The 71,486-nt window shown below is 43.7% G+C and overlaps 7 protein-coding genes across 7 annotated transcripts in view; 3 read left to right on the top strand and 4 right to left on the bottom strand.

Annotated features, from left to right (window-relative positions):
* Positions 1 to 3,022, top strand: part of hmgcl (3-hydroxy-3-methylglutaryl-CoA lyase) — an 8,607-nt gene extending 5,585 nt beyond the window's left edge. The window contains exons 8-9 of the mRNA XM_083792199.1: positions 560 to 685; positions 1,523 to 3,022. Of these exons, the coding sequence (XP_083648325.1) occupies positions 560 to 685; positions 1,523 to 1,624 (228 nt within the window). The 3' untranslated portion in view covers positions 1,625 to 3,022. The remainder of the gene's footprint in view (positions 1 to 559; positions 686 to 1,522) is intronic.
* Positions 3,023 to 8,183: 5,161 nt separating this feature from the next.
* gjb3 (gap junction protein beta 3) lies at positions 8,184 to 10,911 on the bottom strand. Its single transcript, XM_083791405.1, has 2 exons — positions 10,787 to 10,911; positions 8,184 to 9,676 (listed from the first exon to the last, which is right to left on the bottom strand). The coding sequence occupies exon 2, from the start codon at positions 9,588 to 9,590 to the stop codon at positions 8,715 to 8,717; it is 876 nt and encodes a 291-aa protein (XP_083647531.1). The 5' UTR covers positions 9,591 to 9,676; positions 10,787 to 10,911; the 3' UTR covers positions 8,184 to 8,714.
* A 13,675-nt stretch (positions 10,912 to 24,586) lies between these two features.
* Positions 24,587 to 26,632, bottom strand: LOC310877596 (gap junction beta-4 protein-like). The gene is made up of 2 exons (XM_083791528.1): positions 26,499 to 26,632; positions 24,587 to 25,763 (listed from the first exon to the last, which is right to left on the bottom strand). The coding sequence occupies exon 2, from the start codon at positions 25,720 to 25,722 to the stop codon at positions 24,931 to 24,933; it is 792 nt and encodes a 263-aa protein (XP_083647654.1). The 5' UTR covers positions 25,723 to 25,763; positions 26,499 to 26,632; the 3' UTR covers positions 24,587 to 24,930.
* Positions 26,633 to 30,099: 3,467 nt separating this feature from the next.
* Positions 30,100 to 40,895, bottom strand: ppie (peptidylprolyl isomerase E (cyclophilin E)). The gene is made up of 10 exons (XM_083792466.1): positions 40,856 to 40,895; positions 38,727 to 38,825; positions 36,307 to 36,350; positions 36,138 to 36,164; positions 35,672 to 35,753; positions 34,940 to 35,043; positions 32,700 to 32,823; positions 32,358 to 32,543; positions 31,096 to 31,238; positions 30,100 to 30,266 (listed from the first exon to the last, which is right to left on the bottom strand). The coding sequence occupies exons 1-10, from the start codon at positions 40,884 to 40,886 to the stop codon at positions 30,198 to 30,200; spliced, it is 909 nt and encodes a 302-aa protein (XP_083648592.1). The 5' UTR covers positions 40,887 to 40,895; the 3' UTR covers positions 30,100 to 30,197.
* A 6,248-nt stretch (positions 40,896 to 47,143) lies between these two features.
* jmjd7 (jumonji domain containing 7) lies at positions 47,144 to 56,571 on the bottom strand. The gene is made up of 9 exons (XM_083791569.1): positions 56,296 to 56,571; positions 55,425 to 55,578; positions 55,086 to 55,224; positions 52,658 to 52,772; positions 52,032 to 52,088; positions 51,150 to 51,245; positions 50,463 to 50,539; positions 50,185 to 50,344; positions 47,144 to 49,286 (listed from the first exon to the last, which is right to left on the bottom strand). The coding sequence occupies exons 1-9, from the start codon at positions 56,354 to 56,356 to the stop codon at positions 49,174 to 49,176; spliced, it is 972 nt and encodes a 323-aa protein (XP_083647695.1). The 5' UTR covers positions 56,357 to 56,571; the 3' UTR covers positions 47,144 to 49,173.
* Positions 56,572 to 60,469: 3,898 nt separating this feature from the next.
* tbpl2 (TATA box binding protein like 2) lies at positions 60,470 to 64,418 on the top strand (the record flags this gene model as incomplete). Its single annotated transcript, XM_083791745.1, has 6 exons — positions 60,470 to 60,561; positions 61,597 to 61,684; positions 62,396 to 62,487; positions 62,628 to 62,795; positions 63,676 to 63,770; positions 64,342 to 64,418. The coding sequence occupies 6 exons, from the start codon at positions 60,470 to 60,472 to the stop codon at positions 64,416 to 64,418; spliced, it is 612 nt and encodes a 203-aa protein (XP_083647871.1).
* A 1,558-nt stretch (positions 64,419 to 65,976) lies between these two features.
* atg14 (autophagy related 14) overlaps positions 65,977 to 71,486 on the top strand; it is a 20,496-nt gene continuing 14,986 nt past the window's right edge. Inside the window, exons 1-3 of the mRNA XM_083791229.1 lie at positions 65,977 to 66,396; positions 68,569 to 68,756; positions 71,192 to 71,254. Coding sequence (XP_083647355.1) covers positions 66,217 to 66,396; positions 68,569 to 68,756; positions 71,192 to 71,254 — 431 coding nt within the window. The 5' untranslated portion in view covers positions 65,977 to 66,216. The remainder of the gene's footprint in view (positions 66,397 to 68,568; positions 68,757 to 71,191; positions 71,255 to 71,486) is intronic.

The following is a 71,486-nucleotide window of genomic DNA, read 5'->3' as shown; positions in this document are numbered from 1 at the left end:
CAACTCTACTCCCCTCCTCTCTCTCTCTCTCTCTCTCATTAGCAGGCAACAGTGCAGCACTGTCTCTCTCTCTCTCTCTGTTTCTGGCAAACAGCGCCCCTACTGGTACTAATAGTCATATACTGGTGCTCATTAACCCATTCTGAACGGGAACCCATTTTGGTGTTAGCATCATGTTATGCTTTATCTATTGAAAAATAGCAGATCTACAAGCTCATAGCGCGCCACCGAGTGGCGCGCTACGAGCTTGTAGGTCTGCTATTTTTGAAAAATCGAAAAACGACTGACATTTTTAGAATCTGATCTCAGGTCAGAATGGGTTCATCAGACCAGTGTGTGTGTCCAGTGGAAACCTCGTATGAATCTGATCTCAGGCCAGAATGGGTTAACGTACACACATAGGTGAACACAGACACACGTAGATGGGTGAACACGGACATTGCTGTTCCTTGGAGTGGTTCCACCACAACACCAAAAGAAAAGTACTTTCATGGATGCGCATGCACGTCATATATATATATATATATATATATAACGTATTGATATTTTCACCCGACAGATGGGTGTCAGTGTGGTGGACTCGTCGGTGGCTGGACTGGGCGGGTGCCCGTACGCTCAGGGGGCTTCCGGCAACGTGGCCACAGAGGACGTGGTCTACATGCTGCACGGACTGGGAATTCACACGGTGAGCGGTGTTGTTTTCGTCGACTAAAACTTAAGACGAAAGATGTTCGTCGACTACCTTTTTTCCACTGACTAAAACTAAATAAAAACGAATCTCTGACGACTAAAACTAAGACTAAATATTACTGACAATTTCGTCAGCAAATAAAAACTAGACTGAAATGTTGGGAAGGAACCTAGTGGACAAGAGATCCAGTTTTATGCTGGGTTGCATGCTGAAAATAGCAGATCTACAATCTCACAAGATTGTGAGATTGTAGATCTGCTATTTTCAGCATGCAACCAAAGTGTAAAATATGTCATTACAACGACATCGAGGCCTGTCAAAACACATTTTAGTCGACTAAATCAACTGTAGATTTAGTCGACTAAAATCGTTTGACATTTAGTCGACTAAAACTAGACTAAACACTAGAACATTCCAGGTGACTAAAATGTGACTAAAACTAAGTGAAAACTATTCAAGAGACTACTAAAACTAAAACTAAAATAGAGATTTGCTGCCCAAAACAACACTGACGGTGAGGGGTCCTCCCAGCGCCTACCTGCTACAACCTGCTCATTCACAGCGCCGTCATACGTCACAGTTTTACTTCCTGTGTCGTTCCATCATCATCATCATTGTTACCTGTGTTTACTCTGTGTGTGTGTGTGTTTGTCTAATCTCCAGGATTAGTGCTTTCTGCTTTTGTGTTGTGTTTTAACTCTGCAACAGGAATTCCTCGTTCAAAACCCACATAAACCCCGCTATAGTTTGCTGTACAATGTCCTGAGAAATTCTGACAATGCCTCCTTTTGACTCGTGTGTGTTTGCTTTGCGTGTTTCTCTGCGTCTCAGGGAGTGGACCTGCCCAAGCTAATGGATGCGGGAGCCTTCATTTGTCGTTCGATCAACAGGAGGACCAGCTCCAAGGTGGCCCAGGCCTCGTGCAAACTCTAAACGGTCGACGTCGGCTTTCTCTCCGTGTGTTTTTCCAGCCACCCCTCAGACAAAACCACATCCAGCTCCTGGACTTCATTTATTTGAAGTTATCCAGTTCATCATGGATTTGATTTGATTTAACCTCTACTAGTAGAAAGCCTTTAGGCTTAGGTACATGCACTAACCATGAAGTGATGAACATTCTATTTGGTGACGGGCTATGAAAGCCGTGCTGAAACGGTGCCTTATGTACAGTATTAATAAGTCATACCGATCATGCCTGTCAAACCTTGTGTCATGGCCAGTGTACTTTTGTGTGTGTGTTGACAACCCTCTTTATCATGTGGGAGCAACATGCCATCTCTACCTGGGGGATTTTACAAATCTGTACAGTTAGCCTATATTTTAAACTTCTATTGGGCATAACATGATGAAGCCAGGCGTGGTGCTGGTTCTGTTGATTTGTCTGTGATTTCACGGGGTTAAAATGGAGGGTCTGCAGTGAGTCAAAGACCCCCACGTTTGGCTGCCAAACGCTCCGAGCTGTGAACCAGGGGAGTGCTGGGCTCCTCGGGTGCCGTTTGTCGCATCGTGGTATTAAGAGTCTTTGAGGATGCTCAGTCCCGCTGCTCCGCACTGTTTGAACTGAGCCTGGAGATTTATCACACCCCTGTATCATCAGACACACTGTAAGGTCCATAGTGCTGATTTAACCCATACTGACCTGAGATCAGATTCATACGAGGTTTCCGCCGGACACACACTGGTCCTGATGAACCCATTCTGACCTGAGATCAGATTCTAAAAATGTCAGTCGTCCTTCGATTTTTCAAAAATAGCAGACCTACAAGCTCGTATCGCGCCATCGTATGAGCTTGTAGATCTGCTATTTTTCAATAGCTAAAGCATAACATGATGCCAACACCAAAATGGGTGCCCGGTCAGAATGGGTTAACTCCGGAGAGTAGACAAGTTGAGCCAAACGTGGCCTAATCAATGGGTCTGTTTGATTTAATTTGTCCACTCTCAGAGTTAAATTGACAACCAGGATTGTACTGTGCAGTAGCAATCAATGGCCAATGGATGGTTAAAAACACTGTAAAAATCACAGACTGGGGGAATCATTTTAGTTCTTTAATACTCATAACCCTCTGTATTAAGTCATCATTATTTATAATTATAAAAGTATAAAATGTATTTTATTCTGGAGCACAATTCATATGAAATATGGGCAAGTGAAATTGCTGAGAGAATCAGTGGGAGCGTTTAAATCGGGATGGTGTGGCTGATATTCCACTGATATAATATATTAGTTTTTGTTTTTCTCATTTCATTCTCATGTTGTGGTTTTGTGAATGAGTAAATATTTGTTTTAAAATATTAGTTCTCGTATTATTTGTATCCATTGTATGGATGGCAAATGTTAAAAAGAAATAAACAATTTTAAAGAGGTAGTTTTTTTTATCATTCATATAAAAGTTCTGATACATTATAAATGGCTATATTGCAAATATATCATGGGTTTTCAACAGGTGGTCCGCGGACCACTGGTCGTCCGTGAAGGTATTGCATGTGGTCCCTGAGCATGCATTTGGTAATGTAGCAAATTGAAGATTTTGTAGAAAGGGAGTTGGAATCTCAAGAAAGCTTGCCTGATTGGGTCATCATTCTTTGGAAATTAATGTTCCCATATAATCATGTCTATACTCTATCAGTACTGTATATCACTTAACCTGAGTTTAAAGGGATAGTTCAGATTTTTTTAACTTAAGTTGTATGAAATACTTGCCATTAATATAGTGGTTGCAACTGTATTAATTGATTGTCCGAGTCCCGTGGTGGGAGTTCTGCTCTTGTTTTAGTGAATATTAAGTAGTTCCGGTCATTTTGTGGGGGGCACTGGGGCTACGCAGTAAAAAAGTAAAAGTAAATTAATCCACAAAATGAACATTTTGTATTGTTGACCTATTTCTAAAATATTAGCGCGACTTTCATTCATCTTTGACCCCTCCATCACATGGAACTATTTTTGGGCGTAGTGATATGGACACAAAAACATAGTTCTGTGTGATAGAGGGGTAAAAAAAAGAACGAAAGTTGCACTAATATTTTAGAAATAGATCAACAATACAAATTTTGTGGATTAATTTACTTTTACTGCGTGGCCCCCAGTACCCCCCACAAAATGACCGGAACTACTTTCACCAAAACCAGAGCAGAACTCCCACCACAGGGCTCTGGCAATCAATAAATACAGTTGCAACCACTATATTAATGTTAATATTAATATATTAATATTTCATACAACTTAAGTTCAAAAAATCTGAACTATGCCTTTAATAGAAGGCTGGATAAAGTAAAAGAATGGAATAAGGGTGGTGGTCCCCAGGTTCATTCTTAGTCAGGGTGGTGGTCCCCAGGTTGGTTCTTAGTCAGGGACCGGGTGGTGGTCCCCAGGTTGATTCTTAGTCAGTGTGGTGGTCCCCAGGTTGATTCTTAGTCAGGGTGGTGGTCCCCAGGTTGATTCTTAGTCAGTGTGGTGGTCCCCAGGTTGATTCTTAGTCAGTGTGGTGGTCCCCAGGTTGATTCTTAGTCAGTGTGGTGGTCCCCAGGTTGATTCTTAGTCAGTGTGGTGGTCCCCAGGTTGATTCTTAGTCAGGGTGGTGGTCCCCGGGTTGATTCTTAGTCAGTGTGGTGGTCCCCAGGTTGATTCTTAGTCAGTGTGGTGGTCCCCGGGTTGATTCTTAGTCAGTGTGGTGGTCCCCAGGTTGATTCTTAGTCAGGGTGGTGGTCCCCGGGTTGATTCTTAGTCAGTGTGGTGGTCCCCAGGTTGATTCTTAGTCAGGGTGGTGGTCCCCGGGTTGATTCTTAGTCAGTGTGGTGGTCCCCAGGTTGATTCTTAGTCAGGGTGGTGGTCCCCAGGTTGATTCTTAGTCAGGGTGGTGGTCCCCGGGTTGATTCTTAGTCAGTGTGGTGGTCCCCAGGTTGATTCTTAGTCAGGGTGGTGGTCCCCAGGTTGATTCTTAGTCAGTGTGGTGGTCCCCAGGTTGATTCTTAGTCAGTGTGGTGGTCCCCAGGTTGATTCTTAGTCAGGGTGGTGGTCCCCAGGTTGATTCTTAGTCAGTGTGGTGGTCCCCAGGTTGATTCTTAGTCAGTGTGGTGGTCCCCAGGTTGATTCTTAGTCAGGGTGGTGGTCCCCAGGTTGATTCTTAGTCAGTGTGGTGGTCCCCAGGTTGATTCTTAGTCAGGGTGGTGGTCCCCAGGTTGATTCTTAGTCAGTGTGGTGGTCCCCAGGTTGATTCTTAGTCAGTGTGGTGGTCCCCAGGTTGATTCTTAATCAGGGTGGTGGTCCCTGGTTCACAATCAGCTGAAAACCCCTGAATTATATGAAACGTATTAACTATTAAGCCATTGTTGTAGATTACAAGAAAAATAAATAGAGCAGGAACTGTACAGCCTTTAGTTGTTTTGCACAAATCATCGTAAAATGCTACAACGATCTGTATTACTGTGGGAGGATTGATTACGAGCAAACAATATTGCTAACGTGTTTGCTTCTCCACACCTTGTCGAAACCTGCTAAACAAGCCCAACTGGTGGACTGAGATTCTTATTGCTTACAACACCCATCGTCGGGTCACTAAAACATCTATGAGCTAAAACTAAAAAAAACACAGGACAAAAATGTCATTGTCGCTAACTAAACAAATCCGTTCACAGTATTTCACAGCAACTTGAAGATATGCATTGACATGACAATGTTAGCAGGTGAATCATTCAATATGTCATTGAAGCCTGAGGACAGTGAAGGTAAAACTTGAGCCCCCCCCCCCCCCCCCCCCCCCGGACAGATTAACAGATAAGATGGTGCCAGGTGTCATCATAAAGAATCCACTTCAAAACACTCCTGACCACCTACAAAGCACTAAATAACCTGGCTCCCCCATACCTCTGTGACCTCCTCAAACGCCATGCCCCCTCTCGCTCCCTCAGGTCTGGTGATGCAAACCTCCTCGACGTCCCCAAAACCAAACGCCGTACGTGGGGGGATAGAGCTTTTGCCTTTGCTGCCCCAACCCTGTGGAATGCCCTCCCTAAGGCACTCAGAGATGCCCCTACCCTTCAAACCTTCAAATCCACCCTCAAAACCCACCTCTTCAAAATTGCCTTCCCTAGCTAACCCTTTTCACTGTCTTTTAATGTTCCTTAGCTTTTAGTGTTATTTTTCCTTTTTCTATTAAAGTTGTTTTTATTTGTTGTTACCTCTGTAAAGCCCCCCCCATGTAAAGCGTCTTTGGGTACTCAGAAAAGCGCTATATAAGTTTGAGATATTATTTGAGATATTATTATCATCACTGGACATGCAAATGTAATTGTGATGTAAACTTAGTAACATACATCAGTGTGATTCAGGGGTTTTCAACTGATTGGTGAACGAGGGACTTATATTGACTTATAATCAACCCGGGGACCACTGTTGTGTTGGGTGAGGACATGGGCTAAGATTTGTGCTTTTGTAACACTTGCCATGCAATGAATCCCATGTGTATACATCCCAGTCCCACTGTTTCTTAAGTTAAAGTTGTACGATTTGTCACACACGTTACCGCAGTGACATTTGTTCTCCGCATCTCCCATCTCTTGGAGCGGTGTGAGTGCCGCGCTCGGAAATCATTTGATTGGTAGATTTTACCCCCCCCCCCCAATTCAAGGAAACTGCCCATAGATCCGAAGTCCCGTTAGTCCGAACATGCACTGCTCCCGTGCTTGCGGTTAGGTTTAGGTTGGCTCCCGTGCTTGCGGTTAGGTTTAGGTTAGGGTTAGAGATAGGGATAGTCATTTCGGAACAATAAACCTTCTGACTAATGACACGGCACCCAATTCAAACCTTGATGCTGAGAATACGTTTAGAATTAACGTTTTCTGATCTGCATTCATTTCAATGATAAACCGTTTCCATTCAACGTTTATCCTAAATGCAGATCAGAAAACGTTCATTCTGAACGTATTCTAACGAAATACTCAAATTATTTGTGCATTGAGTTTATTTTAGATTAAAGGACCACATCACCACTTTTCAGCCTATCTTCATATAATTGGTCCTCACTAATAAAAAATAAAATACCACAATTGTTTTTCTACTCGGTCTGTGTCTCAGGAGGGCTGTGGGCAGTTCAGAAACCCGTCCACCAGTGACATCATCGATGGGGAATGGCATGCTTTCTATTCCTGAAAAGCGGCAATGCGAAAATGGAAGCCTTCGTTCTCACGAATCACGATAATAAGAATCTAAATATATATTATTATTATTATTATAAAATATTGTTTAAAAGAAATCTGCCCATCGATGATGTCACTGGTGGACGGGTTTCTGAACTGCCCACAGCCCTCCTATGAGACACAGACCGAGTAGAAATACATTGTGGTAATTTATCCTGAACATTAATATGAAGTGGTGAAGTGGTCCTTTAAGGTGGTTTGAGATGGAACTGCACTGCAGTTACAGCGACAAATACAATTTGCAAAACACAATACCTAGAACATATGACCGACATGATACAAAAAGCACAATTCCTGGTGATAATTTTAACACTTTTTTTATTTAAAAAAGGGTCAGATATAAACATTGAGTGCGCCACCGAGGATGACGTTTTCCAGCTGACTTCGGGCGATATGTGCCAGATGATCGCCCGAAGTCAGATGACGTCACAGTTCAATGAGCCATCTGTGTGTCTCCTCTCTTCCACTGTAAGCGCTCCAGCTTATCCAATATGGCAGAATTAAACGGCAGCATTCCTTTTGCCTCGTTTTAAATCAACAGTGGACTTAAGAGACCGGGAAAAGTTGTGTACGAGCACGTCAAAACACAGGCGGTCTAATATGTACATAAGAGTGGCTGGCTTATGCAGCGTAAACCTGAGAACCCAAAGAGCACGTCATGCCTAAGGATGCTTGAGATAAAACACAAGTTAGATATGTGTATTGTTGTTTTGTACTGTAATTACTTCATTGAACAAAGTAAAAAAAAAAAAGTAAAAAGTTAATTCCAGGACAACATTAAAATGTTATGCTTGAATTACGCTCCATCGCACGGCGGTGTTGAAAATAGCAGATCAACAAAGCTGGTAGGAGCTTGTAGATCTGCTATTTTCACACCATCATAAATCAGGCGTAACATCCACAAATCTCTGTTGGCTCCAGACAATCATAGTCCATGTAAAGTGTTTATTTGACATTCTGAGGCAAGTTGTGTCTTGATGGGTACGAAACACGTCATCATCGTCAGCTTGTGAATAGATTAGGAAGTGTCTTCTATTAAAACCCATTCTGACCGGGCACCCATTTTGGTGTCAGCATCATGTTGTGCTTTAGCTATTTAAAAATAGCAGATCTACAAGCTCATATCGCGCCACCGAGTGGCGCGATACGAGCTTGTAGGTCTGCTATTTCTTTTTAAATCGAAGAACGACTGACATTTTTTTAATCTGATCTCAGGTCAGAATGGGTTCATCAGACCAGTGTGTATGTCCGGCGGAAACCTCGTATGAATCTGATCTCAGGTCAGAATGGGTTAAATGCTAACCGAAATGCGTGTTTGCTGTAATACTATAGAGACAATAGAGTGCCCGGACCCGCTGCAGGATTGGCTGTGTGGGTGAATACCTCTCACAGGTGTGTCCGGAATACCTGCCTCCGAGTCCATGACTGAGTCTTTCCATCTCACTGTGGCCTCCCCTCCCATGCCACAACTCCTAGACCTGGCCAGACATCCTCACTGGAATGTTCAAATAAAGGCTGGGCTGAATTTCTCAGAGCATTAAAAAAGTCACAAGTCCTTTATTGTTTCAGAGCACATCGTGGCGTAATATTGACAAATCAGATTTGACTCCTTTGTATAAATTGTGGATACTGACTTGTAAAACAGCTCTGAGAATAAGTGTTAATATGGCGCCACTCAGGATTAATCCAGCTGTGAGCGTCACCAGAGCATGGCAGCTTCTAAGGTGCTCCAGAGCCCTCATTAATAGAGCTCTGATCCGCTTCTGTAGTCTCTAACGAACTTCTAAACCATGAAGCTCTCAAACTTTCCCCCCCAAAAAAACTTGACTTAGCTCTTCTCATCGCGCAAGGTTAGGTTCGGGGCAGAGGCCCGCAACTCCTGCGATAGTTTCAGGGCCGACGGCCTGTATGCAGACTTCAAGGTGGGAGGCCTTTCCTTCAGGTCCAGCCTCGACATGCGAACGTCGTTGTAATTGTTGTCCGAAGTGTCGTCCTTGTAATCGCCGTGACGCGCGGCGGCGGCCACGTGGCGATGGCGCCGCTTCAGCTTGTTCGCGCAGCGGACCACGCGCTTGGAGATGAGGTAGATGACCTCGCAGACGTTGAGGACGATGCAGAGCGCCGAGGCTCCCACCATGAAGTAGGTGAACACCTTCTTCTCGGTGGGGTGGCCCACGTAGCAGTCCACCACGTTGGGGCAGGGCGTCACCTCGCACTTGACCACCCGGGGCAGGTAGAAGCTGTCGTAGATCCGGTGGAGGATGTAGAGGAACGCCAGCTCGAAGCCCGTCTTGACGAAGAGGCTCATCAGGTAGGTCCACCACAGGCCGCCGTGCTTCTTGCCCGTGTTCTTGTAGAGCCGGGCGCTCTGCTCGCCGTGCTTGGCCGTGTGCTTGCGCTCGCGCTCGTCCCGGTACGCCACGTGCATGACCACCATGAAGGAGGGGCAGCTGACGAAGATGAGCTGCAGCGCCCACAGGCGGATGTGGGAGATGGGGAAGTAGTGGTCGTAGCAGACGTTGGCGCAGCCGGGCTGCTTGGTGTTGCAGTCGAAGTCCTTCTGCTCGTCTCCCCACACGCGCTCCGCCGCCACCACGTACACCATCACCCTGAACACGAACACCACGGACAGCCATATCCGGCCGAACGCCGTGGAGTACTTGTTGACCCCGCTGAGGAGGGCTTGGAAGGTCTTCCAGTCCATAGTTATGGGCTGGAGGGGGGGGGGGGGGGGGGTGTCAGCTGTCTCAACCGCTTCTGTCGCTGTGGGCTGTAGTTTAAAGCGAAAACCTGCAAAAAGGGAAGAGAAACAAAGTGTGGTCATGAGTTGATTCTCAGACTTTTACATTTCAAGGACCCCCCCTTAACTCTGACAGTATACAAATGGAACCACACGGTTCCAGAACCATTTGTATACTGTAAGAGTTAAGGGGGGTCCATTTATATACTGTCAGAGCTAAGGGGGGTCCATTTGGTTCCATTTATATACTGTCAGAGTTAGGGGGTCCCGGTCATTTGGTTCCATTTGAATGCTGTCAGAGTTACAGACTTGCAAGGGTCAATTTAGACTCCCCTCAAGGAACCCCAGCTGAGAGTCCCTGGACCCCACTTTGAGAAGAACCACAGGATCACAAATAAAGGGAAAACTGTCTGTCTTGAGAGACTACACGAAGCCACTATCAGTCCCCCCAGAGATGCCAACAGACCATGAGATTACACACATTTATCAGCACAGTGGTGGTATATGAGTAGGCCTCAGATTAACTGTTCCATGAAAGACACAAGTTTCTTAAATGTAGTGTTAAAAAGTTAAATTCTACTGTTAATTAACGATTCCTTTCATTTCATTTAAGATGAATTGAATATGAAAGACCCCAATGGAAACAAGCTTGTTTTGAACTACACTTCCCTGTGTTTTTTCTGCAAACTCTTAATAAAGTAGGCTAGTTAATCAATCAATCAATCAATCAATCAATCAATCAATCCTATACGTTATAGCCTACTTCGACGGTCTATTGAATTACAAGATAGATATTACAAGGTAGATCTCTTGGCATACTATTTGTAACAATACAATTTGTAAAACATCCGAGGCATCTTTAAGGAGAATAAATCGGCATTACAAGAAAGTAAAATAAACTGTACGCACAGAGTAGCCTATGAGGTGTTTTACAGATAGCCTATGGCCCATTGCCTCGTCCTGTTCTGTTGACTGCGGCTAATAGATTTAATACGAGAACAAAACTCGTTTTGGTTTGGATGAGGTTGCTGTATGATGAAAGATAGTAACTCATTTCTGGCGAGTTTTTCCAATCCTCTCTCAAACTCACAACAACTTTGCGCATTTCAACTCCCATTTCCATTGCCCACAGTTCAAAACAAGTTGATCTTCCCACTTACCAAAGTAGTATCATTCCATCGTCAGTTCGCGGACACGGAAAGGGTTGTTTTAATGACTCGTTAATAACAATAGAGTTTAGTTCCTTCCTTTTGCGAACATGTCCACCTCCAGTCTACAGGTAGAACACTGCGCGAGATAGACGCGCCGTGAGGTTCGCCTGTGGGTGTGGTTTAAAGAAGAATGGTGTTTTAAAACGCCCAGATGTTATAGGCTACCCTCCCCATCTATCTCTCTCTCTCTCTCTCTCTCTCTCTCTCTCTCTCGCACGCTCAATAATACATTATGGAAATAAGTTAACTGACTTTAATAACTGTCTATGAATTGATTGCTTAGGGCCTAACGTTTAAGTGGAAACAAGTCCGCAAGGACTTTTTTGTGCTATCCCTTTTGAACTGAGTGTTTGACTGTAGGCCTATACTCTGTTGCTGTTTTTTACATAAATATGTTCAATAAACTATTCAATCAATCAGTCATACTGAGAACATTGCGATCAAGGACTCTGGACATGTGTGCGCAATGACAGTAGGCCTACATAACCCACCTAATATAATCAGAGTTCACCAACAATGTTTGCATAGCCTATATTTGTGCACTGTCAAAGTTACTTGCATTCATTGAACACTGATCCTGTGCATTTGGCTTTTGTGATGATCCCTACAAAAGTACAAATAGGCTATAGCACGGGTGCCCAAACTTTTTCCTGTCAAGGACCCCCAAATGGATACTAATTAGCTCCACAGACCCCCATTTGAAGAGATATGCCAGGGACCCTCATAAGAGAATATCTTATGGCTCTAGCAGTGATTCTCAACCCATTTAATTTCAAGGACCCCCCAATTTGACATGCATTACTGCATTAGTCTACGGAACTCACATTTAATGGCATCTATATGGGACCCCCAATTTATATAGTAAAATCAATGTTATAGAGGGTGTATGCGTGTGACACCATCACCTAACCCGGAAGTTATGCAGGAATGCCTACTGAGTGGCAAAAGAAAACTACTTTCTGGCCTTGACAGCCTCATACATCCAAACAGAAAAGTCCTATCTGATTGCATTAAACAACGTTAAACAATGTTAAACTCACTTTGCATGTTGCTTTGCCACTCGATGTCATCATAGGCATCCGTCCGTCAGTGATGACGATGGATTGCGCCTGGGTGGTCATGATTTCTTGCAGCGACGGCTGTGGCTGGACAGCCCCGCTCCGGAGTGACAGTCTTTAGCGCAGTTGGTGCAGACAAAACGAGAGGGGACTGGTACAGGAGTGGGGGCTGCTTCACGCAGTTTCCTCTTCTGTCTCTTCGCCTGCAGCAAAGAGATGTGTCTCTCCTCGGCACGGCGAGTTCCTGCAGCGACAGTCCGCCTCCATACGCCACGGTCCTTTGCAGCTTCCTCCCAGCTGTTGTGGTCAATGCCTGCCTGCTTCATGTCACGTTTGCAAACGTCCCTGAAGCGCAGGCGTGGGCGACCAAGAGGTCTGGAGCCTGTTGACAGCTCTCCATACAGGACGGCCCTGGGGAGCCGGCTGGGGTCCATCCTGTGGACATGGCCAAGCCACCTGAGGCGGCGCTGGCTCAGCATGGTGAACATGCTGGTGGAGTGAGCACGTTCCAGGACTTCTGTGTTGGGAATTTTGTCCTGCCAAGAGATTCCCAGGATGCGACGTAGACAACGCAGGTGGAAGCTGTTGAGTCGTTTCTCATGTCTGGTGTATGTGGTCCAGGCCTCGCTGCCATACATCAGGGTGCTGACGACGCAGGCTTGGTAGACCTGGAGTTTTGTGCGCGTAGCTAGGTGGTTGTTTGACCACACTCTTTGTGACAGCCTGGCCATCACTGTGGCGGCTCTTGCAAGACGGGTGCCCAGTTCTGTGTCAAGAGAAAGATCGCTGGAGATTGCAGATCCGAGGTATGTGAAGGTGTTAACACATTCCAGAGTCTGACCCTCGATGTCAATGGAGAGTGGAGTTCCAACATCCTGTCCCATGACATTGGTCTTCTTTATACTGATGGTAAGACAGAACTCCTTACAAGCAGATGAAAGCCTGTCCATCAGCCCCTGGAGTCCAGACTCGGTGTGGGATGCTAGTGCTGCATCATCAGCAAAAAGCATTTCCCTCAGGAGGACACTGGTCACCTTGGTCTTAGAGCGCAGACGCGCAAGGTTGAAGAGTTTGCCATCAGCTCTGGTGTGTAGGTAGACACCTTCAGGACATGAGCCAAAAGCAGCTGACAGTACTAGGGAGAAGAAGATTCCGAAGAGGGTTGGTGCAAGAACGCAACCCTGTTTCACGCCACTGCGGATTGGAAAGGACTTTGATGTTTCACCTTCCCAACAGACTGAACCTTGCGTGTTGTCATGAAATGATTTTATGACGGCAAGGAGTTTTGGAGGGCATCCGATCTTTTCAAGCAGCTTGAAGAGACCATCTCTGCTGACAAGGTCGAAGGCCTTTGTGAGGTCGACGAAAGCGAGATACAGGGGTCTCCTCTGTTCCCGACATTTCTCCTGTAGCTGTCGAAGGGTGAAGATCATATCCACTGTGGACCTTTCTGCCCGAAAGCCACATTGTGACTCAGGGTAGACGCGCTCTGCAAGGAGGTGGAGTCTAGTGAGGGCAACACGGGCAAAGATCTTCCCCACGATGTTGAGCAGAGAGATGCCACGGTAATTATTGCAGTCACTGCGGTCTCCCTTGTTTTTGTACAGTGTGACGATCTTGGAGTCACGCAGGTCTTGGGGGACAGCACCATCATTCCAACAGAGGCAGAGGAGGTCGTGAAGATGAGGAAGTCCTATCTGATTGCATTAAACAACGTTAAACAATGTTAAACTCACTTTGCATGTTGCTTTGCCACTCGATGTCATCATAGGCATCCGTCCGTCAGTGATGACGATGGATTGCGCCTGGGTGGTCATGATTTCTTGCAGCGACGGCTGTGGCTGGACAGCCCCGCTCCGGAGTGACAGTCTTTAGCGCAGTTGGTGCAGACAAAACGAGAGGGGACTGGTACAGGAGTGGGGGCTGCTTCACGCAGTTTCCTCTTCTGTCTCTTCGCCTGCAGCAAAGAGATGTGTCTCTCCTCGGCACGGCGAGTTCCTGCAGCGACAGTCCGCCTCCATACGCCACGGTCCTTTGCAGCTTCCTCCCAGCTGTTGTGGTCAATGCCTGCCTGCTTCATGTCACGTTTGCAAACGTCCCTGAAGCGCAGGCGTGGGCGACCAAGAGGTCTGGAGCCTGTTGACAGCTCTCCATACAGGACGGCCCTGGGGAGCCGGCTGGGGTCCATCCTGTGGACATGGCCAAGCCACCTGAGGCGGCGCTGGCTCAGCATGGTGAACATGCTGGTGGAGTGAGCACGTTCCAGGACTTCTGTGTTGGGAATTTTGTCCTGCCAAGAGATTCCCAGGATGCGACGTAGACAACGCAGGTGGAAGCTGTTGAGTCGTTTCTCATGTCTGGTGTATGTGGTCCAGGCCTCGCTGCCATACATCAGGGTGCTGACGACGCAGGCTTGGTAGACCTGGAGTTTTAATTAACGATTCCTTTCATTTCATTTAAGATGAATTGAATATGAAAGACCCCAATGGAAACAAGCTTGTTTTGAACTATACTTCCCTGTGTTTTTTCTGCAAACTCTTAATAAAGTAGGCTAGTTAATCAATCAATCAATCAATCAATCAATCAATCAATCAATCAATCAATCAATCAATCAATCAATCAATCAATCCTATACGTTATAGCCTACTTCGACGGTCTATTGAATTACAAGATAGATATTACAAGGTAGATCTCTTGGCATACTATTTGTAACAATACAATTTGTAAAACATCCGAGGCATCTTTAAGGAGAATAAATCGGCATTACAAGAAAGTAAAATAAACTGTACGCACAGAGTATGAGGTGTTTTACAGATAGCCTATGGCCCATTGCCTCGTCCTGTTCTGTTGACTGCGGCTAATAATTTTAATACGAGAACAAAACTCGTTTTGGTTTGGATGAGGTTGCTGTATGATGAAAGATAGTAACTCATTTCTGGCGAGTTTTTCCAATCCTCTCTCAAACTCACAACAACTTTGCGCATTTCAACTCCCATTTCCATTGCCCACAGTTCAAAACAAGTTGATCTTCCCACTTACCAAAGTAGTATCATTCCATCGTCAGTTCGCGGACACGGAAAGGGTTGTTTTAATGACTCGTTAATAACAATAGAGTTTAGTTCCTTCCTTTTGCGAACATGTCCACCTCCAGTCTACAGGTAGAACACTGCGCGAGATAGACGCGCCGTGAGGTTCGCCTGTGGGTGTGGTTTAAAGAAGAATGGTGTTTTAAAACGCCCAGATGTTATAGGCTACCCTCCCCATCTCTCTCTCTCTCTCTCTCTCTCTCTCTCTCGCACGCTCAATGATACATTATGGAAATAAGTTAACTGACTTTAACAACTACAGTCTATGAATTGATTGCTTAGGGCCTAACGTTTAAGTGGAAACAAGTCCGCAAGGACTTTTTTGTGCTATCCCTTTTGAACTGAGTGTTTGACTGTAGGCCTATACTCTGTTGCTGTTTTTTACATAAATATGTTCAATAAACTATTCAATCAATCAGTCATACTGAGAACATTGCGATCAAGGACTCTGGACATGTGTGCGCAATGACAGTAGGCCTACATAACCCACCTAATATAATCAGAGTTCACCAACAATGTTTGCATAGCCTATATTTGTGCACTGTCAAAGTTACTTGCATTCATTGAACACTGATCCTGTGCATTTGGCTTTTGTGATGATCCCTACAAAAGTACAAATAGGCTATAGCACGGGTGCCCAAACTTTTTCCTGTCAAGGACCCCCAAATGGATACTAATTAGCTCCACAGACCCCCATTTGAAGAGATATGCCAGGGACCCTCATAAGAGAATATCTTATGGCTCTAGCAGTGATTCTCAACCCATTTAATTTCAAGGACCCCCCAATTTGACATGCATTACTGCATTAGTCTACGGAACTCACATTTAATGGCATCTATATGGGACCCCCAATTTATATAGTAAAATCAATGTTATAGAGGGTGTATGCGTGTGACACCATCACCTAACCCGGAAGTTATGCAGGAATGCCTACTGAGTGGCAAAAGAAAACTACTTTCTGGCCTTGACAGCCTCATACATCCAAACAGAAAAGTCCTATCTGATTGCATTAAACAACGTTAAACAATGTTAAACTCACTTTGCATGTTGCTTTGCCACTCGATGTCATCATAGGCATCCGTCCGTCAGTGATGACGATGGATTGCGCCTGGGTGGTCATGATTTCTTGCAGCGACGGCTGTGGCTGGACAGCCCCGCTCCGGAGTGACAGTCTTTAGCGCAGTTGGTGCAGACAAAACGAGAGGGGACTGGTACAGGAGTGGGGGCTGCTTCACGCAGTTTCCTCTTCTGTCTCTTCGCCTGCAGCAAAGAGATGTGTCTCTCCTCGGCACGGCGAGTTCCTGCAGCGACAGTCCGCCTCCATACGCCACGGTCCTTTGCAGCTTCCTCCCAGCTGTTGTGGTCAATGCCTGCCTGCTTCATGTCACGTTTGCAAACGTCCCTGAAGCGCAGGCGTGGGCGACCAAGAGGTCTGGAGCCTGTTGACAGCTCTCCATACAGGACGGCCCTGGGGAGCCGGCTGGGGTCCATCCTGTGGACATGGCCAAGCCACCTGAGGCGGCGCTGGCTCAGCATGGTGAACATGCTGGTGGAGTGAGCACGTTCCAGGACTTCTGTGTTGGGAATTTTGTCCTGCCAAGAGATTCCCAGGATGCGACGTAGACAACGCAGGTGGAAGCTGTTGAGTCGTTTCTCATGTCTGGTGTATGTGGTCCAGGCCTCGCTGCCATACATCAGGGTGCTGACGACGCAGGCTTGGTAGACCTGGAGTTTTGTGCGCGTAGCTAGGTGGTTGTTTGACCACACTCTTTGTGACAGCCTGGCCATCACTGTGGCGGCTCTTGCAAGACGGGTGCCCAGTTCTGTGTCAAGAGAAAGATCGCTGGAGATTGCAGATCCGAGGTATGTGAAGGTGTTAACACATTCCAGAGTCTGACCCTCGATGTCAATGGAGAGTGGAGTTCCAACATCCTGTCCCATGACATTGGTCTTCTTTATACTGATGGTAAGACAGAACTCCTTACAAGCAGATGAAAGCCTGTCCATCAGCCCCTGGAGTCCAGACTCGGTGTGGGATGCTAGTGCTGCATCATCAGCAAAAAGCATTTCCCTCAGGAGGACACTGGTCACCTTGGTCTTAGAGCGCAGACGCGCAAGGTTGAAGAGTTTGCCATCAGCTCTGGTGTGTAGGTAGACACCTTCAGGACATGAGCCAAAAGCAGCTGACAGTACTAGGGAGAAGAAGATTCCGAAGAGGGTTGGTGCAAGAACGCAACCCTGTTTCACGCCACTGCGGATTGGAAAGGACTTTGATGTTTCACCTTCCCAACAGACTGAACCTTGCGTGTTGTCATGAAATGATTTTATGACGGCAAGGAGTTTTGGAGGGCATCCGATCTTTTCAAGCAGCTTGAAGAGACCATCTCTGCTGACAAGGTCGAAGGCCTTTGTGAGGTCGACGAAAGCGAGATACAGGGGTCTCCTCTGTTCCCGACATTTCTCCTGTAGCTGTCGAAGGGTGAAGATCATATCCACTGTGGACCTTTCTGCCCGAAAGCCACATTGTGACTCAGGGTAGACGCGCTCTGCAAGGAGGTGGAGTCTAGTGAGGGCAACACGGGCAAAGATCTTCCCCACGATGTTGAGCAGAGAGATGCCACGGTAATTATTGCAGTCACTGCGGTCTCCCTTGTTTTTGTACAGTGTGACGATCTTGGAGTCACGCAGGTCTTGGGGGACAGCACCATCATTCCAACAGAGGCAGAGGAGGTCGTGAAGATGAGGAAGTCCTATCTGATTGCATTAAACAACGTTAAACAATGTTAAACTCACTTTGCATGTTGCTTTGCCACTCGATGTCATCATAGGCATCCGTCCGTCAGTGATGACGATGGATTGCGCCTGGGTGGTCATGATTTCTTGCAGCGACGGCTGTGGCTGGACAGCCCCGCTCCGGAGTGACAGTCTTTAGCGCAGTTGGTGCAGACAAAACGAGAGGGGACTGGTACAGGAGTGGGGGCTGCTTCACGCAGTTTCCTCTTCTGTCTCTTCGCCTGCAGCAAAGAGATGTGTCTCTCCTCGGCACGGCGAGTTCCTGCAGCGACAGTCCGCCTCCATACGCCACGGTCCTTTGCAGCTTCCTCCCAGCTGTTGTGGTCAATGCCTGCCTGCTTCATGTCACGTTTGCAAACGTCCCTGAAGCGCAGGCGTGGGCGACCAAGAGGTCTGGAGCCTGTTGACAGCTCTCCATACAGGACGGCCCTGGGGAGCCGGCTGGGGTCCATCCTGTGGACATGGCCAAGCCACCTGAGGCGGCGCTGGCTCAGCATGGTGAACATGCTGGTGGAGTGAGCACGTTCCAGGACTTCTGTGTTGGGAATTTTGTCCTGCCAAGAGATTCCCAGGATGCGACGTAGACAACGCAGGTGGAAGCTGTTGAGTCGTTTCTCATGTCTGGTGTATGTGGTCCAGGCCTCGCTGCCATACATCAGGGTGCTGACGACGCAGGCTTGGTAGACCTGGAGTTTTAATTAACGATTCCTTTCATTTCATTTAAGATGAATTGAATATGAAAGACCCCAATGGAAACAAGCTTGTTTTGAACTATACTTCCCTGTGTTTTTTCTGCAAACTCTTAATAAAGTAGGCTAGTTAATCAATCAATCAATCAATCAATCAATCAATCAATCAATCAATCAATCAATCAATCAATCAATCAATCAATCAATCCTATACGTTATAGCCTACTTCGACGGTCTATTGAATTACAAGATAGATATTACAAGGTAGATCTCTTGGCATACTATTTGTAACAATACAATTTGTAAAACATCCGAGGCATCTTTAAGGAGAATAAATCGGCATTACAAGAAAGTAAAATAAACTGTACGCACAGAGTATGAGGTGTTTTACAGATAGCCTATGGCCCATTGCCTCGTCCTGTTCTGTTGACTGCGGCTAATAATTTTAATACGAGAACAAAACTCGTTTTGGTTTGGATGAGGTTGCTGTATGATGAAAGATAGTAACTCATTTCTGGCGAGTTTTTCCAATCCTCTCTCAAACTCACAACAACTTTGCGCATTTCAACTCCCATTTCCATTGCCCACAGTTCAAAACAAGTTGATCTTCCCACTTACCAAAGTAGTATCATTCCATCGTCAGTTCGCGGACACGGAAAGGGTTGTTTTAATGACTCGTTAATAACAATAGAGTTTAGTTCCTTCCTTTTGCGAACATGTCCACCTCCAGTCTACAGGTAGAACACTGCGCGAGATAGACGCGCCGTGAGGTTCGCCTGTGGGTGTGGTTTAAAGAAGAATGGTGTTTTAAAACGCCCAGATGTTATAGGCTACCCTCCCCATCTCTCTCTCTCTCTCTCTCTCTCTCTCTCTCGCACGCTCAATGATACATTATGGAAATAAGTTAACTGACTTTAACAACTACAGTCTATGAATTGATTGCTTAGGGCCTAACGTTTAAGTGGAAACAAGTCCGCAAGGACTTTTTTGTGCTATCCCTTTTGAACTGAGTGTTTGACTGTAGGCCTATACTCTGTTGCTGTTTTTTACATAAATATGTTCAATAAACTATTCAATCAATCAGTCATACTGAGAACATTGCGATCAAGGACTCTGGACATGTGTGCGCAATGACAGTAGGCCTACATAACCCACCTAATATAATCAGAGTTCACCAACAATGTTTGCATAGCCTATATTTGTGCACTGTCAAAGTTACTTGCATTCATTGAACACTGATCCTGTGCATTTGGCTTTTGTGATGATCCCTACAAAAGTACAAATAGGCTATAGCACGGGTGCCCAAACTTTTTCCTGTCAAGGACCCCCAAATGGATACTAATTAGCTCCACAGACCCCCATTTGAAGAGATATGCCAGGGACCCTCATAAGAGAATATCTTATGGCTCTAGCAGTGATTCTCAACCCATTTAATTTCAAGGACCCCCCAATTTGACATGCATTACTGCATTAGTCTACGGAACTCACATTTAATGGCATCTATATGGGACCCCCAATTTATATAGTAAAATCAATGTTATAGAGGGTGTATGCGTGTGACACCATCACCTAACCCGGAAGTTATGCAGGAATGCCTACTGAGTGGCAAAAGAAAACTACTTTCTGGCCTTGACAGCCTCATACATCCAAACAGAAAAGTCCTATCTGATTGCATTAAACAACGTTAAACAATGTTAAACTCACTTTGCATGTTGCTTTGCCACTCGATGTACCACTCACTTTAAGCATGCGCATACCCTCTATTGTACACTCTCAGAGTTACAGACCCATAAGGGTCCATTTGGTTACAAACTATCATTTAGCTGGGGACCCCCTGGAACTCCCTCCCCGCCCGGACCCCACTTTGGGAACCACTGGGATATAGAACTTGAGTTCATAGAAGGTAAAATAAAGCTCAAACTTTTTGTGGGAAAAGCTTGGGCCTGTTTTTTGTGTACATTCCTAATCCCCCCCTCCCCCACATGGCTCCACTACAAAAAATCTCTCTTCTTTCTTTTACTTTGACTTGTTTCAACGTGTCTTTCTTCTGTTCTGGAAAGCGTTGATGCACGTCAGACAAGAGAGGCTGGCAGACACACCCTGGACGTGGGCAAACGTTTTGCATTTGTTCATTTCGTCACTCTTGCTGACTCGCTGTGTGGAGATGAGCTCCAGAGTGAGTCAGTGAGTGTATCTCTCTCTCTGAGTATAGATAACATCTGTGTTGTTATGGAGAGAGGGGGGGGGGAGGGGGGAAGGCCCAAGGGTGCCAAGTGCCATGATGGGTGGAGAGGATCATTTAACAGAGCCTTTCATCGAGGCTAAACTCCTTATCCTGTTACCTGTTCTTCCAGACCAGTAGTAGAAGCTATTCAATTGTTTATAATACGCTCATCTTTCATATGTTTGTGCTTTTATTGTCTATTCTTTTTTTGACATTTTGGTGTATAGCTGAGGCTATACTGACTGACAAGACGGCTGCGGGAAACAACATATAGAAGTATCATTGAATGTGTCTTTTGCAAGTGACTCACCTTAAAGCAGTAAATAAGTGTTTTACCCCAGTGTAGTCTGTAACGGTTATAACCCATCTGCACTGCACCTACAATCTCCATTATCCATAGCATCCATCGATCGCACCCACTTTTACAACCAAACTTTCTTTCACACGTGGAAGATAAGTCTTTTCCCACGAGGTGTTTGCAGTATTTGTGCTTCAGCTCTGCACAACATGTAGGCCTAGAGCAGCAGTAACTTATTTTTGTGGTGACCTGTGTTTGCTGCAACCATAACATTCTTCAGTGGAGGGAACATTAAAACATCTGCTCGTTTATAATTCCATGCCAGCTCAGTACTACGGTTGTCTTTTCAATTCACACACAAACAAAGCACCAAGGACGTTATGTAACAGGGATGAAAAGAGTACGTGATATGGCGTATAATGGCACTCTTTGAAATAACTATAAGCTTCAAGTACAGGGGGTGTGATCTGTTGAAACTCAGTCCTCAGACTGTGAACCACTTAAACCCTATATATTTTACTATAGTATAGGCCAGGGGTCGGCAACCTTTTTGACATGAAGTGCAATGTTTTTATTTTCTTGATAGTCTGTGTGAGGGTCAACATGAAGTTTAATTATGAACCACATCAAAATGTTATATTTCCAACTGATTTAGACTGTTTTCTCCTTCTGAAATAATTATGTTCTTTCACATCAGGATGTAATGATCATTTCATTAGACCCACGAGCAATAACACATGTCTATCTCCCAGACTCCCTCCCCAGTCAGAGTTCAGAGTTTGAATTGATATGTGTGCAGGATGTCATTTTTAGCATACAGATTTGAGGAAACGTAATTTAGTTGATTGATTGATTGATTTAGTTTTTTGTGAAAAATAAGGACACCACCATATGTTCATTTTCACATTATCTCAGCATGTTAGAAGCCCAAGTTCTGGCCCTTGGGATCATATGTTTACTCGTGTTGTCTGTTGTCTACTACACCCTTCTATAGTGCTGTGAGAGAACATTTCCAATATGTTGTTACCAACTGTTACGGTTTCCCCACAAACATTGTCTGGGATTAGCCTACCAACTGCACTTTTGTTTTCAGGAAAGGTTCTATCGATCGGCTCGTCATGCACATCATGTAAACAATATTATTCCTTCCTTGGCAACACAAACTGGAGTTTAAACTCGCTTATAGAAAAACACAGTGAAAGGGTGGAAAGCTCCTCCTTAAAGCTCCAAAATGAAGAACTGGTCCAGGCAGTTTGCCGGAGCGCACCTGAAGGAATGTAGCCCATGTATGACTCAGCCCCGCTGAGCGGCGTGTTTCAGCACGCAGATCTGCAGGCACAGCACAGGAAAGAGACCATGTTTCTCGCTGTCTGCACATGACTCAAGCAGACTGGATATACTGAAGATACCCCAGGCAGGTCTTATTAGTCGACATTCACAAATCAAACCAGTCAGTCTGAAGTAAAAAAAAGTTACATTTTTGTAAGAGTGGAATGGTGAGCACTGCTAAACATTCTCTGATGGAGCCCAGGGCATTAAACACATTCAACCTGGCATCATTGTTTTGGCCAAGTCCTGACAGTGTGCTGGTCCTATTCTTAAATAAAGCATTTCAAAACATTGACATTTTTGAAAATAGAAATACAATTGCCTATCTGCTGCTTGTAGATTAGCTATTTTTTGCTATTCATTGTATACCAAGGTCTGATCCACTTGTCCCAAAACCTTAACTCTGAGATTGAAAAAAGAAAGGTCAACCCTGAAGTGGAACAAGAACTCATCTCGTTTTATACACACACTGATTCAGCACAAACTTTTATATCTAAAGCCGCGAACACCATCGCGTTCACCCTTTACTTCACACTAATGTCTCTTATCGTAGTGCATATCTCCTTGGAAACAGAATAATCGCTAACACTACACTACAGTAGTGACACAGGTCAAATGCCTCCATTGGGTGGGTCTCACCGTCAGCAATGACAAATCAATGTATCACAGTGGTTGGTGATTTCCCCACCTTGGCAACTAAACCAATTACGGTGTGTGTGTGTGTGTGTGTGTGTGTGTGTGTGTGATTGATCTTACAGCAGCATCATGAGCATCTACCCTATAGCATCTATGTTCTAAAAGGAATTGTTATTTGTGAATTGATAAATCATGAAAAAGTTAAAGTTTGTGACAATGGACTGGTTATGTACTTATATTAAAAAAGGTCTAGTAGTGGTACAGAGGAAATGTTAGTACAATCAGAGAACACAGTATAAGTGTCATTTAAATCAGAGTGTACAAATGGTCCGAGTTACTACAAATAACGTAACACTGTGGATTATACTGTAAACCTTTGTCTGAGTCCATCAGGCAAATAAATACAATTATGGCCCCAGATTTTGACTGTCTTGTCAAATAGAAACGGCTTTACAAAACAAATTTAAATATTATATTTTAATGAAAACTTGCTGTTAAAAAAAACATGTGCAGCAACGCTGCTCCTTACTGTTTACATTCATAAAACATACACATCCTGATATACATAAACACAGTAAACACACATGTTTACAGGATTCTCAAAATCTCCTCAGACCTCAGACAATGAGGCACACACAGTCACATGAGATCATTCTCATATCATATAAAGCCTCTTTAACCATTATTTAAAACTTAAGCTGTTGAAAAATAGCAGATGTACAAGCTGATATGAGCATGTAGATTTTGTGAGTTTGTGAAAATGTGTCACAAATCATATTCTTTCACAGCAAACATTTTTATGTCAAATCTTCGCTTCTGGGAGTCCCTGGAATAACATTTTCAACATCATTCTGGGGGTCCTTAACATGAAAACGTTTGAGAACCACTGACATAGGTTTTTCAGAAAACTGTTTGTAGAAACAGAAGACATTATTGTAGAAACAGGTCCTCAAGGTCTTAATGCCTATTCATAGACCATTTGAAGTTTCTGGTGGTCACAAGAGGTGACCACCGGAAACTACAACATGACGTCATGCTGCGGTGGTCACCGCTCACACAACACTGTCTGTTTTGACTAACCACCGTTTTGGTGGTCACCTCTTCACTGACAACTGGACTATGAATAGGCCTTTAATAATGGCTCAATTTTGGATATCGGATGGACAATGTATGATGTTAACCTTTAACCCATTAAGACCTGAGGCCAATTCTACAAACGCCTTCTAAATCAGAACTCTGAAACTTTTTCTTATTTCAAAGTTATTCAAACTTTCAAGATTTTTCCAAAATGTTCCAAAATAGCAACAATCTCACGGCGTGGCACAAAGTGACGTGTATCTTGTACATCTGCTATTCTTTGAATAGCCAACGCTAAAATCTGAAATGACTTTCCTGGTTTTAACGGATTAAAGATGATTAAAGATTAATTACAAAACACAGTGACACAGTTTGAGGTGTGGCAGTGGTGAACAAATATTTCATTTAAAACTTGTTTGATTTGACCGTAATCATACCCCAAGGCAATTCTTCTCACACTCAATGCATCACATCCACTTGCTTTACTTTTTTTAATGGGCTGAACTGAGAACTTAAACCCTATAAGCGAGGTTCCACGGGGCTCTATACTTGATCTACCATGTCTATTGGGCAAAAACAAGCTGATCTACAAGCTCACAACGCAACGTGAGCTTGTAGATCTGCTATTGTTGCCAAATGGTTGCCCCAGAATAGGGACGGTAGGGTTCATTCGGTTAAACCACGTGGCAATAAACACTATTATAAAGCAATAGTGATTATGGCATCATTAGTTCAGTCTTTGAACAGACACACTGTTCAAAGACAGTAAGTCTCAAAGAGAAGTGCCCGTGAGGTTGGAGAAAGACGATGTCAGTCATCTCCATAGGCTGATCAACACGGACGTCCCTTTCACTCCTCATTACGTTTCGTAAAGTCTTTGCCCCACCGTCGCGGGGGGTGGTATTAAGCGATGGCCACGCTGTACGAAGGGGCCGGTGTCTCGGGGGTACCTTTCCCCGTCAGCCTGAGCGTGTTGGCCTCCACGAGGCTTCCAGTCTGCCCGCTGGCCGTCGCCATGACGTGCCGCGAGTGGTGGACGGCGGCGAAGCACTCGCGGAGGCGCTTGCCGACGAGGTAGACGATCTCGACGCAGGAGAGCAGGACGCACACCAGGCTGGTGACCGTCATGAAGATGGTGAAGATCCTCTTCTCGGTGGGCCGGGCGATGAAGCAGTCCACCCGGTTGGGACACGGCTTCTGCTCGCACTTGATGAGCGAGGGGAAGTCGTAGCCCTCGTAGATGCGGTACAGCAGGTAGACGAAGGTGACGTCCACTGCGATCTTGAAGACCAGGGTGAGAACGTAGGTCCACCACAGGCCGCCGCGCTTCTTCCCCGTGTTCTTGTAGAGGCGGCGGCAGTTCTCGCCGTGCTTGAGGCGGTTCTTGTGCTCGCGGTCCTCCCGGTAGGCCACGTGCATCACCACCAGGAACGAGGGACAGGTGACGAAGATGAGCTGCAGGGCCCAGAGCCGCACGTGGGACACGGGGAAAAAGTGGTCGTAGCAGACGTTGTGGCAGCCCGGCTGAGCCGTGTTGCACTTGAAGTCCTTCTGCTCGTCGCCCCAGACCTTCTCCGCGGCCACCACGAACACCATCACCCTGAAGAGGAACACTATGGAGAGCCACACGCGTCCGAAGGCCGTGGAGTACTTGTTCACCCCACTGAGGAGGCCCTGGAGGAATGCCCAGTTCATGGTGGTGAGCTGGACTCACAGACTAGACTGCCTTCCCTCTTCTGGAAGACAGATGAAATACAGTAACCATGTATTAACCTGACAGTCAAACCTCTGGTGTTTAATAAAGCTAAGACAAGAAATAAATGGGTAAGTAATGTTAGATAGGACTGGATACATCATGCATTGCAGTTATGTTACATATCTCCTCAAAAAACGAAGAAATTAGTATAAAATTATTAAACATGCAATTAGCTTTTTTAAAGATTTGTTTTTGTCATTTGGCCTTTATTGATAGTTGACAGACAGGAAAGTGGGAGAGAGAGAGACGGGGAGAGACATGCAGCAAAGGACGGACGGAGCATGAACGGGACTCGAACACGCGACGCGCTGTCTGGCCAGAGCATGGCGCCTGGACCACAACCACTTGGCCAGCGGGCTTTTAATCATTTAAACATTTTTTGAGTAAAGAAAACAGTGGTTGACTCACTTTCATTCACACAAGATTCACACGTGATAAGATACAAACAAACAAACATACATATATTAGACCTACGAACTTACTTTGTACGAACGTACAATCAAACAGCTTTTTCAGCCACTAGCAAATGCTGGGAGGCATACTTTGGTCCGACGGACCATTGGTTCGCATCATGGGCTTACTGGCTTTTACAATAGGCTATATTCCATGCGTAATAGCGCGTATCCATAAACCAACGTTGCCGAAATGTTGCAAATAACAACAAAACGTTATATAATACATAACAGCCGATGTGGATTTCCTCTATTATACTTACAAAAGACGCTCTTTCGTTCCGATGTGTGTGGAAGGAAGCGGAGGAACGGGCAGCAGACCGAATCCGATCCGTGGAGAATCTCAGGAGTTTCTCAGTCAACAACGAACGAACGGAGGAGGCGCAGACAGTGGGTGGGTGGAGTTGATGCAAATCCATCCAGCCATTCATGTTTAGTTCTTCGTACGGACCTGTCCAGCAGGTGTGGCATTGTGGCAACCTCCCTGCAGGTCTAGTACTCTCTCTCCTAGGCCTGAAACAGACGCAACTGCAGCCTGTTTTACGCAATCGCTACATTTACAGTCCAAACGTCTATATAAACATTCCGATTTATTCCGAAATATAAAGTCCTCGCCACATGTGTCATGTTTTCTCAAACGGGATTCGTTTGGGAAATCCACAGTTGCACACCGGGAGCGCACTATCGCCTATTAGTCTGCATTGGCTTTGATTGATTGATTGAAATATGTATTAACAGTTTGCAGAATTACAGTACATTTCAAGCACAAGCTCAATACAAAGACTGTTAACTGTGAGTGGACGACCCAATTAAGCATTAATTTACACTTGTTTGCAACAGGGTCCACCATGTTCAATTAGTGCGGTCAGCGTGCGTGCCTATAGACCGATTCCGTACCGGTTTCATGGTCGCAGCCTACGTATTTCCTGTAGGCGGACTCGACGTAGCTGCGGGGGTAAAACCCTCACCAGGCGCACATCTTCCACTACAGTGAACGGCAGAGTGACTGATGTTAGTTTGCCTCAAACTTTACTCCTTTACCTGCTTTTTTACTAACACTAACATTACAAAGATGCCCAGAACATCGAGATGAACCTGTGTAGTTTATGGCTGCTCCAATATAGTGGCAACATAACAAATAAAATAAAACGGAATGTCTAATATCCACCGCGATGGCTGAGACCAGAGCCATTGAGTAATGGTTGAGACAAAGCAGTGAAGAATCCTGCAAGATACATAATTTCAGTCTTACCCAATACCCAATCTTTCTGTTTTATGAACACAAGGCTGCTGTATTTTATACCTCATACTAAGCATTTAAAGTATGAGGTATAAAGTACAGCAGCCGTGTGTTAATAAAACAGAAATATTTGGTATTGGGTAAGACTGGCGTTATGTATCTTTCACTGCTTTGTCTCAACCATTGCTCAATGGCTCTGGTCTCAGCCATCGCGGTGGATATAGACATTCCGTTTTATTTTATTTGTTATGTTGCCACTACTGTTGGAGCAGCCATAAACTACACAGGTTCATCTCGATGTTCTGGGCATCTTTGTAATGTTAGTGTTAGTAAAAAAGCAGGTAAAGGAGTAAAGTTTATCAATTACTTATTACCCGATTATCAACTTTTTTGAGGATTTTCGATACAATGTAATATTTATTTAACTAATCACATGAAGGTAACACGCAACACTTGCATGCGTATCATTTTCTTTTACTCAACTGAAACGGTAAATGGTGCATTTATATAGCACCTTTATCCAAGGCGCTTTACATAGATTGTACATTACATTCACCCATTCACACTCACATTCATCCACCGATGGTGGGTGGCAGAAACCATGCAAGGCACCAACCTGCACATCAGGAGCAATAGGGGTTAGTCTTGCTCAAGGACACGAACTGTGGGGGATCCCTGAACAAAAGTGAAGGGAGCCCCAGATCAGGCACAATTTGCTATTTAATTTTTTACTGATTATTGCGAACGCAGTGAGCCACTTACTATGAGACCCTGCTGCTCATGTCTGTGTGTCTGTCCCGCTGTGACACCACCCGCCCGCCACCAGAGGGCGCAGCTGTAGCACACACACACACACACACACACAGGGCGCAGCTGTAGCACACACAAACACACACACACACACACACACAACCACACACACACGAGCTGCGTTTGCTTCCCGCGTTTGCGCGTCTTACTTGTGTATATAGTATACGTATGACTCTAGCTCTAAATGATGACGTAAGAGATATGGTCATTTGTGGTCATTTGGTCCAGCAACACAGGCACAGATTTGATGTTTTTCTGCGTAAGCATCGAATGGCGGAACAGCTGTCACGACGAAGGAGACCGGGCGAAAACATTACTTGCGCGCTCTGCTTGCGCAAGTAAGCGCGCTCTGCTTGCGCAAGTAACTAGAACTGCACTCTGTCGAGTGCATACTTGCTTGTTGCACACTAGTAGGCCAATGGCCTACTAGTGTACTACTACTAGTGTAGTACTTTAGCTATTGAAAAATAGCAGATCTACAAGTTCATGAGTGCCACGCTACGAGCTTGTAGATCTGCCATTTTTGAAAAATCTTGAAAATGTGTCAAAATCTTTTTTAACTAACATCTTTGCTTCTGGCTGGGGGGGGGGGTCCCTGGAACAACATATTTTCAGATGGGGGACGGCGGCCTATTACATATCATTTTGGGGGTCCTTGACATAAGGGAAACTGACAGAAAAAGTCTCGCTCACCGTATAAAAAAAATACGTAAAACTCCTTAGACGATTAGACCGAGACTTAAGAAAACATATTTTCCTTTTATTTTATCATGCTCATAAAGTGCTCTGTGCTTAAAGTGCAATTAAAAAGCAAACGTTTTGGTCCTAAGACCTTCGACAGTGCTATATCATATGTTTTGGGGTCGACTGACTGTAGAAACATGGATTTAGAAGACATTTATAGAATAGTCTTTAGGTCTAAATTAAATGAGTCAACGGCTTGATATGACAGTGAACAAATTGACAGAAGGGTTCCATTCCACTAAGGATTTTACTGTGTAGAGTGGACAAACTAGTTTCTCTGTAAATAGATACATCTATGCTAGAAAGAAAAGAAAATCTCCATGACAGTCAACAGAAACTCTACGCTGGGTCTTTACTCTAGTCAAGAATATTAATAAAATAAAGCACATGAAATTGTGAAATCGATGAGGATAAAATATGCAATTTTAAATTGACATGCATGTAAACAAGAATGTAAACAAGACATGCTGAGGAGGATTACAAGACTTTACCGTTGGATGTGACCTCACTGACCTATTTGGAATGTCATATGAGAATGAAAGGGAACACATATTGCCTTTAACCCATTCTGACCAGGCACCCATTTTGGTGTTGGCATCATGTTATGCTTTAGCTATTGAAAAATAGCAGATCTACAAGCTCATATCGCGCCACCAAGTGGCGCGATACGAGCTTGTAGGTCTGCTATTTTTGAAAAATCTAAAAAAGACATTTTTAGAATCTGATCTCAGGTCAGAATGGGTTAATCAGACCAGTGTGTGTCCAGTGGAAACCTCGTGTGAATCTGATCTCAGGTCAACAGCGTTGTACAATTATATCACTGATGGTTTTCTTTTAGACTGAAGCTCTTCGTGCCAACGTGTGGGGAATCAGTGGACCATATATTATAAACCATATAAAAATTGTTGGCAAGATTTGACATAGTTGCACAAAAAAAACAAATAAAACTGCACACCAGCCATGACAAAGATACAATTTGGTTCTAATTCTTAATAATAAAAAAAAAAGGTTTATTGAAATATTTACATGACAGATAACACAAGTTCGAAAATAGAGTAGAGACAAAAAACTCCACTTCTGTCATATCTCACACATACACAGTCACACACACACACACACACACAGTCACACACACACACACACACACACACACACACACACACACACTTCATACATATTCTCCGCAGTCAGAGATGATCACCTTCTGCTTGGGCTTGCCATCTTTTGCTCCTTCAGCCTGTACAGACAAGACAGGGTCATGCCGAGGATTACAAGACTATAGCTTTGTGACCGACCTCCATTGCTTGGACAGTCTCTAAATTTAATGCACATGGTAGAAATGTTTCAATTACTAATCATGCATCAGAATCAGTTTTTTTATTGTCACAATACACACTAGGAATACAGGGGAACAATACTGTTGTCCAAAACTTATGGTGCTTGTCGCATTTAAAAACAATAGACACATTAAAAAAAAAGAGGCAAAGACGTTTAAAAAGTAGAGACAACACTCAAGATTTCTTTTTTGTATATGGCGAGCATTCAGGGTTCTTTCTGATGGTCTGGGGGAAGAAACTGCAAGCAAGTCCCTTCCCAACCCGTCCTTGTCCAATAGGCACGTTAGCAGTGAGGAGAGCTCTCCCTCTCCCCCATTGAGATGCATGTTAAATAATGGGATTTCTCCATAATAGATCATTTCAGTAGCGAGAGCATCACAATGTCTTACGAGGCCTGCAGTAGGCTATGCAGTGGACAAACTTGCATGACACTATTTGAGTAAACTAGAAATATGAGGAAATGACAGAGGGAGAACTTTTAACGACCACCCGACAGGAGTTTTCATGTTGCACGGTAGACTACGGTCATTAGTATTATTGCCATCACCTGGGTGGGTCACTTTCTCGACATTAAGCCATGTATATGTTCAACAACACGGCCATGCAAAATAACATTGACAGCTATGATTGGAAACAATCGCTTTTTCGGGTGGGATTTAGCAAAGGGCTAATGTGTGACGATTGTTGAAAACGATACTGTATACAATAACAACATACACCAGAACCTACCTCCATTGCACGGACCACCTCCATGCCCTCTATCAGGTCTCCAAACACCACATGCTTGCCATCGAGCCAGTCCGTCTTGTCCGTCGTGATGAAGAACTGAGAGCCGTTGCTGTTTGGACCAGAATTGGCACTGGAGAGTTGTCCTATTATGACCAAAAGAGAAGCCTAGTTAATACACACGGCAACAAATACGCCGATCTTACCCTAATTTAGCCCATTTAGACCCGAGGACGCATCTGTGTTACCTTATAGCTTTAAACCACTTCAACCATTGCTTTATTTTAACCCATTCTGACCGGGCACCCATTTTGGTGTTGGCATCATGTTATGCTTTAGCTATTGAAAAATAGCAGATCTACAAGCTCATATCGCGCCACCGAGTGGCGCGATACGAGCTTGTAGGTCTGCTATTTTTGAAAAATCGAAGAGTGACTGACATTTTTAGAATCTGATCTCAGGTCAGAATAGGTTCATCAGACCAGTGTGTGTCCGGCGGAAAACCTCGTATGAATCTGATCTCAGGTCAGAATGGGTTAAACAATCTGTTGAAGAATAGCAGATCTACAGGCTTGTGGCGCGGCACACAGCTTACGAGCTTGTAAATACAGAGAGTATCTGTGGTTCCTTGACATGAAAACGTTTGAGCACCACTGTTACGTTTTTCAGGATTTGGAAGACATTCTGTAGAATCTGGTCCTCAGGTTAAACTCAATTTAACCCATTCTGACCTGAGATCAGATTCATACGAGGTTTCCACTGGACACACACTGGTCTGATTGACCCATTCTGACCTGAGATCAGATTCTAAAAATGTCAGTCGCTCTTTTTGATTTTTCAAAAATAGCAGACCTACAAGCTCGTATATGAGCTCGATATGAGCTTGTAGATCTGCTATTTTTAAATGGCTAAAGCATAACATGACGCTGACACCAAAATGGGTGCCCGGTCAGAATGGGTTAAAATGCATAAATAACAATGTCTTGCTCAACGTTGTAACAATCAAATATATGCCACAACCTGATTAATACCAGCAATTGCAATATCAGTGTGCACTTAACCCATTTAGGCCTAAGGCCGATTCTAAAAACGCCTCTAAATCCTGACCTAAGGTTTCTGAAAAACTTCAAATATTTATATAGCAGCATCAAAAAAATTACATTTTTGAATACTGTACATACTGTACAGAACCCAAATATGGGTGCCCGGCCTGAGGGGGTAAGATACCAATAGGCCCAGAATGGGTTAAGCAACTCGGGTCTCACCTGGAGCCGTGTGTTTGAGGACAAAGTTCTCGTCGTCAAACTTGCGACCATAGATGGACTTTCCGCCGGTTCCGTTGTGGTTGGTGAAGTCGCCTCCCTGACACATGAACTGAGGGATGATGCGGTGGAAGCAGCTGCCTTTGAACCCAAAGCCTTTCTCATGTGTACACAGGCAGCGGAAGTTCTCTAGAAGAAAAGACGACGTCTTTTCATCAAACATGTGCCTTTATCGGGCTTGTTTCAGCCTGTTATTACACAAACAATTCATTCAAATCTACCTTCTGGCAGAGTCTTAACGGAAAGCTGTATTAAATAGAAAGAGAGAGAGAGAGAGAGAGAGACCTGCAGTCATGGGAACGATGTCAGCTCGCAGTAGGAATCGTAGTCTTCCTGCCGGCTTGTTCCCAATCTTGATGTCCATGTAGACCTGAGGGTTGACTCTGCCCTTCTTGGCTGGGGGCTCACCCTGGCAACAAGAATAATAAGACAATAATATCACCATGACACCATCTCAAACAGACAATCACAACATACTGTCTTGGCCCACAAGACAGACCATAATCCACAAGACGAGCTCTGGTAGAGCAACTACACAAGCCTCCACAAGTGGTAACTAACTGTATTGTTCCCAGGTGCAACAACTCATTCAGCCTTCTAAGTAAAGGGGCCAAACTTTTGGAACGCCTTTACCTACGGCACTAAAGCTAGAGACGGATGGTAACGTGCTCTACAAATGACTCAAACTATGGTAGAAATCAAATCAACAGTGCTCACATGTATAGCCTCGGACTGGTTATCGGAGTGATTATGTTTGCTCCGTTTTGTAGGTTAATGTAATGTGTACTGTCATTTTGTATGTAAACTATAATTAGCATACCGGTAGTATATTATTAGATCAGATTGCATGTATTCTCTGTAATTATAACGATTATTGTTAGCATAGCCTAGGTAGATAATATTTTGTATATAAAGGTCTAACCATGGACTGGGGTTGCAAATTAGCCATGGCTATAAACGGTTTATTGTTTTTATAACTCGATAAGATTGTTTTTTTTGTACCGTCCCTGTCAAATAAATTAAATAAAAAAAGACACACAATTCACCCTTTGTCTAGTCCCGCCCGTGGATGTGCCCCTCTTCACACCCATTGGTTGCAGTTTCATGGTTGGACAAAAATCCTCTCTCCATCCACTACCATTGAAATAACATGTTTTTCAGTTGCTTCATAATATTGATATTCTGTGCATTCAATTCAATTATTTTTTCTTTTTTTTAAGATATTTTTTTTGCGGCTTACGCCTTTTATTGTTTTTTTTTGAAGGGACAGACAGTAGGCTGACAGGAAACGGGAGAGAGATGTGGGGGGGGAAGACATGCAGTAAAGGCCGTGTCGGGCTCGGGAGTCGAACCCGCGGCACACTGCGACTGGATTACCAGTCGGGTGGTGCCCAGACCGTTACGCCACCGCCTGGGCCTTCAATTCTTATTTTAACCCATTTTGGACTGAGGCTTCTAAATCCTAACATTTTTCTGAAAAACCTATGTCAGTGGTGCTCGACCTTTTTCACGTACAAGCTCGTAGCACGGCACCGAGTGTAAGATCTGCTATTTTTCAATATAAAGTATAACATAATGCTTGAAACACCAAAAGGGGTTCCCGCCCCCAAAATGGGTTAAACCATTCTGACCTGAGATCAGATTCATACGAGGTTTCCACTGGACACACACTGGTCTGATTAACCCATTCTGACCTGAGATCAGATTCTAAAAATGTCAGTCGTTCTTCGATTTTTCAAAAAAAATAGCAGACCTACAAGCTCGTATCGCGCCACTCGGTGGCGCGATATGAGCTTGTAGATCTGCTTTTTCAATAGCTAAAGCATAACATGATGCCGACACCAAAATGGGTGCCCGGTCAGAATGGGTTAAAATGGGTTAAACTTGGTGTCAGTAAAAAGGAACATCACATGGAGACTCGGCATGTCATGTTTGTTTTTAGTTTTTTCCCCCCAACTATGATGTTTTAGCAAATTCAACATGAACAAGGCAGAAAGAGCCTGCTGGTTAGTCAGTCAGGGACCAATCAGAAGGCTGACAAATAGTGTTGCCAACGAATATTCCATATTTGAATGAATATTCGAATGTACAAAATAAAAGAATAATCGAATATTTTAAATTAAGATTCAAATTAAAAAAATAACAATACAATTGCTGTGTGTGAGTTCTTCCGAGACTCTGTGCCACGTGAACTAAAACATTAGACAAAAACTAGGCTATAATTATGAAATCATTCATTTGATCTCGCGAGACACAAGAGAGTGCATTTCTCAGCACCAACCACAGCCCATACAGGACCGGACCATACAGATAAAGAAAGAGATAGTATTACAGCATATCAGGCTGCAATATTCATATCATTATTCATATTAAAATCATATACATTCGACATTCTAAATCATTCGAAGAATTGTTCGAATACATGTGGTGTCCTAAAAGGAATATTGGAATATCATTTTTGGCCAATTCTGGCAGCACTACGGACGGTACTGACAAAGGGCGAATTGAAAAGACTGCATTCTCACATCTTGCGTTGTGGTACCGGCGGCGTCCGCGGCAGACTCCTCCGTCTCACCCTCCTCGGCGGTTTTCCCTGAGAACTTCTTCAACCAGTCGTCATCGGACCACACTGAGGGACGAAGACAGAGGGAGCCACGATGAAGGACGGTCACAGAGCTTAGATCTGGTACATCCAGTCCAGTCCAGTCAAGTCAAACAGCACTGTGTGACACGTCTTCTATACATTAACACATTTAGTACAGGAAGTGCCTTCAAAATAAAGGCTATAGAGTGCCAGAGTTGTCTGATCGCTTTTACTTTGAAAGCCATGAAACAGGAAACACTTGCCTAAAAAAGTTGACTTTACAAAGGGACCTCACATCCCCGATCATCTTAATATATTGTTTTACGCTCCAAAAAACGTTCATATTTTGCGGGAGAGACGGATGAGGAGCAGAAATGAAGCGCCAGCATATCGATCCATTCATCACCGCGGAGAGCGCCTTGGATTAGGAGATACGAGTCATTCTTTCCGCCGCGCTAACATGGGAGTCAATGACAAGCTAATAGTTGCACTGAGCGTTAGCATACGGCAAGCGAAAAGCCAAAAAAAATAATAGGAAAAATTCTGAATATTCTTATCTCGCCCCGCGTCGCTGGGACGTCGCTAGGACGTCCTCACACGTCAATAGTACTAATATTTCGGGGTCCTTATGACGTTCTCAGACGTCCTATGTACAGAATCTGTTAATAATCACCTGGTCGGGAAGAGCCCTCCTTGATTCTCATCGGTTTGGCGATGTTTACCCGGATCGTTCGTCCAAACAGCTCAGACTCGTTCTGGGGAGAAAACAGCAGAGGGCCCAGTGTCATTTCTTCACTGTACTAGAAGTTTGACACGTACTGTCTGTATGTGTGGACACTGTGGACTTGTCGTCGCTTAACCCATTCTGACCGGGCACCCATTTTGGTGTCGGCATCACGTCATGCTTTAGCTATTTAAAAATAGCAGATCTACAAGCTCATATCGCGCCACCGAGTGGCGCGATACGAGCTTGTAGGTCTGCTATTTTTGAAAAATCGAAGAACGACTGACATTTTTTTAGAATCTGATCTCAGGTCAGAATGGGTTAAATCAGGCCAGTGTGTGTCCTAGTGGAAACCTCGTTATGAATCTGATCTCAGGTCAGGATGGGTTAAGTGAGTCAGGTGACCTCAACTCACCATGTTGTCAATGGCGGCCGCTGCATCCTATGGAAGACAACATCCAGAAAGAGATGTTAATCACAAATGCACTCGTACTCTGTGACAAAGCTATGGACCTGCAACGTCCACAAGGTGGCAATCTACAGTACAACAAGTCACTGGAGTGCACACAGTAGCAGTAACTTACCTCTGCCAGCTCAAATTCAATAAAGGCAAATCCTCTGTGCTTCTCTGAAAAACAACCAATGACGAAGTCAACAATCTACAACAAAAAGTCATGCATATAAAACGGATACGGGATAGGTCGGCACTAAAAGAAAACCTAAAACAAATGTAACATGTAATGTGTTGAAAAATGCTCATTTTCAACATGGAGCTATATCATTAATATAACTTAAGAGTTGTGTGGAAATAATATAACTGTCCCCCTAGAACTGAGGTTTAAACCTTGGGGTCATGCGATCAGTGACCACGTCGGCGTACTCTTTGGCCTGCGGAGCAGTCGTTGATTTTGTCGACCAAAACTAAGACGAAAAATGTTCGTCGACTATATAACTTATTTCACTGACGAAAACTAAATGGAAACTAAATTAAATCTAAGCTACGATGACTAAAACTAAGACTAAATATACTGACAATTTGTGTCAACAAAGAAAAACTAGACTAAAATGTTAGGAAGGGACTAGTGGACAAGTATGTAAGTCATTTTACACTTGGTTACATGCTGAAAATGGCAGATCTACTAGTACAAGCCCACAATGCATCGCACTGATCTTGAAGATCGGCTATTTTCAGCAGGTGCAAAAATCAGTCTTTACGAAAACACAAAACACATTGTAGTCGACTAAATCAACTACAGATGTAGTCGACTAAAACTAGACTAAGGGCCGATTCATACTCCTATTTTAGCGCGGTTTCGGCGCTGTAGTGCCGAAATGATTTCGGCTCGTCAGGAATTTTCAGTAGCACCGAAGATCCGACTTTAGGACGGTACCCGCCCCCCCCCCCCCGAACCTCAAATGACGTCAAATTGTAGGCTCTACAGCGCCGAACCGACTTTTATTCGGCTCTAAAATAGGAGTATGAATCGGCCCCATCACTAAAACCTTCCAGGTGACTAAAAAAGACAGACTAAAACTAAAATCAAAATGTGCTGCCAAAAAGAACACTGGTGCACTGCCCACCTATCCCGTTACCATACGAAACACACATAGAGGAAGTAATCAATCCACATGCATCTGTTCCATGTGAAGAAGCATCGGTTATGGTCATTATCAGATCACCAAAGATGGTGGCTGTCAACAGTAACACAGACGTCCACCAGTGACATCATCGATGGGGAATCTAAGCCAATAGAAGGCTGCAGGCTTTCTATTCCTGAAAAGTTGCAATGCGATAATGGAAGCCATCGTTATATATATATATATTTTTTTTAAACAAATCTTAACATTCTATTTGTAGCCGTTTCTTGTAGTTTTACTTAACTCTTTGCTTTAACCAGTTTAACCCATTCTGAACGGGAACCCATTTTGGTGTTAGCATCATGTTATGCTTTAGCTATTGAAAAATAGCAGATCTACAAGCTCATAGCGCGCCACCGAGTGGCGCGCTACGAGCTTGTAGGTCTGCTATTTTTGAAAAATCGAAGAGCGACTGACATTTTTAGAATTTGATCTCAGGTCAGAATGGGTTAATCAGACCAGTGTTTGTCCAGTGGAAACCTCGTATGAATCTGATCTCAAGTCAGAATGGGTTAAGGTTTTTCCTGTAGTGATGCACCGAATATTCGTCCGCAGAAAATATTTGGCAGAACAAGGCTAAAAATGCATTTTCTGACTATTCGGTTTCGGCCCAAATAGGCAGAAAATATATCACCGGCGAATAGTGTATGCAATTAATGCATTCAAAAGAGCCGAATAAACGTTTTATGGACCCATTATAGTGATTTTTATTTAAGTTAAGTTTTGCCATAACCATTTCTTTTGCCATAAATCAGGTAGCTTTAAGGTACGGCCATGACAGCAATTGTAGGTAAAGAAATATATAATAATCATATTTGGTTTTCGGCCAACTGTTTCCTATATTTGGTATTCGGCTTCGGCCAAGAATTTCCCTTTCGGTGCATCCCTAGTAATGAATGACACAAAATAGAGCTGCTAACTTGGACGTGGTTGTTATTCGTCTTTCTATAAATCTATAAAATCTGTATCTATTAAAGTGCTGGAAAAAAAAGGTTTCATTTGAGGAATCATACTTATTATTGTTATTATTAGGTGTTGGTGTTACATACACTAACCCATTCTGAACGGGAACCCATTTTGGTGTTAGCATCATGTCGTGCTTTAGCTATTGAAAAATAGCAGATCTACAAGCTCATAGCGCACCACCGAGTGGCGCGCTACGAGCTTGTAGGTCTGCTATTTATTTATTTATCGAAGAACGACTGACATTTTTAGAATCTGATCTCAGGTCAGAATGGGTTCATCAGACCAGTGTGTGTGTCCAGTGGAAACCTCGTATGAATCTGATCTCAGGTCAGAATGGGCTAATAATAGTGGCACTATTATCACACTTATTATTATACAACATAACTAATTGATGCCTTACCCGTTTCATAGTCTAATGGTATCTGAATGTCTGTGATGTCACCAAATGGAATGAATGCTGCATGCATCACCTTCTCATCCACCTCCTCGGCCAGGCCACCTGTCACAAACACAACAAATATGTTACATAAATGTATCAAAACTGTCAAAAGAACAAGTTTTAAAAAGGGGGGGGGGGGGGGGGGGGGAACAGCGGCTGGTTAAAGTAGCACTATGCAACATTAAAATTAATTATTCTTTTCTGTATCTATACTATAATAGAGCGAATGTCTGAGTGTGTGTGTGAGTGAGTGTCCGACCGCATTATCTCCTCATTATCTCCTCATTGCCTGCACCAATCGCTCCCACTTTTCACACAGGCATTGACCATATGAATATGGAGGGCGTAACGGAGCCCTTTTTTCGATTTGACACATTAATGATTATTAATTAATTTATTAGTGAATTAAAAACGCATGCAGTACCCCCCGCAGCCACAGGGCGGCAAAACTCCTCTCCCCAGAAATCACGTGTCACCAGTGAATTGCATTTTGGGACGGTCACTGATTAATACTGGGACACAGTTTTCCGCGTAACTTGAGTTGTTTCGCCTGCTGTCAATTTTGCTCGAGTTTTCCGCCTAACTTCAGTTGTTTCGCCCGCTGTCAATTTTGCTCGCAATAGACAGCGGGCGAGCGATCGGGATATTTCCAACCCCCTTACGCATCGACACAATTACTACATACAACAAACAACATGCCACGAAGAACAGCCTCAAGGACCCTAGCGCATTCTTCCACGCACCTATACCCTTTTTCACACCGCCCTCAGCCAACACGGAGGTTGTGTGTGTGTGTGTGTGTGTGCAGACTACTTTCGCTGTGAGCATGTGTGTGTGTGTGTGTAAACTACTTAAGCTGTGAGTGCGCACGTTCGTATGTGTTCGCGTGCGTCATCGCGTGGCCGTTTTCACTTTTCAGTTAGCTATAAACACAACACGAGATACAACTGTCTTAATAAGCATAAGCCACACACACACAGCGTGAAGTGGCTACAGCGCACGCTCTGGTGAAAACAGCTAATCTACAAGCTCACAACATCACAGGTTGCAAAAGCCATGAGTTCTCTCAAGCCAAAGCTCACAATTGAGACCGTTTTGGACGCAAATCCACCTGCAAATTGGATCTGTGCGACTGTCCATATATAGCTGCATGTCAAACTGGGGGTCCTTGATACTTTTCAAATGGGGCTCTGTGGGCTAATAAGTGTAAATGCTGCGGTCCTTGCTCTTGCCATGAAAACGTTTCCCTACCATGCATTTGGAAGAATACTTTAATGTTATACTGCTGTTTTTATTCATAAAAAACCACACACACACACACACAAATATATTATACAAGTTGAAATATATCAGAACGGGTAAGGACTAGTGGCTTATAAACAAGTCAAGTGTAATGCTTAATTAATTGGGTCGTCCACTCACAGTTAACAGTCTTTGTATTGAGTTTGTGCTTGAAATGTACTGTAATTCTGCAAACTGTTAATAAATATTTCAATCAATCAACAACAACAAAAAACCCTTAATAAAAACGAGCGCTTCCAAACTCCAACATTTCTTCTTCTTCCTGACAGAAAGTAGCACATAACATGTCCACGGGGGATTTTTTATGAAAAACAAGCTCGGCAGATTGAAAGAGTATAATTCAAGCTTGGACTACAGGTGCAATGTTGGTGAGTTTAACGTCGTTTAAGACAAGCAGATCGCAAACGCAAATGGATGAGTGGGGAGTCAATGGAGGGTATTGCAACTCTAGATTCATCCCATTATTTAAAAAAAGAGTTGCAAATTGCGGCTAGTCTGTCTGTAGCGTCGCCCGATTAAATAGGCTATTTCGTCGTGTCCAGACAACGCGTCGCTTTGTGAGTAGAGCTGAGCTTATAGATCCGATATAATTCGGAGGAGCCAACCCAACGGGAGAATGAAAAACAACAAAGCCTACATGAGTCTCAAAGACAAAGCGTGACATAAACATTTCTGAATAACTCAAGTAATGTAACACAACTGAAACAACATGTATTACACGCGTCTTGGGTAAAGAAACGCTTTAAATGTGTGGTGGGTAAAAAATTATGTTTTTAAATGATCCTCACCAACATAAAGCACTCGTTTGGTCGCCGCCATGTTGGATCGAAAGCGTTCAACTTTGACCTCAGTCAGCAGCGTGACGTCATTGGTTTGCTACCAAAGGATGGCTGGTGGGAGGCAAGGTTGTCACAGCGCCACCTGCTGTTGGCGGTATAACAATAGTAGCTATAAGCAATATGTCAAAATTGTAATGACTTTTTTTCTTCTATCATTCAGACACACAGCCAGCAATGGGTAAAACGCTCCTCCACAAAACATTAGTCTCTATGACACATCTAGGGGCCACAATCTCCATTAAAATATTTTCCTAGAAGCTTAGACATAGCTCTGCATGTCTACACAAAATACTGTACCCCCTCCAACTTATACTTTCCCCATTTTCAACTGTTTTTACTTTATTGTGAAACTTGCGTTGCTTGCCTTGCTTTGTATGTAAATGTAAACGTATGTTTTCTCATGCCAATAAAGCTCATTTGAATTGAATTGAATTGAATTGAATTGTCCCAAAAGACCACTCTACTTCAAGTATTACACCCAGGCAGATGCGTGCATGCGACCTCGCCCTTTATAGGGCGTCTTTCTGGTGAATATCACCGTGAGTTAGACCACTTCACAGAATGCATGGAAATCCATACGGAGCTAACTGAAATTAAATACCTATCCAATTCTGACATTATATAGACTCAATCTTTGGGAATGAATGACCAAAAGTATGAATCCATATATGGATATGATTGATATGATATGATATAGCCAACCATATAAAAGGAAAGGGAATTTCAGAGTTAGATCCAGATCCAACGGCGATACAAAGAGAATTCAATGGACTCTTAAGAAGCAGCTCATCGATATAGCCTCCACCAAGACTACATCTGCACTACATCTGCAAGACTACATAATATGCAAGACTTTGACCAGCTCTAAACAGTTTAGAGCTGGTCAAAGTTATGTAGTCTTGCAGATGTGAAAGCAGCTAGTTGGAGGAAATAAATCCCTGCCCTCTGTACCAACCCAGGTATCGGGTGTTGTAGCATGCACAATAGGACTCTCCAACTTGATCTACAGTCTGAGAAATGGTGTCCTGGACGGTGCATCTGAAAGCAGCACCTAAAATGTATGGGCCATATATTTTAGGTGCTGCTTTCAGATGCACCGTATAATATGGCCATGCCATCCCCTACGTTGTATAGCGGAGAACGGTTGAGAATTGACAGAGTTAGCGTGTCTCTACTGTACTGTACTGTACTGTACTGTACTGTACTGTACTGTACTGTACTGTACTGTACTGTACTGTACTGTACTGTACTGTACTGTACTGTACTGTACTGGTACACCCAAAATCATCATATATACAGTTAATATGTGCGTGTTTGTTTGTGTGTGTGTTAGGTTGCGCACACGCAGGTGGTGAAAAAAACCCTGCTATTTTCGTGCTCATACCCAGCCAGGCAGGCAGCCAGCCAGCCAGCCACACACATAGCTCTGTAAGGGAGTGGCAACTTGCACCACTTTTTAATCTGGATTATCTGCTGCTTTTGATATACTGTAAGTGTCATGTATGCCAACCCGGACAGTGCATGGAACAAAAAATGCAGAGAGCGGACACCAGGAGTATAAACTGAAAACACTTTGCTTTTCAACTCAGAAAGGAAACAGGTTTCACCTCACAAGGCACAATAACTTATACAACCAAGTAACAATCTCAGTAGACACAGAACAGCAGCACACGGCTAATGAAAGTTGTAGGTATGGTGGTTTGTGCGATATGAAGTGTAATCCTTAATCATATTCTTTTGGAGAGAAACGAGACAGACACCTGCAGTCACTTTAGACTAGAGTACTGCTGGTGTGTGTGTGTGCGTGTGTGTGTGTGTGTGTGTGTGTGTGTGTGTGTGTGTGTGTGTGTGTGTGTGTGTGTGTGTGTGTGTGCTCGTTGACGCTCGTCGGTTATAATGTCAAGGCAATTATGTTTATGCACTGTCAAATAGGTCTACATCTATTTAAAGGTAGCATATACTTGTATAGAGTATAGAGTGTATAGAGTGCTCATGTGCACAAATGTATTACATGTATAAATCTTTGTGTTTGAACACAAAATGCATTTTGAGAACGCCCAAATCTTCGCGCTCCGCACGCACGCTGTGCGGCCCCCCACAGGCCCACACACAATCATTCTTCAGTTGTGGCCAGGGGGGCAGTCAGCCAGATATTTCGTGAAGCCTCTTTTGAAATCGGGACTTCCTGAAAGTTCATATAATGGCCTGTTGTGGCGCTGGACTGGACCCAAAAAGCCCCATAGCGGCCCATGTATTTGGGCCCAACTTCACCTAGACTGTATTACCTTAATAAACATGGTCATGAATACTTTCTGCTTCCAGTCACTAGTTTAATTTTATTTTATGTAATAGTTTTAAACTGAATTCCAAAAGCAAAAATGCAAATTGAGGGACTTCCCACTCTCTCATTGTGTGGCTATAGGAAAATGAGTTTCACTCTTGTTTCTTTTGTTTGAAAGATTTTAGTTTTATTTTGATTTGAATAGCTGGATTCCTCCACCCCATCATGTTATCATGGATGTGTGGTATTCTCAATAAAGGGATGATCAAAGATAACACCTGTTTTGTTTGTGTCCTTGGTTTTAAATGCTCACATCTCATGGGTGGGCTGCGATGCCTGCATGCATTTTCAGAGCACGCTCCTGTACCAACAAGCGTTGGTACACAAGCCCCTAAAGGCCATTTTTGGTATTATGGCCTTTAGGGGGTCTTACTGGTGGATATCACTTTGAGTAGAGACCTATGCAAGTCTGACATTATAGACTCAATCTTCCAGATCCAACGGTGATACAAAGACTTCAACAAGCTCTTAAGTAGCTGTTCATAGATGCATCTGCAAGACTTTGACCAGCTCTAATCTCCAACTTGGAAGAAATAAATCACTGACTGCCCTCTGTACCAACCCAGGTATCTGGCCTTACATCAGATCTACTCACGTGTTACTACCAATCCCTCCCCACACTGATTCTCTTCCACCCAGTTACTGAAACAATAGGTTGTAGCACGCAACAATAGGACTCTCCAACTTGATCTACAGTCTGAGAAATGTTGTCCTGGACGGTGCATCTGAAAGGAGGACCTAAAATACATGGCCATGCCATTCCCTTTGTTGTAGTGGAGCACAAGGTGTACTACTTTAGAGGGGGGGATGTGTGTGGTCAGTTTGAGGTGCACATTTTCGACACAGTGTCATTACGCTGGAAGAAACTGCCTTCAGTGACCAGTGAGATTCCCTCAAGGCGCAAAGGCCACACAGCTGTTAATAGAGGATGTAATTTACATATGGGGAGGGGTTCATTGCTTCTGCAAGCTTTATGCATTTGATGTCGACACCCACAGATGGTCCCAGCCCGAGATGTCTGGGACTTTTCCAGAGCAAGCTGTGTTCCACTCAGCCTGTGTCTTGGGGAAAGAAATGTATACCTGTATCAATCCAGAGACCTTCTCCTGGAAGAAGATCGAACCCAAGAGGAATGGTCTGTCTTCATGTACGAGTTGTTGCATGGTGGGAGATCGTATCTTTTTCTTTCGATCGTTTCGCGCACACAATGACATTTCCATTCTAGATTTGCAGCCTAGTCTTAAGACATTATGCAAGCTAGCGGTTATTCAGTACGGTCTGGAACAGTCAGAACTCCCACATGATATCAGGTGGGAACTGGCACCCATGACTACCAACCATACCTTCGATTTGTAGGCTGTGGGAAAAAATAAATAATTCTAGATTATCTTAACTGCTTTTGATATACTGTAATGTATGCCAACCCGGACAGTGCATGGAACCAAAAATGCAGAAAGCGGACAAAAGGTGCAAATGAAAACACTTTACTTTTCAACTCAGTAACACAGATTTTGCCTCACAGGGCACAATAACTTATCCAGCCAAGTAGAAGTCTCAGTAGACACAGAACAGCAGCACACGGGGTGAGGGGCGAACACAACTGATAACATGATCCAACACAAGAGTCACAGAAACAAGGCACTTAATATTAAAGTCATGAATTAGTCCAACTGCCCTCAGCCGTGCTCCCAGGTGGAAAGTCTCAATGCAGCACAGGGGAGGGGAGACAAACACAGGGAACAAGGGAGGAAAACATGAGGCAGGCGACCCATAGGCATGGCACTAAACTAAAGGACACTAACAGGTCGATTTTGAAGGTGCAGTTTACCAGGTCGTGATACATAAATTGGCCTCGCTCTGCGCACATTCGTATTATGAAAGGCATATCGGCCCGTGTTGAACGCACTCGGCCCGTGTTGAACGCACACACATTTGGCATACCGCGTCCCTGAATATTTTAGCATTGTGGGAGTGTCCATATGTTAATTATTCTCGCTTTGCGCAATTTGCTATTAAGCCCCTTGACCTAAAGACACTCAGCGCATAACGATTAGACGTGGGTCTGACCACCTCATAAACGCAAAAAGCACTGTTTGATTTGACACTTGAGCGGCTCTGGAAGGCTGGTAGAGTGTTGCCATGTCTGTTTATTATAAGCGGCTTATTTTTCTGTAAAGTTGCTTTGTGTGGTTGCTTTTCTTGTTTCTAAAGTGGTTATTTGGGCTTTTCTCCTAATGTTGTTTAAACCAGTGATCGTCACACAGCACATTCCCATGTCAAGGATCCCCAGATGAATGCATTTGCCCAACTAAGGACAGCTAATCCAAAAATTAAATAAAAAGATTACTTTTGAAAATAGCAGATCTATACCAGCTCACAATGCATCACATTCATTCATTAAAACTATGAACTCTGACTGCAGGGGGATATATAATGATCATTATAACAATGTGCAAGAACATATTTAAAAAGAAGGAAGAACTTTATATTTGTGGACAATCAAAATATGTTTTTTTATTTTAATGTGGTGTCATTCAAATTAATCTGGATATGGCAGACTCACTATTTAGAAAATAAAAACATGGCACTTCATTTAAAATAGGTTACAGACCCCTGTTATATGCGCTTATTTTTATAGACCTATTTACTTGTTTCTATGAGACATGGCATTTTTGCGTCTTTTTAAAAAAAATGTTGAGATTAGAAACGGCCATAATTCTTTCATTTCTCAACCTTAAAAATAAATAAAAACATCTCCATAATCCGTGGGAAATGTGCTTTCATATGCTGTATCACACCCGATTCAAGTCTTCTTCAATAAAATGCTACGAGCGAACTCAGCGAAGACCATACCATCGGGGCCACAGCATTACGCAGCACGCATTCAACTCATTCCTTCGTCGTGACTTGAATGAAATAAAATATAATAAACGTTATTTTACTGGTGTTTTTCAATAGAAACAAATAAAGAGCGTGTGTAGGCTACTGTGTGCAAGTGCAACAGTGCATATACATGCATGCACTAGGCTATATTTCTTCCGTGTCGGGATGGTGATTGAGCTCTTCAAGTTCACAGCCCGTTTGGTCTTTCATAAAAAAACGTTGATATTAGCCTATAAACACTCATGGTTCTCTCATTTCTCAACCGTTTTATTAAATGTAAAAATCTCCATATTCCTTATGAATCTTGCTTTCATTCGCTGTATGGTACATGGTTCTATCGTTATCGAATTAATTAATTACGCATGGATTGGCAATTTGCCAATATGCTGCTATCTACTCGCAATTCCATTCCGATCTGAAAGGTGGGTCTGTTCTTTTGAGGCATAAAGGTGACAGCATGCAGTGCAATAGGAATAATTAACCCAAATGTGACAAAGGCATGTCATGTCTTCTATGGTGCCAGCCTGAAGAAATGTCATACCACGACCCCCAAAGTGCGCATTCCGTATGTGACATCAGCTGACTGGTAAAGAGAATAGTACGGACATGTTGATTGGGTACGTCTCAAACACGCCTTAAACACACCCATGACTAATTCAAGGCCGTTTTGCGCACTCCACGGGGTGTCAAAAGCGCTTCTTAACATGCCCAAAATTGCAATATGACATACTACACGCCCCCAGATCATAATACTGTAATTAGATTAGTAATATAGAAGTAAGTAACATAGAAGTCCTAAATCGACCCCTAAAGGTCTCCACACAACGGGCGCAAATTTGGGTTTTTAAGCGGCGTTTTTCCATCGGTTTTCTGAAAAAACGCGGCCGGTGTGCAACCACCTTAAGACCCCCTTTCCACCGGTTGGAACTGGTTCTTAGTCCGTGAGCCAGAGCTCCAAAATTGGTGGGAAAAACTAGACCTATATTCAATTGTTTATAGGATCAATACAAGTAATACATGATAACCATTCCACAGTAGTAGCTTTTTCATATTTTCCTACATAATGCCTCATTTGCATATTTGAAAATGTTAAATTTGTAATACAATAAATCATTGTCTTCGTGTAAGTAATCAACTGGGGAAGTTTCATGGTGATAACAATCTAATATACGTAGGTATATTTTTGCCCACTCTCAATTCATAATTCAAGTTCCAATTTTGGAGCTCTGGCTCATGGACTAAGAACCAAAAAGAACTGAACCGGTTCCAATTGGGGATAAACTGGTGGAAAAGGGGCCTAAGAGGCAGAATACTCAAATGTTAATTTCCACTGAGCAGGAACTATGCTATACATTGTATTGGGTATGCTTATATAGTGCTAGCCCAAACAAGCCAGCCAAATTATTTTGAGGGATCCCCAGACTATTGAACAATCACACCCGTGTGAAGTGAGGGGGCGCTCTTATCATGATACATCATCTCATTCCGGCCAGTCACAATTTGCGTCCTCACCTTCGTCTTCGATGTTTGTGTTAACACAACGTTCAAGCTGGCCATTCATTCTGTGTTTAAGTCCAACGTAATGTTGTAGTCCTACATTATGTCCGGGTCCAAGTGGCACCAGCTCCCGTCGGCTTCTCATTGTAAATATCTAAATGTGTGAAACCTTTCACAATAACGTTAATTTTCAGAAAGTTAAAACGGGTCTTAATGCTTCCAACTCGAGTAGAAATATTAATGTTCTGTACAAGTGTCCATGACAAAGAAAATATATGATGTGGAGACAATAAAGACTTTTTTTTTTTTTTTTTTAAGATATTTTTTTGCGGCTTACGCCTTTTATTGATTTTTTAAGGGACAGATAGTAGGCTGACAGGAAACGGGAGAGAGATGGGGGGATGACATGCGGTAAAGGCCGTGTCGGGTTCGGGAGTCGAACCCGCGGCACACCGCAACTGGATCACCAGTCCGGTGCCCAGACCGTTACGCTACGGCCTGGGCCAATAAAGACTATTAATATTCATTATTATTTAATGTGGTAACAGTCCATTTGCTCAGTATAATATTTCGGGGGCATATTTAGAATGTGTGCAGGTCTGAGTACGTTGAATCTAGTTTGCATTAATACGATGGATAATGGAGGATTTAGTTGACACAATGACATATAATGGCGATAGTGTGGGCCTGTCACAGCCACGATATGGGAGACCAGTAGCTTTGTTGTTGCAAGGAAAGTGGTAAAATGAGACTTTAGTGGATGTTTTAGTCTCAGAGTTAGTCAGACGGAGGGACACAGTATAACTCTATGGGGACACAAAAGCGACACAAACAGTAGGACCCGGAAGTAGCTCTGGAGGGGGTGCTTACGTCACGGCTAAAATACTGAATTGTCTATGGCCTTCAATGTTTGTGTTAACATGTTAATGTTAACACTATGTTTGTGTTCACAAACGCCCTCAAAGCTGGACAAGTGGACATAGGAGGAGCTAGGGGCACCTACGGATGGCTGTAATTCGAAACTGTCCCCACAGTGTCCTCGTCTCAGATATATGGAACCTTGTTCCATGGGGGGGGGGGGGGAGAGGTCAGAAGACAGCCAGGGAAACCACGTGACTCCCGTTGAAAATGCATTGCGAGCCGCGCGACACACAGAAGACACAGGAGACACCGAGGAGAAAGCTGTCTCCCTCGAGTGTGAACGGCGCCTTACAAAGACAGTGACAGAAAAACGTTTTTAGTCTCAGGTACGACTCAGACAAACTGTACCTAAATAGAGTTATGACATTTATTTTCCCTGTATGATATGGGGGGGGGGGGGGGTTGAAGGGGTCCATACGCTTTTCCGCCCAGTCGTTGGTCCGACTTGCGGTTGGCGAACATGCGTTAAGGTTGGCGAACATGCACTGCTCCGTGCTTGCGGTTATGGTTACTTTAGGGTTTGAGCTTTGAGGTAGGTTGTCGTTGTCGGACCCCCCCCCCCCCCCCCCCCCCCCACTGGCCATTAAGGTGTCTGTCTGTCTACCTATACGCCATGCAGAGAGATCTATGATGTGGGCTGGCCATCCTCTGATGTCATCAGCGTGAGACCGGCCAGAGACTCCAGCAGCTGGAAGTAGTTGTACTTGATGTCAAAGTCCATGTCATACCAGAAGTTCACTGCGGAAAAACACACAAGATCGGATCCCAGATCAGGGACATCAGACAATCACCCAATAAAGGAGTGTAAGGGTTCAGATCCTGTAAGGTGTTGTGAGCTTGCATATCTGATATTTGTACAATATTTATCTGTAGAACTTAAATGTAATGCCTCAACCCCTACTATTCCAGGACAGGGTCCCCAGGGGGAGGGGAGGGGGGGGGGGGGTAAGACTCACCATGTTCTCCTTTGTACATTGTTGTACAGTGTTTTGTATTTGCTTTTGTATGTATTATTGTATTGTGTTACGTTTTAATGTTGATGAACTGAATACATAGGACCACAATGGAAACAAGTCCCCAGGACTTTTTTGTGTTATCCTTTTGGCCTTAATGTCTGACTGTACCTCGTGTGCTGTTTTCATTTATGACTACAAGTATTGAATCAATCAAAAAATCCCACTCATGTGAAGTGAGAGGCGCTCTTATCATACTGCCAATCAAATCATTGCATTCCGTGCCCCGCACACACACACACACACACACACACACACACACACACACACACACACACACACACACACACACACACACACACACACACACACACACACAGCCAATAATAAGGAATACAAGGATCAGATCCTACATCGGTGACATTGCGTTCAACCAATTGACATACAGAGAACTCTTCAGTCTCCTGTGTGGTCCCTTTTCAATCGGGGTTGAAACGGTGCGGTTCTTTTTTGCCTAATATTGAACCAGTTCAGAGTGTTTCCACTGAACTGTAAACAACAAAATGGCCGCCTGTTCCGTGAAAGCACCACGACTCCAACTTCCAAGTTATATAGAACGAACCGGTTCTAGAACCACAAAGTTATTTTGGTGGGAAAAGGGGCCTGTGTGTACCGTTATGTACCTGCTATGCAGCCGTGGGTCTGTCTAACGTGGTGAAACCACAGCGAGGGGAGGTACAGCATCTCTCCTGCCTTCACCGTGCAGCTCAGTGGCCGCGCCCCGCGGTACGCCGGGTAACGGACCAGGTCTGGATTCAACGGGTCCAACGGAATCCACGGGACCTTTACGGGAAGAGGAGAGGGGATGGATGGATGGATGGATGGATGGATGGATGGATGGACGGTGAGATGGTGTTCTTCTGTACGTGGAAGACGAGAAGGACGAAAGAAAATGGCTCACCTTTTCAGACGCCGCAACATCAACTATTTCAAAATCTCCATCAGGCTTCTGTCTGTAGACCGCAGGCTGGTACAACTCTGAGAGAGAGACAGAGAGAGAGTAGCCAAAAGGTGTGATAATGTTTCAACGGTTCCAAATGATAGTCTTCAAGACACAATAAAGTGGCCGCAGCACGCACACACTGGTAGCCATAGTGCTAATAATTTATTCTGCGCGCAGAGTAATGAAAACCAACGTTTCGGCACCTTTTTTTTTTTTAAGATATTTTTTTTGCGGCTTACGCCTTTTATTGATTTTTGAAGGGACAGACAGTAGGCTGACAGGAAACGGGAGAGAGATGGGGGGATGACATGCAGTAAAGGCCGTGTCGGGTTCGGGAGTCGAACCCGCGGCACACTGCGACTGGATTACCAGTCCGGTGCCCAGACCGTTACGCCACGGCCTGGGCCCTACCTGCCCTTTTCACACCCCGAAGAAGGCAGTTAGCTGCCAAAACGTTGGTTTTAATCCAGGATAAATCGGCACTTTGGCTACGAGTGTGCGGCCACTTTATTGTCTCTTGAAGGCTAGCGTTTCTACGGTTACCAGAAGCGTTAGCGTTTCTACGGTTACCAGAAGGCGTGGTTAACGTGTTGTCACCAGGGTTAGTGCAAGGCGTGGTAAAGCTATGTTACCATGGTTACTTACCATAGGGTATGAAGGGGCGATCTGATGGAGGCAGGAGGATGAACTGCTTCTCTCCGGAGATCACACAGTACAGGTTCTCGTAGTGGTCCTTGTGCACTGAAACGCACAGAGAAATATGTTGACATATTGCAGTCACTAGTGAAACATGCACTAACATTACTATAGGACCTTTTATCTCCATATTTCTAAAGTGTTGGTATCGGCGTCGGCGAGTATGCCAGTCTATAGCCATTCCCATAACATCATTTATCATAATTGGAATGCTTCAGTTGATGTTGCACTACCTTTTGTGTTTTATACTCGGCTCCATCTTGCGCCACCCTTATCCCTAAACGTATTTGCCATTTTTTACTATTTACTATTTTAAAATAGTTCAACTAGCCGATCTACATAGAGACATTGTGAGCTTGTAGATCGGCTATTTTAACTATTTTAAAAGTTTTTTTTTTTTTTTTAATAGTAAAAAATTGCATATTAGTTTAGGGATAAGGGTTAAGGGGTGGCCCTTACTGCATTATTTTACTAACTTGTAGCTGCACTTTAATGATTATTAATGGAATGTATCAGTGGTTCTCAAGCGTTTTTTTTTTCTTCATTTTAAGGCCTCCCATAACTCTGAGAGTGAACAAATGGAACCAGAGTTGCACACCTGTCAGGGTCCATTTGGACCACCCTCAATGAACCCCGAGAGTCTATGGACCCCACTTTGAGAACCACTGTCCTCGGATGTTTTTAAATTGCACACGGGTATCGAATTGGTACTCCGTATCGACCGATACGCAAGTTATCGGGATGGGGGGAAAAATGGTATGGGAATGGGCACATCTCTAGGTGAACAGTGGTAAAGTCAATACAGCTCATGGTGTTAGGTGGAGGTCTTACTGGAAGTGACGGCGCTGCCTTCACCCAACCAGAAGTTCACTGCATCTGGTAGCTTTCCTGAGGAGAAGAAAACATAGAGAGGCTCATTTCCTGATCATTCTGCTAGTTTCGGATGTTTTAATTATTTTTTATTTCGTGCCATTTAGGGGCTTTTTAAAGTTTCTATATCAAGACATTGATATGTATTTATTTTACATTTTAAATGTTTATACAATAATAACTTGTCCAAAATAGGGACGCCCATGACACTGTATCTAGAGATGCACCGATATGGAAATTCTTGGCCCCAATGGCCTGATACCGATGTTTAAAATAACAATTTAGCCGATACTGATACCGATATATGTTTATATAGTTTTGGTTGTTTTTTATTTCCCCCTTTTGTGCCAGGGAAATCTTCTTCAATACAAGAAATAAATGTTCAGAATCGACATCTTGGTAGGCTGCATATAATATAACAAACACACCAACATAGCCAACGCAAAAGGTAAACAGATACATATTATAGCCCTACTGTCATCGTTTCATCATGTCAGTTTTATTTTCTGACACCGATATTGAGCGATAACGGCAAATATAGGCTGATACATCGGTGCATCCCTAATTGTATCAGAAGCCATCTGTACCCAGAGCGTGGCTCATCCAGGGTATGTGAGACTCTACATCTGCAGTCAGTTGAGACAACTCCTCTGTCAGGTTAGAACACTGTTTCTGTACGTAGAAGACGCCGCGCTGCTCCACCTGAAATAACATTAGGATTAATATTATACGGTAAGTAAGTAGTATTATAATAGTGTACATGGCACCTCTCCACTAGTATACGGAAAGATCCTCAGTTTTCATTTAACTCTCGAGAGTAAAATGTCATCAAATGGACCATTTCGATTACATTTTTATTTCCAGAATGTAGGCATTTATCAGATGTAAAAGATAAAATTCTTAACATTTGTGGTTGAGGAAAGTTAACAACACAAGCAATCCAAGGAGAAACACATGTAGGGGGGTGAGGTTGGGTCTGAAAAGGCAACAATCCTGATTATTATAGAGGGTATGCGCATGCATAAAGTGAGTTTAACATCGTTTATCATAATAACTTCCGGGTATGATGATGATGTCACATGCATTCCCTCTATTGATCTGAAGTCACGTCGCCTCGGCCTACACCACAATAATAACTAGAACTGCACTCTGTCGAGTGCATACTTGCTTGTTGCACACTAGTAGGCCATAAATGGCCAACTAGTGCGCAAGCAGAGCGCGCAAGTCCTTTCGACCGCTGTAAACTGTCAAATCTCAGTATCTCTGTGAAGGAACGTTTGAAATGATTAATGTCTAGATGTAACTATTTGCTACCTACTTTATACATATAAACATCTAGTATTATTAAGTATGATTCAAGTTTCTATCTATATAAGAAATACTGTTTTATCGTTGTAGATATATTCTGGATCCCTTTTTAGTTTTTCTAGTCATACACATACACACCACGTACTCTGGTCCCAGCAGATCAGGCACAATTAGCTATTTTATTTTTTACTGATTATGTATATAGTATACGTATGACTAGCTCTAAATGATGACGTAAGAAATATATATAGTATATATATAGTATATAGGCATATACTATATACGTATACATATATACTCTATACTGTATAAAGTGTGTAGTTGTAAGTTGATTAGCGGTATACTGTGGTTACTTTGCGCCAAAAACCGTGACAGCTGTTCCGCCATTTGAGGCTTACGCAGAAAAACATCAAATCTGTGCCTGTGTTGCTGGACCAAATGACCACAAATGACCATATTTCTTACGTCATCATTAAGAGCTAGTCATACACATACACACCACGTACTCTGGTCCCAGCAGATCAGGCACAATTTGCTATTTTATTTTTTACTGATTATGTATATAGTATACGTATGACTAGCTCTAAATGATGACGTAAGAAATATATATAGTATATATATAGTATATAGGCATATACTATATACATATACATATATACTCTATACTCTATACTGTATAAAGTGTGTAGTTGTAAGTTGATTAGCGGTATACTGTGGTTACTTTGCGCCAAAAACCGTGACAGCTGTTCCGCCATTTGAGGCTTACGCAGAAAAACATCAAATCTGTGCCTGTGTTGCTGGACCAATGATGACGAAATGACCATATTTCTTACGTCATCATTTAGAGCTAGTCATACACATACACACCACGTACTCTGGTCCCAGCAGATCAGGCACAATTTGCTATTTTATTTTTTACTGATTATGTATATAGTATACGTATGACTAGCTCTAAATGATGACGTAAGAAATATATATAGTATATATATAGTATATAGGCATATACTATATATGTATACATATATACTCTATACTCTATACTGTATAAAGTGTGTAGTTGTAAGTTGATTAGCGGTATACTGTGGTTACTTTGCGCCAAAAACCGTGACAGCTGTTCCGCCATTTGAGGCTTACGCAGAAAAACATCAAATCTGTGCCTGTGTTGCTGGACCAATGATGACGAAATGACCATATTTCTTACGTCATCATTTAGAGCTAGTCATACACATACACACCACGTACTCTGGTCCCAGCAGATCAGGCACAATTTGCTATTTTATTTTTTAGTGATTATGTATATAGTATACGTATGACTAGCTCTAAATGATGACGTAAGAAATACGGTCATTTCGTCATCATTGGTCCAGCAATACAGGCACAGATTTGATGTTTTTCTGCGTAAGCCTCGAATGGCGGAACAGCTGTCACGACGAAGGAGACCGGGCGAACCGGTTACTTGCGCGCTCTGCTTGCGCAAGTAATGAATGTAACATGGATGGATCTGTTGACCCAGTGTTTTCGTCGACTAATACTAAGACGAAAGATGTTCGTCGACTACCTTTTTCCACTGAGGAAAACTAAATGGAAACTAAATGAACTAGACTAACACTAAAACATTCCAGGTGACTAAAATGTAACTAGAACTAAATGGAAGCTATTCAAAAGACTAAAAACTAAATTTGCTGCCAAAAACAACACTGTGTTGACCTTCCTCTCGATGATGTCCAGCAGGGAGGAGAACGTCATCCGTCGCTCTTCTGGCATCACAAAGCGGTCTCCGTTCACCGCGTCAGCGTAACCATTAGGGGTCACGGACACGCTGATCACCTTTGACCCCACCGTCTCCCTGGTGGGAAAAAGCGACAACGACATTTGGCGTTTTGCCATTAATCCACATTTGGTCCGAAACTCATGCAAATTGGTCACTCGTGCACCTTATCTCTTGCCTATGGTTGGCTTCTGTGTGATGGGCCCGTTTTGCACGAAATGCCACAAATCCTGAAAATATTGAGACAGGGACAACCTTATACAGTGTGTGACCCTTACCGGAGGTAGGAGGGGCTCCACCTGGACAGGGCCGGCCAATGGTTGAAGGCATTGCGAATGATGCAGGGTTTGTTTGGACCAATCCAGTCACGGTAGAAGTCTAGAGGAGGTGGGGGCTCATCCAAGTAAGGCACTGATTGGTTCAGGTACAGTTCTGGGGGGGGGGGGGGGGGGGGAAACAATAAACTTGAATTTCAACTTCAACTTTCAACTTCCGCATCCCATTGTTACAATGGGAGTCAACGCTAGTGTCGCCACTCTCTTACTAGATTACTCTGTGAGGACCTATAGCCTCGGGGCCCAGGGTTTTAAATCTGAGAACACATAAAGTAGAACACATAAAGAAGCAAATAAAGTAGAAACAGCAACAGTCTGTCTCAAGACTACTCTAGAACAGACAGCAGACAAAGTGAATTGGTGAGGACTCATCGTGCTCATTTAAGTATTTCAATATAAAACAATGTTAATAAATGAGCATAGATAGATACGGTAGATAGATAGATAGATAGATAGATAGATAGATAGATAGATAGATAGATTAAAAATGACCTGAGTCTGACGCATTAAGAGTTTGCAGATTTGCTATTTTCACTGAATCATCGCCCCAGAATATAGGGACACTAGGGTTCAAGTTCATGGTCAATACTCAATAGTCAAGTCATAATACATAATACAATAGTTGAGTGTTCATGTGTGTACAAATAATAAAACCAAATGGACCCTACTGTCCCTCTTATTCATGTCAAGGCAAGGGCACCCAATGCATTTGTAATTTATTTGGCCACAGACAACCATCTGGTCCCAGTCCAGTCGACATTTAAAAAAATCTAAATCAGGGTTCTTGATATGAAAACGATTGAGAATGACTCACCATGTGCCTCTTGAGCAAACCGTGTCAGACATTTCTCCACAGCTGCTATTTGCTCTGCCATATTAATAACATTGGTTTATTAATAGAGAACTACAGGCCGAACTTCACATTTCTAGACGTGACTAAAAACACACAACAGTGAATAGACTATCATCCACCCTGACTGTTTTAGTTGTCGCGTGACATTAATTACGATGATAATACTTATGTGTATTAATGTGTATTTTAAGAAGCAGACAGATGACAGATCACAGCCCAGGCGGCCATGCTGCTTTGTTTACATTCCGGGCGCATGCGCACAGTGTGCAGACCCTTCTTCTGTAGCAGAAGAAAAAGCTGCAGGCAGTGCGTGGTGACGCGGTGACGACACGTTGTCTCCTCCTACAGGCCAGTTAGTGAACTACAGCAACTTATCGTTCAGGAAAACTGAGCAGAAGATGATACACACACCTGTGCATCATCAACACTTTGATTGATCCAGAGAGGTGCATGCATGGCATGGGCGCTGTGTTGTTGTTGTTGCTGCAGCGTGACTGTTGAAATGTTCTCTAGTTTACAATGGATGAATCAGCCTTGGAACACTACTTTGATGACACCATTGCCAGTGTAAGTACAGTCAGAGAGACAAGACATCTCGTCGTGTAACCCCGGGTCTAGTATTTAAAGCACTTTACAAATCATCAGTGTTGATTTGTACACTCTTGAGTGGGTAGTACTGTGTGGATTCGACTGACTGTTGTGTTGTCAATCATAATCCTAAATGAACAGTAAAGACATGCAGGGTTGGATTTTACTTTGGGAGAATCTGTGCTTCTGCTTTTTGTTTTGATATGCCCCTCTTAATTTGCATTGTTATGGCTGGTGGAGATAGCAGCCTGATATTTTATTTTATCCCTGCTTCTGTTCACTCTGAAATGTACATTTAATTTAAGTATAGCCGCAATTTGCAACCCATTGTAAAAAAATCTAGAGTTGCAAATTGCGGCTAATGTAAGTAGGCTACGCATTTCCCTTTGGGAAATGTAGACTGTCTGATATAGGCTACTGATATTTAGCCTATTTATGTTTGATAATATCACAGGTTATTAAAAAAGGTGAAGATAACTTCACTATACTATATGTTTCATAAGAGTGTGTTTCCCATGAGCAGTGGTTCTCATTATTCTTTCCTTGGAGCCTCCCTTCTTAGAGGCCTATCTATCTTACCCTTACTCACTTTAACCATTTATTTATGTCCACATAGAGGAGAAACTACAGGGACACATATATATTGTAAGGTTACATTAACAACATCATGGCATATGTTTTCAATTGTCATGATACAATAAAACGGTGCATTATACATAGATTGTGCATTATATTCACCCATTCACAAACGCACACATTCATACACCGATGGCGGCAGAAACCATGCAAGGCACCAACCAGCACATCAGGGACAATTAGGGGTTCCGAGTCTTGCTCAAGGACACTTCGATACTAACTCCGGGGGAGCCCGGGTTTGAACTGGCAACCTTGCGGTTACCATCCAGCCAATCTCTCTACCCCTGATCCACCACCGCCGCCAAGAGACATGCCTACAATAGAGGCATGTCACTCAGTAGTGCTGTTATACTGTAACTGTAAGTAACAGCATCTCTGCGATATAAGGCGGCTGCCAGTTATAGCAGAGACAGCACAGTACTGTACCAGCCATTTTGCCTCCTTTTTGGGCATCCCAATTTGTTGAAGCCCTTAGCCCTCTATCAACCAATCTTTGCAGTGGCGTGCACAGATAGACACTAGGGGGTGCTAGAGCACCCCCTGCCCTTTTGGCAATTTTGCTCTTAAAAAAATAAAATAAAATAAAAAGGTTTTTTTCTTTTTTCTTAATTTGTAGTGTGTGGACCATGGTGACATTGATCAAATCTTGATAAAAAAACGCTTCTACTATATTATTTAGGCCCCCCACAATGTAAAGCTATGTTTCTATGTCAGTGGTTCTTCGATTAAAGAAAAATAGCAGACCTACAAGCTCGTAGCGCGCCACTCGGTGGCGCGCTATGAGCTTGTAGATCTGCTATTTTTCAATAGCTAAAGCACCAAAATGGGTTCCCGCCCCAAAATGCGCTGCACAAGGTGCCCTTTTTTCATGTCCTAGGCTGCCATTGCCCATGTATAAAAACAAATGGTCTGGTCATAAAAGCTTCCTCGGCTAAGGTCAAAGGTCCATCATGGCATCTCTAATACAGACACTTCCCTGGACTCTTCATCAACTACAACAACAATCTGGTGTCTGGTTAGCTGTCAAAGATGTCTGGGTTATCGCAGAGATGGAACATGGATGAAACGACACAGGAATGTTTGTACATTTGAGTAGGCTACTATAGACTAATAACAGTTTAAGTCCACACTAATTATCCATAATGTATATCAATGATGGATAAGGGGTCAGTGCAACTAGTCCTTAAATTCCGTGGAGGGGTCAGAATAACATTTGGACTTAAACTGTTATTCGTATATAGTACTCATTTGTAAATGCATTTCGATTCTGCACATACTACATTAACGGTGCTGGTTTCAATGGGTGTGGTTGTTAGGATGTTATACGCACGCATGCACACACATGCACGCACGCACGCAGCTTTGTGTGTCTGTGTGTACCGTGTAAATTGTTTGATTGGCTGAGCACGGACTATAGTGTATGATGATAAGAACGCAGCTTACTTCACACATGCCCAAAATAGGGCTACCAGGTGGTTAAACGTTTGAACGGTTATTATTGTGCTTTACAATGATAGATTCCGTAAGTTGGACTGACATCACATTGAGAATGAGAACATAGCAGGTTGTCCCGATCCGATCGCGTGGTCGGAATCGGATCGGGAGCAGAAGATCTGGACATCCCTATCAATATTATATCCATATTATATTATTGTTATACTGGATATTGTCTGTGATTTTGGATATTGTAAAACACTTAACCCATTTTGGTGTTGGCATCATGTCGTACTTTAGCTATTGAAAAATAGCAGATCTACAAGCTCATAGCGCGCCACCGAGTGGCGCGCTACGAGCTTGTAGTTCTGCTATTTTTTTTATTATCGAAGAGCGACTGACATAGAACACATTTTTAGAATCTGATCTCAGGTCAGAATGAAAACTGTCAGGATGTAGAAGGCATTTTTAGAATCTGATCTCAGGTCAGAATGGGTTGAGAGCCGTTTCTCTCTCTCTCTCTCTCTCTGCAGGATGCATCTAGCTTCATGTTTGATGGAGAGCTGGGAGCGAGTCCTAAGCTCCAGGAAGCCAGCTTCCTCTCCTCGTCGACGGGGGAGCAGGAGAACAAACTGGGAGATGATCTGGATCTCAGCTTCCTGCCGGACGAACTCAGCGCCCAGGAAGACCCAGCCTCCGATCACAACAATACAGGTATTTTATGCATTATGGACGGATAGTAGACAGAAGTGTTACTTTGTGTAAAATGTGTGTCAACTCTTTTGTTATAGTGATGAAGTCAGGGCCTAGGAAAACACTCTTGACTCCATCAATCTTGAAATCTTGATCCGTGGCCAAATATATTAATTTGGATAGGCCTCACATAAAAACGTTTGAGAACCACTGCTATAGAAAGACAGACAGACAGACAGACAGACAGACAGACAGACAGACAGACAGACAGACAGACAGACAGACAGACAGACAGACAGACAGACAGACAGACAGACAGACAGACAGACAGACAGACAGACGTTTAACATACCGCACCACCTGCTTTATTTCATTTAATTGATATTTTGTCATATTGTTTATTTTTGATGTCATAATTGTAATTGGGCTTTGGCAACTCCAATGTTATGCCAATGAAGCCTGTTGAAATTAATTGAACAGAGACAGACAGACAGATGGATATTATTTTTTGATCCTCGTGGGGAAGGTCTGTGATGGGAGACAGTAGTTAAGTTATACATGTATATTCCATTCTCTGAAAAAACGAAAGTGAATGAAAGAAGCTTAGATTTATTTGCATTATATATTATTTTCATTATCTATTTCGTATTATTTTTCAGGTGGAAACACTTCATTGAACGCGACTCAGGACAGCGGCATCTTTACAGACTACAACACCCAGAATTCCACCACTGTGGAGGCACCTGGAGATGCTGCGCTAGGGGCGGAGCCTGGAACAGGAACCATGGCCTCTCCTTTCTGCCACATGACCCCCATGACCCCTATGACGCCCATGACCCCCGTCACGGAGCGTTCTGGAATCATTCCAATGCTGCAGTGCGTCCGCTATTCCAAGTCACTTTGTTAAAGCTGCAATCCGCCAAATTTCCATGTCCCACATGCTGTGATTGGCCAGTGCACTTGTGCAAGGATGCGCCGTGATTGGCCAGTGGCCACTTTGAGTGGCAGTCGGGGGAAACCAGAACATTATTTACTATTCTCGGGCCTATCGGGTCGCAACTCGCACGGCCCTGAGTCGGCTAAGCGAACTTCGCAGCGTTCGACACGGCAACTCGCTCGCTTTAGCTCGCTCTGTGTGGTCTCGCGTGGCTCAAGTTAGTTTGAGACGGCGGGCCTCCGTCGCGGTCTAATCCATAGAGTTATATATTTAGCTCCAGTCCGCAGTTGTTGTGGATGCGAGGCACTTCTGCATTGGCCACAGAAGCGGGGCCTGGTTATAAAGCACAACTCGTGTATAGGATTTAGATTTTAGAATGTCGCATTTCAACCAAACCTTTGCCACACTTTCGAGAGGGAATTTCTCCTTGTCCACCAGGGGAGATATTGAGTACTATTTGTCAACCAGTAGATGTCCTACCCGGGCGCCAGGTTTTAAGGCCCTGTTCAGTCAATTTGAATTGTAACTGAGTATTTCTACATTGCACTATTGATACTTTTACTTTAGACAAAAAAAAAAGGAAAAAAACGTTTTCCACCACTGGCTGCCAGTCTGACCAAGGCCTAAAATGTCTCAATAAGAGTAGGGAGACCACCTCCAGCCTCCAACCACTGCACATGTACTACTAGTTACATTGTATTATTATACGCTACCACATAGAGTGATTGCGATAAGGTTTTAGACAGTCATTCAAAGAAGTTCGGTCCGGATTGCACATTTAATTGTCGCCTTCATTGTGTGTGTGTGTGTGTGTGTGTGTGTGTGTGTGTGTGTGTGTGTGTGTGTGTGTGTGTGTGTGTGTGTGTGTGTGTGTGTGTGTGTGTGTGTGTGTGTGTGTGTGTGTGTGTGTGTGTGTGTGTGTGTGTGTGTGTGTGTGTGTGTGTGTGTGTGTGTGTGTGTGTGTGTGTGTGTAGGAATATTGTGTCAACGGTGACCCTGGGCTGTCCACTAGATCTGAAATTTATCGCGCTGCATGCCAGGAATGCAGAGTACAACCCCAAGGTACTGTACATTATGGTATATATATCGTCGCTGTTGGGCAGAAACCTTGTATCTCCATTTCTAATAACGTCCGACTTCATCGCACAAAAGTATAGCGAAAATCTACACGCCAATCTACAAGCTCACAGATGTGCTGTTTTCGCTGTTCTTAAAGTGTGTCTGTGGGTTTTCTAAATATGTATCAAATGAAAGGTTTTGACAAGCTAATTTATAACTACATTGCATCCATTGGAATACAGGGTATTCTTTCCCCAATTTGTGTGCGTGCGTGCCAGCCAGCCAGCCACCCACATTAGATGTTTTTTATTTTTTATATATGTTTAATCTAGAGTTGCAACGTCAAACATTGACAGCCCTTGCATCCAAACAGAAAAGTCCTACACTACCTACAGTATCTGATTTTATTAAACAACGTTAAATACACCAACATTGCAGCTGTACGAAAAGCTTGAATTATGTCAATATGCAAAGTGTTTGTTTAATCCACCGTAGACATGTTATGAGCTACTTTCTGTCAAGAAAGTAGCGGGTTAGTATTGAAGTAAATGTAAGTATTGGACTTTGGAAGTGCTCGTTTTCAATAACACAACCTCGCGGTTGCAATTTCAAAACAGGTAGTACACACGGGGCCGTTTGAGAAACTCCATCTCTTGTCTTAGAATAATAATAAAGGTAATGTAACCTACAGCGTCGGTAGTCGTGTGCTTTCAGAGATTCGCTGCAGTCATCATGCGGATTCGTGAACCGAGGACCACGGCTCTCATCTTCAGCTCCGGGAAAATGGTCTGCACTGGAGCCAAGAGGTCAGGCACACATCATACACCTGTGCCGTCCACCATTAGAGAGCAGTGGAATTCCTCGGTTCAATCTGAACTTCTTGAAGGGATTTGTGTGTGTGTGTGTGTGACTGACGGTGACCTGTGGTCCGTCCTTTTCGATGCAGTGAGGAACAGTCCCGGCTGGCGGCCAGGAAGTACGCCCGCGTGGTTCAGAAACTGGGGTTCCCGGCGCGCTTCATGGAGTTCAAGATCCAGAACATGGTGGCGAGCTGTGACGTCTGCTTCCCCATCAGACTGGAGGGACTGGTGCTCACGCACCAACAGTTCAGCAGGTACACACAGACAGCTCGGCAGTGGCGTGCACAGATAGACACTAGGGGGTGCTAGAGCTCCCCCTGCCCTTTTGGCAATTTTGCTCTAAAAAGAAACGAAAAAAAAAAAAAACGTTTTATTTATTTTTCTTAATTTGTAGTGTGTGCACCATGGTGACATTGATCAATTCTTGATAAACGCTTCTACTATATTATTTTGGCCCCCACAGACAGCTCAGCAGGCAGACGGAAGGCTCATCAGGTAGACAGACAGGCAGCGACACGGAGACGGATATTACAATAATGTACATTTGTGACCTCAACATAGAGGACATTTAGCCTACAGCAGTGGTTCTCAAACTTTTTGCATTGCACCCCCTGTTACCTCTCGACCTAGCTGACGCACCCCCCCCCCCCCCCTTCCCCCCACATGGAAATACAAATTGCATAAGCTATATAGAGACAAATATTTCCTATATATGAACCTGAATATGGCATATACGTAGCATAGGCTATATTCTGTATATACTTGCCATATATTGGCATAATATGTTAATATTTGGGAACCACTAGCCTGGGGTCCACCTATGCTTTCTATGGCATAGGCAATCTAGACACAGCTGCGCGGCATGAGACTGATTAATTAGAGCGACAGAGAGAGAGAGGAGTGTGTGTGTGTGTACATGTGTGCGTCAATTTAACAAAGATGCAGACAATCCGAAATCAGCAGAGAGTGATCGACGTTTGCGCTACTCTATGCCGAATTGAAGTGGACTCGGACCCAGACTTTTTTATTCTCGTAATGCACAGTTATTTAACTGTGTCACATCATGACGTATACACTATGCAACTGTGTGTGTGTGTGTGTGTGTGTGTGTGTGTCTCTCTCTCTCTCTCTCAGTTATGAGCCAGAGCTGTTTCCAGGTCTGATATACCGGATGGTGAAACCTCGAATCGTACTCCTCATCTTTGTCTCTGGGAAAGTTGTTCTCACAGGTACTAAACGATATGAGACTGTGGTTGTACTGGTCAGCTCCCAGTGACCGACAGTAGAACACTGTGGTTGTACTGGTCAGCTCCCAGTGACCAACAGTGGAAGACTGTGGTTGTACTGGTCAGCTCCCAGTGACCAACAGTGGAAGACTGTGGTTGTACTGGTCAGCTCCCAGTGACCAACAGTGGAAGACTGTGGTTGTACTGGTCAGCTCCCAGTGACCAACAGTAGAACACTGTGGTTGTACTGGTCAGCTCCCAGTGACCAACAGTGGAAGACTGTGGTTGTACTGGTCAGCTCCCAGTGACCAACAGTGGAAGACTGTGGTTGTACTGGTCAGCTCCCAGTGACTGACAGTAGAACACTGTGGTTGTACTGCTCAGGGTGCTAAACATTTTAATAGATACAGTAGTAGTAGTATTAAGGAATTATTACCAACTTGTGAATTTCAAATATGAAAGTGAGCTGCATTCTGTATGACATGCTAAACAACATAATTATACTAGTATTGCTATAGTTATAGGAGGCAGGTGAGGCGGAGTGTGATTCTTAGCTTGTGTTCTGGTCATTCAGGAGCCAAAGACCGTGGCGAGATCTACGAAGCGTTCGAGAACATCTACCCCATTCTGAAGGGATTCAGGAAGCACTGAAGATTGAATTGTATAACATCAATCATTTTCTTAGTAAAAAAAAAAAAAAAGGCATAGCTCTTTATTATATTCATTTTCTTGTTAAAAATGTAATGCTGTGGATGGAAAGCTGGTAAAATAATATATTTTTTATTTTTGTATTGTGCACAAAAGGTCAGTACAGTATTATGCATGTTGCTAATCCATCCTGAAGGCAATAAAACTGGAATTATTGTTTGGCCTGGAAACTTCTACATTTCCTCTTCATATGTTCACTGTCTGCCTTACTCCTGGACTGGCCACAGGGGTCTTCAACGTTGTCAGACCAAGAGAGAGACAAAGCGTCCCCAGTGGCGGAAGGTTCCTATAATGGCAGTGGGTGCAGCCACGCATATTTGCGCTGCGGCTGGCTGCTATTAGCTCTTAAAAGAGCCGTTGTGTTGTGTTATTATTTTGCCAGTGGGTTCTTCTGCTCCTGTGCACCCCCGGAGTTGACGCCACTGAGCGTCCCCACTACTACATCATTGTCGCTGTCTGGCAGTAACCAGCTAACTCCACCCCCTCTTCCCCTCGACAATAATGTTGTCGAGGGGAAGAGGAAATTTGGTATTGTGACTTTATATATTATATAAAGTCACAATACCAACTTTGATGAGGCGGTATTGCTTTGTTTCAATAATGTAAGGTTTTCTTTATTTCCTGAAACATATTCCCTGAAAAATGAACATTTTAGAGTGTGGCTGTGAGCCTGATCAGTGGAGAAAGAAGTAACCACACGGCGGCACAATGTAGAAATACTATGTAAATAAAATGTACGTGAGTAGTATTGTATCAAAATGTAGAAAGTACTCATTATTCAGTTTCACAAGTTTTTTAGGATATTTCCATTGGATTCTTATATTCAGGCCAATAGGGTAATAATCAAAATCTAGTTTAGTAGTAACTAAAGTTTTCAAATGAGATCCGATGAAGTAAAGTAAAAGAATACCTAAAATTTGTACTAAAGTACAGTACTTATACTTAGTAAATATATAGTTACTGTACTTTCCAGCATGGACTCCCTTTAAGGCTTCATAGTTCTGTTTGACAATACCAGTGCAATAGCATTTCCGTTGTATACATTATATATGTAAATACTGTTCACACTAATGAGGTGCGCTCTGCAGTAACTATATGAGGATCGCCTTCATGAGCACGATTCACTGTTTCACAATTTCATGTTTTTGCCTCCCAAAAATTGGGAAGCAAGGTTGAAAGGATTTCTATTTCTTTCTCGATTCCATTTCTCAACAATGTCCTCAATTGGATATAAACTGTACAGCCCTCACTTCACAAACTGTGAATATGAATTTCAACCACTTGTTTGATTCACTTGGATTCCCATCAACATTATATTATTGGATTCTTCCTTTTATTTTTTAAAGAGAGGTGTGTAATTTCAAGTAATCATTTTAATGTAGGCCTAATATTAAACCCACCACAGCAGCAGCATGGCTTCAGACTCTGCCCTCAACAGGTACGTCACCACATAAACAAACTGCGTCACGTCACGTGATCTGATGAACCAGGAAGTGTGGTGGAGGAGGGAGGAGACGAGTACCTAGACGACAACAACAACAACAGGGCTGTGTTTATTATTAGCATTCCCCTCCTAAAGAAAACCGTTACACCCCCTGGGGCCCTGAAGAACGAAAACGCCGCTCCTCCAGTACTACACAACGTGAGAAGATGACCGCGTCACGTCGCGGCCAAATACATCTTTAGAAATTTCAATTTGCACGACGTGTTGTGTTTAATTGTCGTTAGCGTTAGCATTAGCATGGCGGCGGCGGCGGCGTCCTCGTTCCGAGTGCCCGACCTCCCGGAGGAGGAGGACCAGGACGGAGCCTCTTCTTCCCCGGCCGCGGCGGTGTCCCAGCCGGCTGGACGGCCGCCCCTCCGGGCCGGGCCTCCCGCTGCTCATCCCCCGCAAGCCCCGAGCACCACCACACCACCCCCGGTACGGCTGTCTGTCTGTCACCACTGCTAAGACACTTAAAACAGGTGGTCCCCAAACCTTTTCATGTCAAGGACCCCCACATTGACACTAATGAGCCCGCGGACCCCCCATTTGAAAACATAATGCCAGGGACCCCCCCATAAGAGAAGATTTTTACGGCTCTAGCAGTGATTATCAACCCGTTTAATTTCAAGTACCCCCAGTTTGACATGCAATAGGCTACGGACCCCCTATTTAATGGCATTTCTATCTCTGGGACCCCCAATTTCTATTGTAAAATCATTGTTAATTTAACTGAGGGTGTACAAAATGGAACCAAATGGACCCATTGGGGTTCATTTGATTCCATTTTTACACTGAGTTACATACCATACCATACCATCTTTATTTCTATAGCACATTTAAATAACAAGTTGTACCAAAGTGCTTTACAATAAAATAATAAAATACAGGGTAACAGGGTAGCTGGCTGGCTGGGTATGAGCACGAAAACAACATGGTTGTTTTTTACCACCTGTGCGCAACCTAATTATGCTTTTGGGTGTGCCAGTACAGTACAGTAGAGGGTACAGTAGAGGGACCGCGGCACGGTAACTGTCATTTCCCAACCATCCCCCCCCCCCCCCCCCCCCTAACTGTCACATTTCTCTACTGTTTCGGACACGGGGTGGCTCGCCGGAAGTGGGCCGGCACCCTGGGTGCGTTCCTGTGGGTCTGTTTAGGCCAGTCGTTCTCAACCAGTGGTCCGGAGACCACCAGTGGTCCTTGAGGGGGTCCCCAGCTAAATGACGGAGTTGTTAACCAAATGGACCCTTATAGAGTTTTATAGATCAAATGGACTCGTACGAGTTTCATTTTACGCTCTCAAGTGTTACATTATTCTAATTCTACACAATTAGAGAATGTAAAGAATTCTTATTTTGATCCTTTGCCAAAAGCACGGAATTGTAGACAAAATCTTATCCAACGAAAACAGAACATAATTTAGTTTTGGGTGTGAGAGGCTAAATCTCATCACATGGTGGTGGTCCGTGGCTTAGACCAGTCGTTAGTCCTACAACCTATCGCTAACCCTAACCTCCCACGGGGCAGCACACCTAAACCTAACCTTAACCCTCTCCCAACCCTTAACGCACCCCTCACCAACCTTAATCCGGTCGTCTTAACACACCCCTCACCAACCTTAATCCGGTCGTCTTAACGCACCCCTCACCAACCTTATGTCTAACCAACCAATGCTATGTCTAACCAAAGGATGCCTCCCCTAATGGAGACTAAATAATGGGCCTAGATGTGAAAAGGGTTGAAAACCACTGGTTTATCCGACTGATGCTAGGTTCTTGGTTTACCTGTTATCCTAGTTTACTGAGGCACTGCTACAGTGCTAGCCTACTAGCCTACTAGCCTACTACACTGTCTGTCTCTGCATTCTACCGAGGCACTGCTACTACACTGTCTCTCTCTGCATTTTGATGCATGTGATTACTGTCACACTTATTACATAATCGTCTAATCCCAACTATTTGAGATAATCACAATTATTTTTGCATAATCGTCATAATCGTTTCCATGTAAAAATAAATGTTCATGTGCTGTAGTTCAAACAAAAACGAGTGGAAATAGCAGATCTACGAGCTCATAACACACTGCGATGGGAATGCGTTGTGTGCTTATAGGGGGTAGAGGTGGTGGCTCAGGGGTAGAGTGGCCGGTAGAACAGCCGGATAACAGGTTTCCAGTTCGAACCCGGGCTCCCCCAGAGTTAGTGTCCAAGTGTCCTTGAGCAAGACTCTGAACCCCTAATTGCTCCCGATGGTGCAGGTTGGTGCCTTGCACGGTTTCCTCCACCATTGGTGTATCTCTGTAAAGCACTTTGGATAAAAGCGCTATATAAATGCAACAGTACTTGTAGATATGCTATTTCTAATGTTTTTTTAAATATGCCATATGTAATTTATTTCTGTATTTAGGATTATTTATCATATACGCCTTGTGCAACTTCAAAGCCTAGAAGCCAAAACATAAATCTAATTCTTATTCATATCATACTTCAATGTTCATCGAACAAAAACACAATTAAATCGTTAATCGCAATTATTTGTGTGTGACAATCGGTCTTCGCGCTAAACCACACGATCGTGACCTGAGTCCTAAATTGTACTTGATCGACAGGCCTACTACCGCCCCCCGGTGGCCGGTGGGGGCGGTGGCGTGATGGTGGAGTCTGTGGACGATGCGGAGGGTCTGTACGTGGCCGTGGAGCGCTGTCCCCTCTGCAGCACGGCCCGCCGCCGCCTCACCTGCGCCCGCTGCGTCCGCCACGGAGACTTCCAGTACATCGACGGGAGGAACCCCGAAAGGTTCGCTCGCGCGCTGCTGGGGGGAGCCAGTAGAACGTTACACACACACACACACACACACACACACACACACACACACCACCACCACGTGTGTGGGCGTCATTCCAAAACCTATCCGGGTTGTGCAAGGATGCGCTGTGATTGGCCAGTCGCTGTGATTGACAGCCACAGCCTAAACCTAAACTCAGTAAAACTATGCCTAAACCTAACCCCGGTAAAACAAAGTCAAAGCCGTACGATTTAAGTCTCACGTTACCCAACGTCCCACATTTGACCCAATGTCAGCTGCCGTGCCGCACTCGGGGAATCATTTTGATTAGTTGATTTGACCCCACAATCCAACCCATTGATGCTGAGTGCCAAGCAGGGAGGCATTGGGTCCCATTATTTGGTCTTCGGTATGACCCGGCCGGGGATATACCTTCCCAGGGGCATCGTTATAAGCACAACCCGGCTTGGATTTTGAATGTCGCCAACCAGTGGTTCTCAAACGTCTTAATTTCAATTTTCAACGACCCCCCATAACTCCTGACAGTGTACATTGTGCAAAAACAATGAACCCATATTTGGTTCCACATTTCTTAATGCTCTCCGGCTCCATTTCCACCAACATAACTTTGGTTCTCCAACTGGAAAAGGGGCCTTTGAGTTACAGATCAATAAGGGTCCATTTGGATGCCCGTCAAGGGAACCGTGGGGGTCCCTGGACCTCACTTTAACAATCACCAGTACAACTTTACATACCATTCATAACCAGTAGGACTTAACAGTAACCTAACAGTACATCTGTACACAACTAGGAGGGAACATTTGATATATAAAAGATCTTTTTCTTAAATGGCTTAATGGACAATATCTTAGTTATTTGGAACTTTCTTGCCCCACAGTGCAGCAGATACAGTACCTTATATCAAGAACTACTCCTAGAGAATTAAAACGTGTCTCTTCTATAGAAAAGTCTTGTCTGATTGCATTAAAGGTATATTCAGTGATTTCACTCAAAAAACCTTAGGTTTCGTTTTTGGCTGTGGGACCCAGCCTTTCGTCCAATCAGGATAGAGAGTCAAAAACGAAACCTAAGGTTTTTTGACCCCCAGGGGTTAACTGGGGACAGGGAGGAACTCCTTATATGGCCAGCACACTCTATAGTAGGGAGGATTATCACAACAAAACAAAAAAATAAGTGATATTTGAATTAAGTGAAATCACTGAATATACCTTTAAACAACGTTAAATCCACTTGCCATTTGCCATTCACTTTATGCATGCGCATAGTCCCATACCATCTATTCTTTATTTTCCGTAGTGGGGCGACCGCCGTGACCCATTTGTTTAGCTTCCTGTAGTAGTTAGTTTGAGCTAAGTTAGCTCCGTGCCGTGTTTACAACCAGACAGTGAAACATTCATGTACCACGTCCACGATCCAAGCAGCAGGCTTCAGGTTACTAACCCAGTTTGTTGACTTGTAGCTGGTAGACACTCTCCCTCTGGCTTTACAGAGATGTGTCTACCAGCTACAAGTCAACAAACTGGGTTAGTAACCTGAAGCCTGCTGCTTGGATCGTGGTACATGAATGTTTTAGAACTGATCAGAACTGTTTAGAACTGAAAATAACTTTGTGATGATGATGATGACGACGTGTTGATTGATATGGTGCCTCCTTCCTCGTTTTAGTGTTCTGGCGTGTGTTTATCAATGAGCCAATACACAAATGGCAGTGGCGAGTTTTAGGTCACATCGCTGCTTCTTCCAAATCAGTGCATCGACTACTAATACATTTGTCATTAAGCTCTGTTCGTCTTGGCATTAAGCCAGTGGTTCCAAAACATTTTCAGGTCAAGGACCCCCAAATTGACACTAATTAGTAATTAGCCCGTGGACCCTGTTAGTAATTAGCCCGTGGACCCCGTTTGAAAAAGGACAATCCATAAGAGGCAGTGATTCTCAACCCGTTTAATTCCCAGTTTGACATACATTAGGTTACGGACCCCCATTTAATGGCATTTATTTTCTATCTCTGGAACCCCCAATTTATATTGTATAATCAATGGTAATTTAACTATGAGAGTGTACAAAATGAACCAAATGGACCCTTAGCGGCCAGGGTCCATTTGGTTCCATTTGTACACTCCAGACTCATAAGGGTCCATTTGGTTCCAAACTGGGGACCCCCTGGAACTCCCTCAAGGACCCCGGACCCCACTTTGGGAACCACTGCATTAACACATTACAGTATGTGCCCTTTCATAATTTAAAAATGGCGACCCAGGGTGCCCACCTTTTGACATTTCTTTTTCTTTTTACCAAGACGTCACCACATGCGGTGATTCCTAGGACGTCTGTGGACGTCTTGGGCACAAAATGTGTTTTAAGCGACACCAAAGCGTTCATATTCCATGTGAATGACTGACGTGTGTGCTTGTGCTTTGTCTAGATACATTGACAAACTAGAGACACTGAAGAAGCTCCGGGAAGAAAAGGAGCAGCTTCAACAGAGGTAAACGTTGATTCATTTAAACCTGAGATGTGTACATAATTAACTTTTATTTTGTAATCTTACATCGTCTAAAAAAACAACTTTATTGCAAGGACATGGAATGGCGTTTCATCCTTTTTGAAGATGATTAGTTCAGAAATGATGTACAGTCTGTTCAGTAATTGACCATTTTGATCTTTGCCTATCAAATTGCACCATATATCAGATATTGATGTAGCGATGTAATGTTGAA

Source organism: Protomyctophum parallelum, assembly GCF_964188405.1.
Source record: "Protomyctophum parallelum genome assembly, chromosome: 20".
In the NCBI taxonomy this organism is placed as follows: Eukaryota; Metazoa; Chordata; class Actinopteri; order Myctophiformes; family Myctophidae; genus Protomyctophum; species Protomyctophum parallelum.
The sequence above is the reverse complement of the archived record's forward strand: the minus strand, read 5'-3'. Positions and strand labels throughout refer to the sequence as shown.

Coding starts and splice junctions, on each gene's coding strand:
- gjb3 (XM_083791405.1), bottom strand. CDS start 9,590: ATGGACTGGAAGACCTTCCAAGCCCTCCTCAGCGGGGTCAACAAGTAC.
- jmjd7 (XM_083791569.1), bottom strand. CDS start 56,356: ATGGCAGAGCAAATAGCAGCTGTGGAGAAATGTCTGACACGGTTTGCT. Junction 55,225..55,424: donor TGGAGCCCCTCCTACCTCCG/GTAAGGGTCACA, acceptor TTTTCCCACCAG/GGAGACGGTGGGGTCAAAGG. Junction 52,773..55,085: donor TGGACATCATCGAGAGGAAG/GTCAACACAGTG, acceptor ATGTTATTTCAG/GTGGAGCAGCGCGGCGTCTT.
- LOC310877596 (XM_083791528.1), bottom strand. CDS start 25,722: ATGAACTGGGCATTCCTCCAGGGCCTCCTCAGTGGGGTGAACAAGTAC.
- ppie (XM_083792466.1), bottom strand. CDS start 40,886: ATGGCGGCGACCAAACGAGTGCTTTATGTTG. Junction 35,754..36,137: donor CGGCCGCCATTGACAACATG/GTGAGTTGAGGT, acceptor TTTTCTCCCCAG/AACGAGTCTGAGCTGTTTGG. Junction 32,824..34,939: donor CCGGTACCACAACGCAAGAT/GTGAGAATGCAG, acceptor TCTTGTTGCCAG/GGTGAGCCCCCAGCCAAGAA.